This window comes from Artibeus jamaicensis, unplaced genomic scaffold (genome assembly GCF_021234435.1).
Source record: "Artibeus jamaicensis isolate MK-2021 breed Jamaican fruit bat unplaced genomic scaffold, CSHL_Jam_final contig_685, whole genome shotgun sequence".
NCBI lineage: Eukaryota > Metazoa > Chordata > Mammalia > Chiroptera > Phyllostomidae > Artibeus > Artibeus jamaicensis.
This window is the reverse complement of record NW_026521924.1, coordinates 13,786,796-13,847,743: the sequence shown is the minus strand read 5'-3', so window position 1 is coordinate 13,847,743 and position 60,948 is coordinate 13,786,796. Positions and strand designations below refer to the sequence as shown.

General features: G+C 48.2%; 1 protein-coding gene and 1 pseudogene across 1 annotated transcript; one reads left to right on the top strand and one right to left on the bottom strand.

The window, feature by feature from the left end:
• Positions 1 to 2,955: 2,955 nt before the first annotated feature.
• Positions 2,956 to 28,223, bottom strand: LOC119047773 (signal-regulatory protein beta-1-like). The gene is made up of 6 exons (XM_053671410.1): positions 28,108 to 28,223; positions 18,928 to 19,248; positions 13,027 to 13,347; positions 12,121 to 12,453; positions 7,837 to 7,945; positions 2,956 to 7,302 (listed from the first exon to the last, which is right to left on the bottom strand). The coding sequence occupies exons 1-5, from the start codon at positions 28,175 to 28,177 to the stop codon at positions 7,839 to 7,841; spliced, it is 1,152 nt and encodes a 383-aa protein (XP_053527385.1). The 5' UTR covers positions 28,178 to 28,223; the 3' UTR covers positions 2,956 to 7,302; positions 7,837 to 7,838.
• On the top strand, positions 19,493 to 21,424 carry LOC119047772 (L-aminoadipate-semialdehyde dehydrogenase-phosphopantetheinyl transferase-like; annotated as a pseudogene).
• Positions 28,224 to 60,948: the final 32,725 nt, after the last annotated feature.

Below are 60,948 nucleotides of genomic sequence, written 5' to 3'. Positions count from 1 at the left end.
AAATCAGTCGCTATCCTAATCAGTAGTCAAAAACCACTGTAAACTGTAATCACAACTTTCAAAGTTTCCATGACCCAGCCCTGGTCAGGTGGCTTAGTTGGTTAGAGCATCACTTCATACACCAAAAAGTTGTAGGTTTGATCCCTGGTTAGGGCACATACCTCAATTTTGCGTTCAATCCCTGGCTGGGGTGTATAAGGCGGGCAACTGATGGATGTTTCTCTCACGCTGATGCCTTTCTCTCTCCTCTCTGTATTTTCTGTGTCTCTCTCAAATCAATGAACATACACTTGGGTGAGAATTAAAAACAAACAGAAAAAAAGATTACCTAATAGGTATAAAGATAGTTCTGGTTAGACATTCCTAAGATGATTATGGGGAAAAGTGTAAAATGTGCATTAAAATTCATTTAAAAATCTTAAAACTAAAATATCATGTCCATACATGGAAAAATTGAATATTGAAAAGATATCAATTTGCCTAAATTAATATATAAATTCACTGGGATCAATGGCAATTCTAATATGCTTTTTCATAAAACATCACAGTGATTCTAAAATGTTTTGGGGCCAAAAATAGCACCCCATTTTGAAGAACAGTAAAAGGTGGAAGATTTGCCCAAAAGAGAAATGAAAGCTGACTGTGAAGCTATCCTGACTAGGACAGGCTAGTTGTGTAAAAGAGACAGACACTCAATGGGGCAGAGAGCTCACACAGAGAGAAGCACGTATTTAAAAAAACCTGATGCATGGCAAAGGTGGCCATGTGGACCAGTGAGGGCTGGGTAATTTATCCTCGTGGGAGAAAAAGAGATCCCCACCAGCTATAACCCACACTCACACAATGCACACACACAACCAGGAAAATACAGCTAAATAAAGCAAATGAATAGAAAGAGCAAAATCTAATCAAAAGTTGAGAAAGTTATTGGTATAAGCAACAACCTCCTAATGATACCAATGTACTGCCTGCAGCCCCCCACCAGAGGAGAAAGATGGGCTCTCCTGTATGTGCCAGGGAAGCAAAGAGAAGATGTCTGTGCTAAAGACCGATTCCGTTTTCGGTCTTCATCAGTAGGAATCGTCCTGAGATCTGGTGTAAGTAGAACTGTACAGTAGTTGTCTGTTGTGTCTCCTAAACACAAATGACCATTATCAACTTTCACTATCATTTCATTACAAAACAAAACCTTTAATGCCAAAACATACAGAACAACCCTTTCAGCAAAATAGGTTTAGCTCTTTTTCCCCATTTTATTGAGACATAATTGACACATAGCTTTGCACGTTCGTTTTAGAGTACAGAAAATGATTTGATATATATTGTCATTATTGCAAAATGATTTTCACAATAGGTTTGTTAACATCTATCACTTCACAAAGTCAATTTTTTCTTAATATTGGCTCTTCAGCACTTTTCAAATGTGCACGCAGTGTTGTTCACTATGGTCGCTGTGTTGTACGTTGTGTCCTCAAATGTAGTTATCTTATCACTGGAAGTGTGTGCATTTGACCACTTTCACCTGTTCTCCCACACCCACACCCTGCCTCCGGAACCCCCAAACTCTCCTCTGTATCCATGAGTTTAGAAGTTCTTCATAAAGAAGTGTGTATTTATGAACCTCACAGGTTTAAACCTCAATCACTTGCAGAGTGCTCCCCACTTGATGCAATACACCTGTAGAGATGTTTTCCCATTGCTCAGTTTTTGAACTCGTGGATTCTGACGCCTTTCAGTGCTCCTGCCAGTTTTTGTTTCACCTCTTCCAGGTTGGCAAAACCTTTCCCTCTGAGGACTTTTTCCATCCAGAGAAACAAAAAAAAAAGTCACATGGGACAAGATGGGATGAATAGGGATGGTGAGGCGCCTGTTTTGGTCAAAAACTGCTGAACTCTCAGTGCTGAGTGGGCTTGTGTGTTGTCATGCTGGAGAATCCTGCTTGCCACAACCCAGGACATTTATTCCACAAATCAGGATGCAACTTTCTCCAACTTTCCAGATAAAAACTTTAATCGACACTCTGACCTGGAGGAACAAATTCGAAGTGCACAATGCCTCTCACGTGAAAGAAACAGATGGTAGTCGTTTACAAGTTTGACTTCACTTGTGCGTTTTGGGGTCCTGGGGAAGTGGCTGTTTCCCCTTGGCTACTTGCAGATTGCTGGTTGTCTTGGGGCTGCAACCATAGCACCAAGATTCACCACCTGCTATGGCTTTGGAAAAGAAATCAGGATCAGCCTCCAACCGCTCCTTCAAAGCACAGCATGTAGCAAAGCGATTGTCTCTCTGTTCAGGTGTGAGCAAGCTGAGGCATGAATTTGCTGAAACTTGTTTCATGCCCAAACCTTCAGATACAATCCACTGACAGGAAGTCCATGACACCCCATTCACCTCCACAAGTTCATCATCAGTAGTCCAGTGTTGGCCTTCCAAGATGGCTTGGTGAATTCTTACATTTTCTTTAGCCGGCTGGTCAAAGGATGCCAGGAAAGAGGTTGATTAACAACTGACATTTGCCTTGTTTAAAATGAGACAACCATTCGTAAACTTGTGTTTTACTCAGAGAGGCTCCCTTGTAAGCTGTCTGTGAAACAGCCATTTCTGTGACAATTTTCTGCCACTGGAAACAAAATTTTATTGCCTTGTTGTTCATGTAAATCACCCATCATGAAATGGTCAAACACATTGAACAGAACTTCAAAACCAAATTTACTAAAGTCAAATGCAGCCTCTTGCAACAATGCCAGCTGGTACACTGACCCATATAGGTTTCTAGTACATTCACCTACCTGTACTACAGGGACTTGCTCTCCAGAGCAAGTACTACAGGAGACACCTGTACTGCAGGAGACACCTGTACTGCAAGGGACTTGCTCTCCAGAAGGTTTTTCTGGGGTTTTTTTTTGGGGGGGGTCACCCCTCATATATGAAAATGTACAGTATTTATCTTTCTTTTGTCTGACTTATTACATTAGCATAATGCCTTTAAGTTCCATTTATGTTGTTGCAAAGGAAGTATTCCTTTCTGGTTTAAAATGAATAATATTCCATTAGACATAGGCATTCACCCACTGATGAAGACTTATGTTACTTCACTTCTATGTTGTAAGTAATGCTGCAATAAACATGGGAGTGGAGACATCTCTTCAAGATACTGATTTCACTTTTTGTTTGGATGTACACCCACAGGGCGGAATCACTGGGCCATACAGTAGTTCTATATGGAACTACCATACAGTTCCGTACTGTATGGCCCATTTTTAAAAAACCCTCTACACTGGCCGAGCCAAACCTCTGATTGGAAGACTTTCCCTGCCCAATCTATGAGTTTCCTGACTCTTTCCTCTTTGTCATCTCATCTGATGTTAATGCCTTCTATGCATTTTTTTCAGTCAGTGATTGTATTCTTCACCTCTGTGATTTCTATTGGGTGCTTTCTCATATTTTCTATCTGAATGTTGACATTATCACATTGTGCATCATTGTCCACCTGGGCAGGTGAGCATCTTTAGAAGCATTTTAAAAATTCTGTCGGGTAAATCACTTATTTCCCCTTTATTAAGGCACATTTCTGGAGTTTTATTTTATTCTTTTGTTTGGTACACATTCATTTATTTCTTCATTTTCCTTGACTCTGTTAGTTTCTGTGCACTAAAGAGGTACTTCTTCCAATTTTGGTGAAGTAGTCTCTTGTACAAGAAGGATCTTAAAATTCAGCCCTGTTCTATTATTTGGTTGTCTCTCCAAACTTTGTGACTGTCCAAACTGCCTTGTCCATTCTTAGTGGCTCCCAGTTAGTGAGGTGACGCTTCAGTGTCCTAGGCGGGGATCTCAGTCCACACCTAGTTGCAGGCTGATTGGAAGCTGGATATTCAGACAGAAGCACCTGAAGTATTCAGGTAGACCTCCCTCGGGGCAAGACTCAGAGATAGGAGGTCTGACTGCTTTCTGTGATTTTGTTGTTGGTTTTTGTTCTCTACCAGCCTGTGGGACCCAGAAACACAAGCCCCACGGCCACCAGAGCCAGGCCATCAGTGGCTGCATCCCCTGAGCAGCAGCCACAAAAGCCAAGGGACCAGACATGTATGTGCACAGGCTCCTTCAGTGGGAGGAAGACAGGACCCAGCGTGCACAGGACCCGGTGTGCAGCAGAGAAAAAATGTACAGATAATCCCACTCAGCTCCTTGGTGTCTGGAGAGGACTGTTGGCCTTAGATGTGGGTTAAATTAGGAGCCTGGTCCTCAGACTGCAGCTTTTATAAAAAGGAACTAGGCCTCTTTAAGGGAGAGACTACAAAGTGGGCATCTCTCTCTCTGAAGCCTCTGCACTGAGCCCTGCGGGGATAGACAAAGTCCTCACAGCCCATCAGGAGCTGCTTCCTTGTTCACTGCCCTGCTGTGAGCGTTGTGGACTTCAGCCAGATTGATTTCAGATCTACTTGTTTTGGGGGCTCATCCCTGAAGAAAACTTTGGAAATTGGAGTGATAGAGGTTAGGTTTAAAGCCCATTCTTCAAGGAGAAGCTGGGAGTGTGCATTTCCTCGTAATTGTGTGTCTCCATGTGGGGGCAGAGTTCATGGTGAGACTGTGTCTCATTCTCTTCGATTTGTGTAGCTGTCAGTTTTCTCTTTTGTCTAATGTGTGGGGTCTCTCAGGTAGTTTTTGGAATTCTTTCTCAGGGAATGATTCCATTAGTGGCTGTACATTCAGTGAGTCTCTGGGCCAAGCAAGTACAGGTGCTTCCTAAGACGTCATTGAACAATTAGGTTTTGCTTAAAAAAAAAAAACAACTTATTTATGTTAGCCAACAAAGTCAACCAGTTCCATGTTTGATGTTCACAGAGAAGTCCACGTCTGAGGGCTTAACGAATTCCACTGAATTTTGTTACGAAGATATGGTTGTCCTGCTGCCAAACCACAGACCAGAACCAGGGCTCGGGTCAGGCTCCTTTCACACCCAGAATGAAGACCGAAGCCAGTTTATTAGATGATAGTAAGGAGAAACTATACATATTTATTCATTCTAATTTGTGTGTCTTTTTTCGATCCTCACCTGAGGACAGGTTTTCATTACCTTTAGAAAGAGAAAGGATGAGATAGATAGATAGATAGATAGATAGATAGATAGAGAGAGAGAGAGAGAGAGAGAAACCTCAAAGTGAGACAGAAACATCAATTGACTGCCTACTTGTAAGTGCCCAACTGGGGATAGAACCTGCAACCTGGGTACGTGCCCTGACCAGAAATTGAACCTGAAACCTTTTGACCTGTAAAATGCTTCAACAAACTGAACTACACTAGCCAGGGCTAATTTGAGAGTTTTGACAGAGCAAGCTTAAAACGAAGTCATCGAGGGTAAGAAATTGGAAGGTATAAAGGAATTTCTAATGGGCAGGGAATGATTGCGTGAGATCTAAATGCCCGGCCAGGTACAAATTCCTGGGCCTCCCTCTCTTCTGAATCATGTCTATGAGGACCAGGTTTGGGGAGAACTTTGGCTCTGACCACCCTTCAGGCTTAAGTGAAGGTCATTTTTTTTTTGCTTTCTATACTGTCTGTGCCTCTGGGACCAGTTTGATCTGGCTCAGTCTGGTCCTACCTGGGGCTCTGGGAAGAGGTCTGCTGTTATCTCCTGAAAGTAAAAAAAAAACACAAAAAAACTTAGGTCTGGTTTTAGTGTTAGAGCCTCATTTCAGTAACATTAGAATTTATTCCAATTTCTCCTCATGCTAACAAGCGTGTCCCCAACTTTGAAGCAAATGTTGCTCTTGCTGCCTTTAGAGATTTTTGGATCCAGGTGCCAGCCTTTGAGCATGGAAAATTTTCCCAGAAAAATCTGGGAACACCTTCAGGCAGCCAGGCCACTGCAGGACTTTCAATGTCATCACTTCACGGGGCTGGAAATCCACAAATGATGTGAATTCCATGCTGAGCAAGGGAAGAGAAGGATCTTGTCACACACAACCTCGTTCCAGGCCTTGTGTGTTTTCACACGTTGCTCTCCCCTTTAAAGCCCCCACACTTCTCTGAGGCAGCATGATTCTCAATTTTCAGAGAAGAATATTGGCTCAGAGAGGGTCAATGATTTGCCCACGGTCACATAGCTGGTATGTGTTTTCCAGTATCTGAACCCAGGTCTCTGCCTACCAGACCTCAGAGGGAGCCTCTCTGCTTCATCCTCTAAAGAACTATGGACACACTGCCCCTCAGTGTCTGATGGGTCACAGGACAGTGTGGTCCTTAATGGGTCATCAGGTCCAGAGGTTCCTACACTTAGACACTGTAGGTCAACACACTTAATATTCCAAGTAAGAATAATTTCTAATAGTGTGCCAGTACTGGAAATGTCACCTTACAGAAGAAAGCTAATACCAGGAAAATAGAGAGGAAATAATTCATTTCTTCATTCTATTAAGAATATTAATTGACTGTATATGTTCAAAAATCACTTAAGATCTCCAGAGATAATCATGAAGGTATACATTAAGGAGAAACCATGTATTCAAGAAAATCTACTAAGACCAGGCAAGAAAAGTGAAATTCTGTGGTGTTTGAATCAAGATCCTGCCCCTCAGCCCCTTCCACTCAACCAGATGAAAACCACTCCAGACGCGAACAACCTGAACACAGGCCCAGCTCCCAGTTGAAACAGTTCAGGGTTCTCAGCTCACATGATATTACTGTACCTCAGATTCATACTGTCCTTTAGAAGCAAACAAAAAATTTTTAAAGGCATATCCATTATTGAACCACAGCCAATCTGAAGGCGGCTACCTCACTGTATCACACTATACAACTTGGTCACAGCATTGCTTTCTCTTCCTGTGGCTCCTGGTTGATGGTGTTGGATAAAGGTCTGATGGCATCAATGTCACTGTCCCTTCCATGTCCTCAATTCTCAGCAGCCCATTTTTCCTCCAACCACATTTAAGTCATGAGTGAGAGATAACGGCCCAGGTGACCATCTGGGGTTCTGTGTGTGATTCTGAGAGGACCATGGATGAAGGCCCAGGTCTGGGGGCATCACGGATGGTGAGAAGGGGCACTAGGGGCCCATGGGCAGCAAGTCTGCTCAGGGGAGAGGCATTTGAACAAGAGGCGGTGACACTTCCAGCCAATCTTCTTTTCCTTAGGCTGAGTGTGTCCTATGAGGAGGGAGACTGTGGAGATGGAGGGTGTTGAGCAGCAGGGGAGGAAGGAAGGGGCTGCAGGAAACAGGGTCTCATTTAATTATCTGCTCATCATTGAAGAAGTGTTCCCTGCACGTCTCCTGTGTTCCGGGCTGTCTTCTTCCTGACATGCCTGTTGTGAGAGAACATATAGCACCTGGCATAGGACTCTGCCACCTCAGCCTTTCTCCCCAAGTACTGACGTCCTTTCCCCATCCCTTCCCCTCTCTCAGAAGGAAGATCAAAGCCAGGACAACCCTCAGAGCAACAGGTTCAGGAATTCTCAACAATACTCTAAAGTGTGAATTCTTTAACTCCCTAAAGACCAGGGATCAAATAATCCAGAGATGGTCTTCAATGGAACCACCCTCTCAGCTGCCCCTCATTCAACTCCCTCTGCCCACTTCCTCCAGAGAAACCCTAAGATCTTGAGGACACCCTTTAACACCTTTAATCCAGCCCACCTCCTACAGAACCCACCCACTTCATAGGAAGTGAGAATCTCCTAGAGGGATCTTAGAGATTCCTGAGTGTACTGATGTACATGCATCACCTTCTCTTTATGCAATGTTACCTCTGACCCTGTGTGACCCGTGGCTGGCCCCTTCTGCTGACCTTACCCATTCTGGGACAGACCTTGGCCTGCTCTCCCTATCACACAACTTACAGTCAGGCTTTCCACGTCCTGTGGACATAGAGGGCAGAGACACCAACCACCAGCAGCACCTTGAAGCCTAGGAGGAGCCCTACGAGGACGTCAGTAGATGCTTCAGGGCCTGAACACAGAAAAACAGGAGGAGCTGTTAGAGAAAACCATTTCCAGGGGCCTGTAGTGGCTCCGTCTTGGGCTGCCTGCACCCACCAGTGTGCTGAATGTCTTTAATCCCACTCCGCTCTCAGGCTCAAGGCAGAAATCAGAGTAAAGAGCTTCCTCATCCTCAATCACCTCCTTCCTCCTTTGCCAGGGCTGTCTTCCTTGAGGGAGGGGGTGAAGAATATGTGTGCTTAGCAACCCGTGAGTCTGACCCCTGTTTAACTGACATGAACCTCATTCCCCTATGAGGCAGGTAGTTTCATCCTCAGTCTAATGAGGAAACAGAATCTCAGAGAGTTTATGGACGTCACAGATTAGTAGGATTCAAACCTACAACATACATCACTGTTGCTTTTTTGATGATCCTAAGCCCTTGTCTTTTGAGGGAAAACAAGAGCAACCTCTCAGAGTTGCAGCAACAATGTACTTCTCATGAGAGCTGCAGCTGGAAAACATCCTGGGATTCAAAGAAATGCACAAAGATTGGGAGGTGCTGAAACACCATTCAGGGGGCTTTGACCCCAAGGTCTGTGTCAGCTGAAATGTTTCTACTGCACAGAGAAAGTCATATCTCAGAAAGAACACCTTTACATTCTTTGCAGGTGTATAATGACCCATTTTTGTTTAAATAAACAAGGACATTAAATAATTCATTATAATTTAAAATATCCTTAATGTAGGACTGAGGAATTCACCATATTTCCCGTGGGAAGGTGGAGAATGGCAATTCTCAGCTGAGAGGCTCTCTGGGACTTACCCTTAGGGGAAGGGAGCTTCACTGTCAAGTTTGCACCACTCCTAGAGGACAGCCTGGGTAGAGGACAGGCTGAACAGGGAGTATAAAGGTTCAGCTCCCTCCCCTCCATGTAAACATTTCTCAGAGAATGTTCTTCTGTCCAGGTCTCTGTAGTGTGGCCAAGTCTGGAGCCTGCATTGCAGTTCAGCAGCTTCCTCTGCTGCTCCCTCACTCCCTCTGCTGCTCCCTCACTCCCTCTGCTGCTCCCTCACTCCCTCTGCTGCTCCCTCACTCCCCCTGATCCTGACAGCCCCCCACAGTGAGCTTCCCACGCTCATATCCATTAACAGTTTACTTCCAAGGTGAATGATGTGTGGGAGGCAACTGTGAGCCTTCTGGAGAGCAAACTCTAAATTGCAATTTGGAAACTGGATCACTCATCAGCTGGCTGGTCAGGAGGACCCAGCACCAGTGGGAGGTGCAGCAGGGGTGGCCCAGCAGGCCCTGTTGATGCAACTGTTAAAATTCTCACTGGTGGTGAACTGGGATGGAGTAACCAGAGGAAGAGATTACCTGGGCATCAGGCATTTGGAAGTGAATTGGGAAATGGTCATTATAAGGACAACGGGATTGGATGACTATTGTTCGGGCATCATTCCTTTGGAGAAAGACAATGAAAAGTTTGTGTGAGCCAGAAGACTTCTTGATAGTATTTCAGATTCTTTTCTTCTAGAGTCAGAGGGCAGAAAAGGCTGAGATTTAGGCCAAGGACATAATTCCAGGGGTAGCAGAGGGACAGAGAAGTTAAATTCTCTAGTTCAATGAGGCAATGTTGGGAAATAAGGGACCCTGAGACTGGGGCCTACGGGCCAGAGCACCCAACAACCTTCAGTCCCCTTCCAAGCTGCCGGGGACAGGGGCAGCAGCACAGCTACTTATATCCAAATACAGTCTCTCCAAACCAAAGAAAAAACGCACAGAAAGTAATTAAATGGCACATGCAACTGGGTGTCATAGAAAAACTAGAGAAAGTTAAAATAACTTTGAGTCAAAAGAGAAAAATCACCAAACCCCAGAGCAGAATCTTCCATGTGGCACCTTCCCACCCCCACCCAGACACAAGGCACAGGGCAGCTAGCGGAGGGGCTGGGAGCTGCTGGGGATGCACCACCACCAATACTGAATCCACCCTAACTCTGAAACACTGCACAGTGTCCTGGAGACCAGAGGGCACACAGATCATGGCAGAAGGCTTCAAAGTGAGTCTGCTTCAATGGGTCAGAACAGAGTCCCCATAATCTGTGAATATGTTAACTTACCTGGGAAAAGGATCTAGTCATAGTGTTGAAGTGAAATGGGGATATTTTTTCAAATTTTCCAAGTGGAGCCGATGTAATCACAGAGATCCTGCTACGTGAAAGGGGAGGCGGGTGAGCCAGAGGAGGAGATGGAAAGACGGGGACAGAGCTCAGAGTGCTGTGGGGCCTCAGCCGAGGGTGTGGGCAGCCTCTGGGGCTGCTAAAGGCAAGGACCCGGATTCTCCCCTAGATTCCCTGGAGGAGCGCAGTCCTGCCAACCCGCTGCAGTCCTCTCCCTGCTAGAGCTCAAGATAATAAACCTGTGTTGTTTAAGGCACCAAATGTGTGTGATTTGTTTCAGTGGACACAGGAACCTAATACAAATAGGAGATTTAAAAGGATGGATGAAATTGAAGGGGCAGGCACAACTTTAAACACACAACTTCTGTGGAGAAAAGGCAAAAACAAAACAAGGGACAAAAGGCTGTTTGGAACTGAGTGTTAACTGGAAATAGAAATAGCAGAGGCAGAAAATGTAGAGTTCTGAAAGACAAAAAAGGGCAAAAAATCTGAGGACTTGAAACCATGTTCTTATTATTAAAACCAACCATCTACCTTATGTCTGCATTGATATATGTGGATTTTGCTATATTGACAGAAGAGAGGTTCATTTATCTAGAAATACTGTAAAGCACCCCAGTACCACAAACATGACCAAAAAGATGTGCATTGTTGTGCCACACCCACTGGCCCAGGACTGCAGCGACCTGAATCCTCAGATGCTGGTGTAGACTGTGACATCCCAGGGCAGAGGGTCACAACAGTGCATATGTACCTTGTGCATATGTACTTTGCACTTTGCTTCAGCCAGTCAACCCAGAAAACCCAAAGCCATTCTCAAGTTAGTACTCAGCAGTGCTCGGGCCAGGCCCACTGGGGGAACACGGAGGTAACAGCCTGCTTGAGACCCGTGAGAGGTGGAGACTCACAAGCAAACCCAAGGAGGTGCAGGGAAGATGGCAGAGACTCATCTCTCCTGCTTCCTGTTCAGTTCTCCTCTGACCCCTGGAGATAACACCAGGTTCGAGCACAGGAGGACTGGGGGGATGGAAGAAAGGGCACACTGACTGGGGACCCGAGGATGGGGAAGAAACTCAGCATTCAGGCATCGGAGGTGGCACTATCCTCACACCCCAGCCCACAGTGCAACCCAGCTGTGGCACTTAAAAAGTCTAAAATCAACAATCTGTGTTACTGTCTCCGAAAACAAGCAAAGGGGGTGCAAAATCCACCCAAAGCAAGCAGCAGGAAGGAAATTATAAAGAAGGCAAATATCAATGAAATTGAAAATAGAGAAACTCACTGAAACAATAAGTGGGTTCTGTGAAGAGATTCATAAATTGAAAATTTTCTACCAAGACTGATGAAGGGAAAAAAAGGAATGACACATTTTCACACCAGGAGGGAAATGGGATGGCACCGCCAACCCGCAGACATCAGCAGTGTAATGAGGGAGCATCTGAGCAACTCTGCAGGCCGACGGGGGTGATGACTGCTGGTCCATTGTCCCAATCTGGGGAAAAGGAGGCCTGTGCTGTAACCACCCATGGTCACTTGGAGGACTTGACCTGAGTCAAACTCCACGTCCCAGGGCTCACTTCTTTTTACAGAGCAGCAGTTCAGGAATTTGTGGGTGACCTTACTGATGCGGATGGAAAAGTCTAGGATGGAACAGAGACCAGGAGGAGGTTGGAGAGAGCAGGGAGGGGGGAGGGGCTGGCGTGGACAGTGGACAACAGGTACTGTTAGGAGAAGGAAGGGACAGGCAGGACACTGTGAACACACAGTGCTCCTTCAACACACACCCCTTCCTCTTTCTTCCTTAAATGTGTATCGATGTGAACAGATCTATAAATATATGTACCTAACTCTCACCAGTGGTGACTCTTGGAGTGTGCAGTTTGAAAAGGGGATCTCCCTCTAAACTTCTACTTTCTATCAGTAAACTTCTAGATTTCTCTATATAAGCACCAATTTCTATTTGTAACATTAAAAGCAAAATAAAATGTAAATATAGCTGTTCAGTTGGGGTGGAGGACTCACCAGAGGGTCCACCTGTGCTCAGGACGTTCCAATTAGCGGGGGCCTCCAGGGTGAGGTTCCTGCTGACGGCCGGCTGCCCATCGTGCTGCACCAGACAGGTGAGCACCACGGCCTCCCCGCAGGCAGACGAGTTCACCAGGATCCAGCTCCCCCAGGTGAAGGTCCCATCCTTGTTCTCTACTCGAGTTAAGGGCATTTCTGTTTGAGACATGTTTCCGTTCTTCAACCAGGTCAGCTGTAGGCTCTGGGGGTAGAAGTTCTTCACCTGGCAGATGATGATGTTGACTTGGTTCTCTAACATGATGTGTTGGGAAACCTCCATTGTGGGCAGAACTGAAACAGCACAGGGCAGAGGCTCTGACCTCGTGGACACACAGATCACAGAGGATCCCCATAACGTAGCTCCCCCACCACAGCAAGGGGGCACCCAGGAGAGTGCTGGGTATGCAACAGGTGATCTGACACTGAGGGTTCACCTTCAATATGAAGGTGACATCACTAGGCACAGTGCCCTGCACACAGTAGGTGCTCAGGACTGGCAGTTGCTAGTAGGGTGATATGAGCGAGATCAAACCAGTACAGCCCTGGATGCAGTCAGAATGTAATAGCTGTAGCAAAATAAGTGAAATCGCCAAGCATATAATGGCTTGGTTTACAGTGGGTGCTCAATAATTGGAGTTGCCCTTGGTAAAGTGGGTGAAACTACCAAGTACCATTGCAGGTCTTCATCTGGTCACTGCCATTAAACAGTGGTGAGTGACAGGCACCTCCAGGGCCTTGTGATGGGAAGGACTGTCGGGAATTACATTCCAGGGAAATCACACTCTGGAGCAAATGGCCGGGGGAGGCACAGGCTTGGAGGGTAGGAGCCAGGTGTGGGCTCGGGCTGGGTGTGAGGGCATCTACCTCGGATGATCTCAGACAGGTTGGCAGTCCCACGAAGAGGAGGGCCCCCCTTCAGGGTGACGTGTTCCACCTGGCAGATGACCTGGGAGCAGACATCCCCCTGGGCCAGCCGCACCGAGGCTGTGCTGGAGATGCTGTAGGGAGGGCTGTCTCCCTCTGGGTCCACGGTGGTCTGGGAGGCTGGGAGCTCGTTCCCATCTTTGAACCATCTCAGGGCGATGTTCCTGGAGAAGAAGCCGTGGGACTCGCAGGTGAAGCTCACTGTCTTCCCAGGTGTGGCCCTCTCCGTGGGGGCTGACACCACGGGGGGAGAGGGTTGGGCTTTAAAAGGAGCACAATGAATGAACAATAAACACGACTGTGATCATCACCAGCAATGACAAGCATGTGACTCTACTCTGTAAGGACCATTCTCGTATATTGTTTTCTGTCCTCTAACAATGCTGGGAGGGCGTGTTACTGTTCTCATCTTACAGAGGAGGACACTCATGTCCCCAGAGGTAAACTCTGAGTGACAGGCAGGATGCACAAGCAGCTCCAGGACCTACTTCAAAGGACACCTTCCTTCGTCCCCAGGTGACCTCCCACCCGTCTGGGCTCAAGGACCTCTCCCTCTTGCCATTAACTCTCCTGTCTGGCCTCCCTGACACCTCCCCATCCTCACAGACGGTGTTCAAAGAGTAAATGCAGGGAAAGCTGTGGGGACCGGGACCCCATAAAGTGATAGAACAAAGCTGAGGAGAGGTGCGGCCAGGGCACATCCCAGTCCTGCCTGTGAGAGGGGACAGCAGGCACTTCTCCTTCCCGGGCTGCAGGGAGGGTTACATCAGGTAACGGAAGCTGCTTTACTTTGAGTGAAACAGACGATGCTTCACAAAAGTGAATAAACACAGATTCATCTTGAACCTGCATCTAATTTATATGTGGAACTCTCCCATCAACTACTAATAAGTTTACTCCGTAATTTTCATTATTTCAACAAATATTCCAGTAGGGGCAAATCTGTGCCAATCACTCAATTTCAAAGGGATGGGCTTGGGATGATTTTCTGATTTGGGGTTCTTACCTTGCGTCAGTTTTGGATTAAAAAAAGAACAGTGCTGAGAGAGTCAAAGGCGGTTAATTTCCCGATCTTTATGAATGAGAAGGGGTGTAGACACAGGCCCAAGAAGCAGGCAGACTCCCTGCGTGTTGTGAAAGGATTTCCCTGATCCCAAGGATCATTGAATCAAAACCAAGAGCAGTTTCTCACTGTACAAAGATTCTGCAGGGTGTCTCGAAATTTTTAATTATCACCCAACACCATCTGTAACAGGGGGCACACATCAAATATGAAAAAGGTTTGCATTTGTAAATATTTAACTTGCAGTATAAAATTCATCGAACATTTTGAGAACATAGTTAAGGGGGTGTCACTTGAATAAGTCAAGTTACACAAACCCTAGCAGCCGGAATGTCACTATGGGGGTGGAGGCTGGGCTCAGGTACCAGTGATCTGGAGCCTGTTGGGCTCCTGACCATGGGCCGATACCTCTGTGACCCTCAGCTGCTCACCCTCCCACAGCCCTGCAGGCCAGCTCTGGTCAACTCACTTATGGCAGGAGGCTGAGACAGACTGAGTGCAAAAACCCAGATGGGAAAAAAAACAAAGGAAACAACCAAATTGATGTTATCTCACTTAATTTTTTAAAAATCATCCCCTCGGGAAACAAGTTTGACAAATTGACTTTCAAAACACACACAAGCCCTGGGTCAGTGGATTGAGTGCAAGCCTGAGAACCAAAGAGTCGCTGGTTCGATTCCCAGTCAGGACACATGCCTGGGTTGTGGGCCAGGTCCCTAGTACAGGTTGCACGACAGGCAACCAGCCACACATTGCTTTCTGTCCCTCTTTTTCTCCCTCCCTTCCCCTCTCCAAAAGTAAATAAATAAAATCTTTAGAATCACACACACACACCAGGTCCCTCACTGGTGTTTCCCTGCAGATCAGCTGTTTACAGACCCTGGGAGCATTTTCAAAAAGGAGAGCAGATTTTAGCAGTGACGTGCTGGTGTGTTGGGGCAGGAAGGGCTCTGGGGCAGTACAGTGAGTATTTTGTGGGGACTCTGCAGCCTGTTCAGACACAAATGGGTTTAAAGATGGGAAGGTGTCCCCAGACATGGGTTCAGATCCCACAGGGTGTCTGGGCTGTGTGTCCTCAGTCCTCGAGAGAGCAGGGTGCCACTCTCAGCCCTAGTCTGCTCCATGGAAGGTGTCCCTGCCCCCCCCCCCCCGGCTCATTTTCTTGGGCCTCTGATGAGCTGTCTCTGGCACATGAGATTCTGAAGCCCCCACACCACCCAAAGGTGTTGTTCTCACAGCCCAGCAGCAGGGGGAGCCACCTTTGTCAGGGGAAAGAATGTGAGGTTTCCTCTGTGACCTCAGAGAACATTTAGCTCAGGGCTCTCTGTCTCTGGATAGTGAAGAACTTCAGCTGCCAGGCCCCCGTCTGACAGTTGAATCAGAATTCCCAGGGTGGAGCCAGGGTCTGGGGACCTTTGCAACGACTCCCAGGTGATTCCAATGAGCAGGGAAGGGTGAACAGCACAGAACCCCACCTCCAACCCTATTGTATTGAGACTCGAAAAGGAAAGTGACCCATCCAACGTCCTGTGGCCTGAGCCTGTCATAGCCCACAGTCATCGAACATCTGCTATGTGTCAGGTACCACTCTGAGCACTTCGCATGTGGTCACTCACTCAGGCCTTGGAGCTGCTCCGTGAGGTCACTGCTGTCACTGACAGGTGAGGACACCAGGCACAGTGTGGGGAACAATGGGTCAGAGGTCACAGGCTGGGAAGTGGCAGAGGTGGGATGTGGGCCCAGGCAGGGGTCTCAGCACAGGCGCTCACCTGCTGGGTGCTGACGCTCAGTGACACCCTGACCCCCGCATTAGGGGCTTTCTAGACACCCCCTCCTGTCCTCACAGACCCCTGAGTGAGAGCTGGGATTATCACCCCTGTACAGGGACACTGAGGACCCCAGGGACACTGAGACTTGCCCAAGAGCACCCAGCAGTGGGATGACGCCATCACTCACCGAGGCTCCGCCCTCTCACCAGGCTCCCTGCAGCCTCAGTCCTTCCTGCAGAGGGTGGGGAGAGCGTCCACTGTCTGCAGGTGAGGACACAGGGGCCCAGCAGGACAGAGTGGGCCACGCAGTGAAATAACACCCGATTTGGGGAGTGACTCTGTGCTGGGAGATTCAGAAAGAGCACCTGAAATCCTTCCACTCCCCAAAGGAGTCCATGATTGTCACCATCTTACAGAGGAGCAAAGGGAGGCTGAGAGAGATGAAGGGGCTGTCTCCTCACCCAGTACTAGGTCCTGGGACTATTTGCTGTGGCCCCAATTCATGTCCATCCATGCAGGTCACAGCATGGCTTTTTCTTCCTTTTTCCTCTCTGAGAATTTTGACTTTAAGGAGTAACAGGGAAGAGTTAACTCCAAGTGATATGGACTCAAGCCCCTCTTGCAATAATTGAAAGACGTGACCTTCTGAAAAATGAGTCCAGAACATGAACTTGGCTCAGGCAGGGTCCCAACCAGCCTCAAGGAAGTGGTTGCCCCTTCTTGTTCTCAGTCTGTAGGTCCAGGATTGTTATTCAAGGTGTTTCTGGGGGTGCCTTGGCCCCTCTCTGCTCTGTCAAGGCCACTGTCCCCAGGCTGCTCCTGCAGGTGCTCAGAGAAGGACAAAGAGCACAACGACAAAGCGGAAAAGCCTCCTGGATGCTCCTGTGTGCTGAGCCCTGTCACTAGGAGCAGGGTCACCACACGGTGAGACTTTGTGTACCTGTCTGATCTGGGTTGTAAAGTTGTCCCACCCACCCCACAGAACCTGATAAAAAGTGCTTACTGCTGAAGACAAAACAATTTAAGTTTTAAAGGAGAGGTTTGGAGCTTTCTGCACACTTTGACAAGCACCCAGGTTGGGGGAAGGTAACGGGGTGGCAAACACCAGGGGCTGTGAGTCAGGCTGTTTGGGGTCAATCATGGCTTCCCTCCATGCTCACAAGTCAGGTCCCCTCCCTGAGCCTCAGAGTCTTCATCAGGCAACAGTAACCTCTGCCACAGCACCGGTTATCAGAGTCAATGTCATGAGGAAGGTAAGGCACCTAGAAAGCTGCTGCTCCTGCCCTCTCCCGCCTCCCTGCCTTCTCACCCAGGGCGTCCTCTGGGCAGGCGGCTTGGAGAAGAGGAACCAGGACTTTACCAGGAGACAGCAGACCTGAGATGGAGCCACACACTGTCTGTGATTGCCTCGGCAAGGGACATGCTATTGGGAACTACTGTAAAAAAATTCAGAAATTTTTTTGTCCTACCAAAAAATTTGGGATAAAGCCACCTCCCTGGCCAGTGTTCAGGGGCTGTAGAGAGACTCCATTGCTACTGCATCTAGGACAAAAATGGGCAATAGCCACACAAATTCAAATAACATACCCTGTGACCCAGCACTGCCACTTCCAGTGGGCATCTCCCTCTTGACCAAGTGACACATGGACAAGGTTCTCCCCTGCATCCTGTTCTAATAGCCAGAGGCTGGGAACAACTTATATCCATCAACACACTGTTAATGAACGACTCTGTCTCCATACACTGGAGGATGAGGCAGCTGTTGAAGAAGGGGCAGCTCCAGGTGCTGATGTGGATGCTTGACTTGGGGGGATGCGGCTAAAAGTTCGAGAGGATTTCAATCACCTTGGGCTTCAGGGTCTGGTGTGAGGGCCATGTGAACCTTTGAGAAAACAATGAAAGGGATGTTCTGGCCCCTTGTTCAGTGGTTTGGTGTAATTTCCTGTTATTCAGGACCTACTATGCGCCATGTATTCCATGAAAAGAGGGTCCTATAACAGGGCAGGAAGGAATGTTGCTTAGACTCAGATTGGGCTCTGGGATGACCCCTCACTTACTAGCCATGTGACCAAAGACAAAACCACCGTCACCTCTTGACCTCAGGCTCCCATCTGTACGTAACGGGTCAGGCAGGATGGTCTAAACATTCTCTGTTGGCTGGCATTCCAGGATTCAGAATCCTGGGTCTCTGGCAGAAAATCCTAAATGAACATTTTTGCTGCCTCAGTAGGGTGACCCTGAAGACACCCTCATGGGGACTCCTACTCAGGGAGAAGGACAGTGTGAGAAAACTGCTCAGAACCTAAGTGACAGTGTGATCAGGTCCCTGAAATAAAGGGGGTTCATCAGACAGACCCACAGTGAGCCCCCAACCTCTGGCACCTCCTCCCAGCAGGGCTGGCAGAGTGAACAGGAGTCTGTGGCCCTTGGGAATGTCTTCTCATGTGATGCTTCTGAGGAGGAAATAAAGGAACACGCCCCCTCCCTGCCCTGCATGGATCTCCCCCAACTGCAGGGAGGAGAACGAAGCTCCGTGGGGAAGAGCTCTGCCTGCTCAGTCCCCTGCAGCTCCCACAGCACCCAGAGGGGAGCCCGGCTCCCAGCGGGTGTCAGTGAGTGTCAGTGAGGGGGGCTCGGCCACACTGAGGGGAGGGCTCTCTGGAGGCAGGGGAGAGGTCTGACCTCATGATGGGCAAGTCCCTCAGACCTTCAGTTCCCTCATTCCTGCCCCAGGCTGGACAGAATTGGAGAAGGCCAGAGCTAGGGAGTCAAGCAGATGAGGGTTTCAGACTTTTCCCACCCTTTACTGGCCATAAGGACTAAGAAGATAGCAGGACCTCTCCAGGTCTCAGCTTCTCTGTCCTACGGAAGAGGTGACATCAGACCAGGAATCAGACCCTGACTATGAGCACCCACAACCTGATTCCTAGTTGCTGCTATAAAAACAATGGTCTTTCTTATGGACTTATTGTCGCACAATAGGGACAGAGGATCCCACACTGTACTCACCACTCACGATGAGCCGAGTGACTACTCCAAACTTGAACTCCATGTCAGGGTTCCCTCTGTGGAACGTCACACAGTAGTAGGTACCAGCGTCTGCTAGGGTGATGTCACTGATGCGGATGGAAAAGCCCATCACGTATCTTCTAGCATATGCAACACCTGTTACTCGGGGAGAGTGGCCTCCTCCTTGACTGTAGATTAACTCCCGGCCTAGCCCTGTTGCCTTGAACCACGTGATGGGCCCCAGAGGAAATATGGGGGTCATGTCGCAGCTCAGAGTGGCCGTCTCTCCTGCTGCCACCTGCAGCTCCTCACCTGCCCCTCCTGGAGGGAAACACAAAGCAGCTATTTATCCATCCATGTGTGATTATGTGGGTTTTGTCAAGTGTTTATCAGCAACAGCTTTCATGGACTGAGTGCACACCCTGAGTGGGCCTGAGCTCAGCACATTGCATGTGTCATACATGTAACCGTCACAACAAGCCTGTAATGTGAGACCCTATTGGGAATGAGGAAACTGAGGCACCGAGAAGTAAAGTGATGTGACAAAGAGTGGGTTTAAATCATTCCCTGCAAATGGTTCTGATTGGTGCCGCCAATGGAGAGTGTGTGCTGGGCCTTTTCCTGTGATGATTGGCTGCCCAGCTGAGCCAAGTGGCTGCTGGCAGGGTGACAGATGCAGCCTGAGGAGCAGGAGTGTGTCTGTCAGTCCTTTTGTGCCTGAGACACCAGCTCAGCCATGGCTGATCTTGTAACAATGACAAAATTAGCTGATAAAGACCCGTTGAATTTTTACCCCAATTTCAACTTCAACATCTCTCACGAAAGGGACTGTGCTGCTGAACCTGAGCCTCAAGTAGGAATTGATGTAAAGAGAAGAAGTTTTCTAAGTGATGTTTCAATTTCAGAATTCTCTCAGATTATGAAAAGAAAGTTTACAAACAAAGAATAAGAAACAATCAGAAGCTTTAAGGATGAATGCACTTGGTTGGATGTTTTACATAAAAGCTGTCAGGGTTGGACTAGGATTTGAACTTCAATGGCTTGCATTTGCTATGTGCCCATTAACCCTTATAAAGAGGCACAGTGGCTCTGAAGGGAGAAGAAGAAAAGGAAAGGAGGTTGAAGAACAGAAAACAATGAGGACCATTTGTTGCAGTGACTCTTAGGAAACCATCAATGATTGTATCACCTGCTGTTCCCATGGCCCCTGAAGATCCTTCATTTACGGACTGTTGTTGTTGCCTCACAGAAGAAAGTTTGATATGAAATGGTACAAAGTAACCATATGACAACAAAGAAGAGTGAAACCTGTTTTGTATTATTCTGTATTCAATAAAAAGTTAATGCCTGATGCAATCAAATTTTATTTCACAAAACAGTATGAAAAAGAAAAACACAACTTTTCCTATTAAAAAAGTACACTCCTAGCCCATCTGGTGTGGCTCAGTTGGTGTGGCTTCAGCTACATCCTTGTAGCTGAAGGGCTGCGAGTTCAATTCCCAATCAGGACACAAGTGTAGGTGGTGGGTTTGATCCCTGGTACCTGCTTAGGCTCAGGTGACCCCCATCTGAATGTGCCCAATCCTCACTCCCAGTGAGGATCTCAGGTCGGGGCACGTAGAGAGGCAACCAATGGATGCTTCTGTCCCAGTGATGTTTCTCTTTCCCTCTCCCTCACTCAGTCTCTCCAAAAAAAAAACAAATGAAAAAAGTGTCCTCAGGAGAGGTTAAAAAAAGAAAAACAGCGTTCTATCAGTTCACCAAAGTGTAGTAGAAGACATGTTTATCTTTTCTTTTTCCCCCAAATCACATTGAACTGACAGAAGAAATAGTGATGGGCGGCTGAATCTTCAGTGATACAGGATACCCCATTGTATCCCGAGTGGCTTTACTGGGCTTTATTTTATTGCACTTCACAGGCGTAGCCTTTTTTACAAATGAAAGGCAGGAAGACGGAGCACCAGTAAAAACACGAGGAGTCGTTTCAGAAAGTCTGAACCTGCACCTGCAGTGCCTCCCAGGCCGCCTGCTCGTGCTTGTCGCAGAAAATGCAATTATGCAATAAAGGAACATTTACATTTTTGTTTTTAAGACAACCTATAGCAGAGATAATTATTTCTAAAACTTTTTCTTGGCAAGTGAACTCTAATGAATGTACTCGCTTTTTAATACAAAATGGTAACACATGATTTTGTAGTTTTTTTCCTACTAACTGGCTATCTACTGTTCATACATACTTCTGTGGTATGACTTTCCCCGGCTCTAAAGCATTCTACTGTACAGCTGATGTCAGGATGCTTTGACCAGAGGTTAAGTGTCCAAACATAACTGACTTCAGTAACCAAGCACATTCATTACTCACACACACGCAGCTCACATGTGTCATTAAGGACTCTGTTTGGACTCAGCCTCAGGGTGTTTGGCCTTAGGCTTGTCTCCTGGTCCCAAGAGCTGCTGCTGCAACTGCAGCTTCACATCTTCACAGAATTGCATCTAAAAGTCAGGAAAGGCTGCTCCTCTTCTCATGTCTCAGTTTGTCAGTGAGGAGTGCATTTCCCACGAGTCCCCAGAAGATTCCTCCTCGGTTCCCTGGATTCAGTTCCCTGGGTCAGCTCACTGAGGAAGCGATGGTTAGACCCTGTGGGAAGTGGACTCTGTGAGGGGAAAGGAGCTGAGGGAGGCCGGGAAGGTGGCATCAAGGGGACACCCACAGCCTTCGGAAAGGGAGGGGCCACTGCTTACTCAGTGTTCCTCTGGGTCAGACATTTGGTTGTCTATAGATGTCACTGTGAGCAGTGGTGCAGGGAGCGCCCTTGTGACCATGTTCTGAGGTGTGTGCTTAGTCATGTCCTTGAGAAGGGTTCTGGAAGTGGGATGATTGGTTCAAAGGGATTAGACTCTTTTAGAGCTTTGATGAGTATTGCCAAGTAGTTCCCCAAAACACTGTGCAATGCATGCTTCTAGCTAGTTCATATGTGTGATCACCCTTTTACCCCCACTTGTATGTTGCATCCACCAACGCGAGAGACATTTTGTCAGAAACTTTCAGGATTCAGAGATGTTATTTTATCGGCCAAAGTTTTAATCTGCGCAGGGGCGAACCCTCAGAGTGTCCGGAGACACGGTGCTCATAAGAGCTGCAAACGAGAGCCGCCCTAAGCGCTCACAGCTAAGTCTTTTTATAGACGCGAGCAAGCAAGCATTGTATAGAAGCAAATGTGGCTGTTAGCTATTGGCTACTTGGTGGCGCAAGCATGACCTAAGCTTTCTGGGTTTTGAGTAATGGAAAAATTTTAATCTAGACACTTGAACAGGTGGTCCTCTACTTGTTCAGCCCCATTGGTTTTGTAGTTCCGCCTTCTCCACTCCCTATGTTCTTTCTTAATCTCCTTGTGGTTTCTGCCTCCAGGCTAAATCTCTTTAAGGCAGTCCCTGTTTTATTCTCTATTTTTCTGGTTTCAACACTGTATACTCCCTGATTGACTGTAGATACTATTTTTAAAAAGTAATCTTTGCCATTGTCAGTGAAAACTGGTACCTTATTTGTAAATTTTTTATGTATGTCAATACAAATAGGGTTGATATGTCAGTGTCTTTTATTTTAATAAGCATGTCCAAATATTCTTGTAAATAATGTGTTTTAAAAGGATCAAGTAGCATTTATAACAGAGAAAGCATTGTTATCCCTAGCATGAATGCAAAGGGGATATGAAAAAATGTCATCTGTCTTGTCATTATAATAATAAAATGATTGACATTGAAATAAGCAAAAAGAGTGGGTTTAAGTGCTGAGTCTCCTCTGGAAGTGCCACCCTTCCCCAGACATTTCTGGCTGTGCACTCTCTGCCTCATGGAGTGTCCCACTTATGGAACATTGTGGGGTGGGGCCCTGAGACTTCTCTAGACCACTGAGCTGTGCGCAGTGAGAATGTGTGTTGTGGGACGTGCATTTAACTGCAAGACCCTCTATGGAGCAACTTCCCTCTGCCACAGAGATGCCCATGTCACGCAGGGCTCTGCTCCCTCAGCCTGGGCACCTGAGTGACAGTGACGTGCAGAGCTCCCAACACACAGTGATCAACTCATTCAGATAAGAAGTAAAACAAGGTCTCAAGTTCCTGAGATTTTTTCCCCCATAGTATAATCATGTTACATTAGATTCCGAGGTTGATTTAAGAAAAGACCAAAATTTCAGTGGCTTGAAACAAGTGAAATTGATTATTTTATAGTTCCAGAGGTCAGAATCCATAGTTGGTATTACTGGACTGAATTCAAGATGTCAGCCAAGCTGCATTTTTGGAGGCTGTTCCCTGCTTTTCCAAATTTAGAGGATGCCCACATATCTTTTCTTATGTTTTCCAGCTTCCCATAACTCCAACCTTTTGATTTGTTTTGTTACTTGTTCTTCTCTGACTTTGATTTTCTTACCACCTTTGTATAAGAATGCTTGTGATCATATTGTGTCCACCTGAAATCTAGGATAACCTTTCCATATCAAGAGTCTTAATGACTTCTACAAAATCTCCTTTTCTAAATGAAGTAAAATACTCCCAGGTTCTGGGAACTAAGACATAGACCTCTTTTGAAGGCCCATTGCTCTCTGCACCAGGCACACCTCTATGACTGTCAGAGAAACCAGTGCTACAAGTAAAACACCCATGTATGTGGCATTGTCACACTGTGTGAATGACAAGGCTATGCCTGGAATCTGTAAGGACTATTCTAGCAGTGGACTGGTGAAACAGTTTGACAAAGGAAACTAAAAAGCAATCACAGGAGGAAAATGAAGTGGTCATGAATAAAAAGAAAGTAAGTAAGTAACACCCCCCCAAAATTAATAGGTCAAAGCATAAATCACAAGAGAAATTAGAGAACCTTAAGAAATGTGAGAGTGAAAACACAACACAACAAAGCATATGATGCAGGCAAAGCAGTCACAGAGGGAAATTCATAGCTGCAAATGCATGCATTTAAAAAGAAGAAAGAGGCCTGGCTGGTGTAGCTCTGTTGGCTGGAGCATCGTTCTGTAAACCAAAAATTTGCAGGTGTGATTCCCACTCAGGGCACAAGCCTGTGTTCTGCAAACTTTGGTCCATGCCTTTGGTCCTAGTTGGAGCATATATGAGAGGCAACTGATCAATGTTTCTCTTCCTCTCTTTCTTTCTTCCTCCCCCTCTCTCTATCAATAAATAAAAATATTTTAAAAAAAGAAAATATCATAAGTGAATAATGTTACTATGCACCTTAAGAAATTAGAGAAAGAAAATCAAAACAAACCCCAAACTTAAGGTATCAGAAAGAAGAAGATTATAAAGAGTAGTGCAAACATAAATAAAATGTGAGTAGAAAAACAACAGAAAAATCAACAAAACCAGGAGTGGTTCTTCAAAACACCAGCACAATTAACAGACCTTTAGTTATATTGACTAACAAAAAAGGAGAGAAGATCTAAATAAGTAAAATTAGGAAAAAGGACATTCTTAAAATTTTTATGGTAACAAAACTCAGTTACAATTTACAGTAGTGATGAACGATTCAAAAGAGTAAGCTAACAATTTCATTTTCAGTAGCAACAAAAAATATAAAATACTTTGGCACAAATTTAATCACTGGAGTGAAAGACTTTTTCACTGAAAAGTAATAAGCATTGCTGAAAGACGTTGCAGCAGACTTAAATGGAAAAACATCTGTGTTCATGGGCTGGAAGACTTAATATTGTTAAAATGTCAGTAGCAGCTAAAGCAATCTATGGATTCAACAAAATATCTATTAAAACATCAATGGCCTTCTTTGAAGAAATAAAAGTTTATTTTGAAGCTCATGTAAAGTGTCAAGGGGCCCCAAACAATGCAACAATCTTGATAAAAGAATGTAGTTGAAGGACTCACATTTCCTGTTCGAAAAACTCAGTACAACTACAGTAATCACAGTAATGTTGTCCCATCATGAGAGTAGATGGAGAGACCAAAGGGATAGAACAGAGAGCCCAGAAAGAAGCCCTCACAGACATGTGAAGAGATTTTCAATGAGGCTGCCAAGACTGTTCAATGAAGAAAAGACAGTGTTTCAGTATCTGGTGCTGGGAGACTGGATATCCACATGCAAAAGATTGAAGTTGGACCCTTATCTTATATCATAAACAAAAGCGAATGCAACATAAACAAAAACCTAAATATAAGAACTAATACTTTAAAATTCTCAGGAAAAAAAAGCCATAGGCAAAACTCTACATGACTTCAGATGTAGCAATGATTTGTTGAATGTGCCACCAAAACCACAGATGACGAAGAAAACAAACAAAGTCCCTCAGAGGAGGAGGCAGCTGAGGCACCACCAACAAACCCTGTGTTCTGCTCTGTTCCTCAGCTTCCCCTCAGGGAGAGAGTCTGTGGGTCACCTTTGCAGAGTGTGAGCTGGTGAGCCCCTCCCACTCAGCGCTGTGTGTGACCACAGCCCCCAAGGAGGCCACGTGCTATCACAGGGCGGGTCCTTTCGTGCCAAGAACAGGAGACTGACTGAATTTGAAGTCAGGAGAAGAAGGATGGGGACAGGGAAGGGGAACGGCTGAGACCAAAACGGGAGAAACAGGAATGAATCTTGGAGGGAGAAGTGGGGGGGAAGGAGGAGGAAGAGAGGAGAGACGTCAGAGCGTGGAGAGGAGCGGGAATGACACACTGTGCGTCTGTGCTTCTGTAAACCTCCCACCACACCCGTGACCCAGGCCTTTCCCTGAACTCCGGACTGTATGTCCAACCGCCCACTCATGTTTTCCTTTGGATGAAAGAACACATCTCACAGTTAAGATGTCCAGAGTGAACTCCTGAATTTTCCCAACTCTTTATACCTCATCTGAGGCACCTTTATTCCTCCAGATGCTCAGGTCACCAACACGTGGAGACTTGCTCTCCCACCCGAATCCCGTGCATCAGAAACCCTGTGGCTGCACTTCCTCCTGCACCCAACTCTCCAGCTTCCCCCATCTCTACTGTCCTGTCACTTCTCTCTGTCCGCATGAATGCTCTACCTGCTTCTCTCTGTGTCCTGTCGTCTTTTCTCAACTAAACGCTATGATATTTTAAACCTTATGTCACATTATCTCACTTCTTTCTTCAAAACCTTGCAATGGCAATCTTTTCACACTGAGATAAAGCTAGAATACCTGCACAAAGCAGGAAGTTTCTACTCTCAGAGACTTTGCACCTGCTGTTCCCTGACAGGAAGGCTCTTCCCCCAGATGACACCAAGGCTCACTCCTGACCTTCTTTAATGTTGGCTCAAACTTCCCTTCTCAGTGATGCCCACCTGGACATCCCTGTTTAACATACATACCAACTTACAGATCCCCCAACCCTCGTATTCAGCAATGCTTTCATTTCCCCCTAAAACTTATCACTTTCTGATGTTCTATAATAGCTAATGATGAATTATATCTATTGCTTACTGTCATTTCCCCACTGGGATATAAGCTCCACAAGGGCAGCTACTTTATCTCTTTGTTCACCAACACACCCCGAGCTTCCATAATGTTCCGGTACATTGGAGGTATTTAGTAAATATTTGTATTACACATGAGAATTGGCCAGTCACACTTCTCCCTGACACTCTGAAGCTTACCTTAAGTGGGAAAATTTGTGTATTCATGTCAGACACTGAGTTTCCCAACTACATGACTTAGTGAAAAACAAAAGCATCTGGTGCATGTGCAGGAAGAGGAAGAACCCGAGAGCAGAAAACCACGAACCCTCTCCCCCAACACCCACCCTTCCCCACACCCCTTGGCCCAGGTGGCAGAAATCTCATGGGATGGATGTGGGGTAGTGGGGAAGTCTATGAGCCCTAGGATCAGACTGTTTGAGTTCAAATAGTAGCTCTACCATGTACCACTGAGTGACCTTGAACCTCTTTGTATTTCTCTTTTCTCTTGCATAGTTAAGGGTGACAAGAGGACCTACCCTGGAAATGATGATCACATGAAATTACAGACACAGGAATGTTCAACAGTATCTGCTCATAGTGAGTGTTCAAGCAATTGAAAAGGTATTATCATCCTACTTCCTGGAGCTATGATGCTTCGACCAACATTAGAGAATGTAGACATGGGTAAAAATGTAACTACGGATGTAGATCACACAAGGAGGAGATTCTGTATCTTTTATCTTCTTCTTTCCTTCTCACCCCCATCAATCATGGAAAAGAGATGCCAAGATCATAGTGCATAAAATTCCACTCACTTTACCAAGAGAGATGCCTGCTTGTCTTAAAAGTTTGGAGAAGGTAATGGGTAAGTTTAGAGAAGCAGAAAAGAGAGAAGGTGTTTGAGAGACAGAGAGAACTAAACATCTGTTCCTGCACAGTTCCTGTAGACCAAAAAACAATTTGAAGCAAACAATAAGGAAAGGCCTTTCAAAAATCTCACGTGTGTGTGCAGTCCCTCACACTCTCTTATACACACACACACACACACACACACACACAGATACATGCATCTCAAATGTATATAGAGTATGGACTCACATGCTAGGACACAGATTGTTTTGAGGATTAAATGAAATTGTAATAGATTTTTATAATCTATTTTTAAGTGCTCAGTAACATACTTGACACACAGGCACCATGCCACACATCATCAACAAAAGTTCCTGAGTAAACAGCAGAACTTGAACTCAGGGTCTCGGAGTGGCCTGATGGGAGATGACTATTCTTCAGTTTAGTTCTCTGTGGTTCTGATTTCCCCCAATCAGCCTCCACTGAGAAGCCGTATCACATGGTTAAAAGAACCAGCTCTGGAGCTGCTCTTCCTGGACTTGAATCATGCTGAACCACTGCCTCACACAGGTGATGTTGGATACGTTACTGTCTCTGCCTCAGTTTCCTCATCTGCAAATTGGGGGTGACAGTCATACTTATCACACAAGGATGTTGTGACAATTAGGGGTTTTAACATTCACAAAGCTGTCACTGTTGTGGTTTGAAGCATCATCTGTTTTGATGCCTCTGGTACCCAGAATGAGGCGATAGACCCACAGAGAAAAAGCCCAGATTCCTGATTTCATGCGCTCAAGCCTTCTGTGAAATCACTGGGTGACGCACCCTGTTTTTGTTGGAGGTTCTAAAATTTCTGAGGGTCAGGAGGAGGTCCAGAAGCAGGGAAAGGGAATTGTACCCCCAGAAAATGCTCACCTGTGAGGCCAAGCAGCAGAGTCAGCAGCAGGCAAGGAGGAGGGTGGGGCCAGAAGGCAGGGACCAGCATCCTGGAGGCCTGAGGAGCCTGCTCTGTCCCAGTGTGTGCTGGGAGAGCCCGGACTCTGCTCTGTGGGAGGAGAGAGGCCCCACCTCCTGTGATATAAGGGGAAGTGCCCAGGACAGGGTGCAATGGCTGGGAGACAGTAGCCCACTTCTAGATTCCAGACAGTTTCTATTTCCAGATTGTGACATAGAATCAGGCAGAGAAGGTGGCGTCAAGGTGAACAGATGTTTATCTTATGTTCTCAGAGACTTGGAAAAGCCTACAGGAAATAGTACTTCCCCTTCTTGGGGCCTCTGCTCTCCCACAAACCCCTCGCACCAGCTGAGATCTTCATGGTGGTGCCCCACGTGGGGACCCAGGAAAAGAAGGGTTTGTGGTTGTGGGCTGTTCGCCAAACTCCCAAGTCCAGGACCCTAGGATGTAGCCAGCTGTGGCCTCATCCTCACCAGCCTCACCAAGAGCTGCCCAGCTGAAGGAAGAGGGTTCACCAGTGCCTGGGCAATGTTGGGATGGAACCTGGTCTGCTCCTGAATGAGTCCCTTGTCTAGTCCTTTATTGATACCACTGGAAAAACATAGCCAAATGCAAGTGTTCAGTGGGCCTCAGAACTTGTACCTGCTCCCATCTGACACACGGAGTGCTATCCTCACTTCTGGTGGCAGAGAAAGTAGGTTATATGTCCACAATTATACTCCCAGGCATTTATGTTAGAGAAATGAAACATTATGTCCACACATAATCTGTGCATGATGTGTATAGCAGCTTTCTTTGTAATAACAAAAGACTGGAAACAACCACAATGTCCAAGTATAAATGAATAGTTGAATAAACTGTGATGTACCCATGCAAGAAAGTATTAATACTACTCAGAAATAAACAGGAATGGATTATTTACATGAGTAACAGTTTGTAAATTTCTCAAAGGCATTATGTTGGGTGAACAAATTCAATCTCAAAGTGTCACATACTGTATGATTCTACTTATATCACATTCCGGAAACTACAGAGTAGAGAGCAGACTGGCACTGGCAGAGGTTGGCACAGTGGGGATGGGGTCACTGTGAAGGCGAGCACAGGGGACCTCTGTGGTCATGGAATTGCTCTGCATCCTGGTCATGGTGATGGTGACACAAACATACACCTGAGGGACCAACACAGGACAGCAGGGAATGTTACAAGATTCAGCTGTACACATCAACCTCACAGTCATTATAATGTAGACACTAACTATCCTGTAACCCCAAATTAAAACATAATGGTAGTAGAGGTGTGGGGAGTAAAAAGGGTGTGTGTGCGGCATGAGGTCATGAGTATTAGCCCCTGATGTCTCCATTGTTCTTAGTGGGAAGTCCATAATGATGCTTCAGAATGAAAAACTGAGAAGTGAAATACAAGCACGCTATAGGAGGTGTGGAAACAAAAGCTAAAATAATCCGTTAAAAGGCTGAAAATAGTTGCTTCTCACAGACAGAAAATGGTGAGAAGTTAGGGAGATGCCAGGTTTCACACGTAGAATTTATGGAACCAGCTGACTTTTTAATTGTATGCATACATAATTTTAATAAAGGCCATAACTACTTCTAGATAATTAGATTAATGTTGTTATAGGAGTTACACATAAAAAGAATGCCCAAACTATTAGCACTAGTAGGACTTTTTATAAGCTATTGGTTGTAAGATTGATGCTCAAAACCAATTACCATCCTAAAGGGTATTCAAAGACCATTGAAAACAGTAATTATGATTTTAAAAGATGCCATACACTAGAAAGCATTAATGATGGCTCTAATTAGAGACACATTGGAGCATTTACGGAGGTGGGAAACAGCTGGAATTGTGAAGTGAAAGTCTTAAAGAAAACCTAAAGAAATAGAAGTATATTATGACCATGAATGAAAAACTCAATACTTAAAACATATCAATTTGCTTGAATAAATATATACATTCGCCCTGGCTGGTGTAGCTCAGTGGATTGAGCGCGGGCCTGCGAACCACACGATCGCGGTTCGATTCCCAGTCAGGGCACATGCCTGGGTTGCAGGCCGGTTCCCTGCAGGCCAATTCCCAGCAGGGGACGCACAAAAGGCAACCATACATTGATGTTTCTCTCCCTCTCTCCTTCCCCCACTTCCCCTCTAAAGATAAATAAATAATAAAATATTTTTTAAAAAAAGATTTAAAAATAAATAAATAAATATATACATTCAACGTAATTTTATAACAATTCTAAAGAGATTTTTTTGTGAAACTTGACAAAGGCATTCTAACATGCATTTGGGTCAAGTATAGCCCCAAAGGAAAAGGTGGAAAATTTGCCTAAAAGAGGTATCGAAATTATTACAAAGCTATGCTAATTAAGACAAGGTAGTTCTGACCGTGAAACAAGCAGCTTAATGGAGCAGAGAGCTCCTAAAGAGAACCACGTATGTATGGAAATTTCTGAGGGTCATGATGTATGGCAGAGGTCAGTGCGGATCAGTGAGTGCTACATGATTCATACTTGTGGAAGGAAAAGAGCACATTGATGGTTGCCAGATGGGAGAGTGGTTGGAGGGATGGTTGAAAAGGTGAAGGGGCTGAGAAGTACCAACCTGTAGTTACAAACAGTCATGGGGGTATAAAGTGCGGCATAAGGAATAGAGCATAGTCAATAATATTATTATAATTATGTATGGTGCCAGGTGGGTACCAGAATTATTGAGGGAATCCCTTTGTAGATTGTATAAATGTCTAACTACTGTGATGTACACTAAAAAACTAAATAAAATACTATTTAACGCCAACTGTAATTGAAAAAGAGATCTCCAGCAAACATACATTGACACACACTCTTGAAAAATATGCTTAGGTCAGAAGTATAAATGGAAAGCGCAAAACTTGATCAAAAATGGAAAGGGTCTCTTTGTGTAATAAAAGCTCCCAGATGACTCAGCCCTGCTTCTTTGTGGCCACACTGGGAGAACAAGACAGACTCGCCCTGCGTGCCCAGAAACAAAGATATACTGTTGGTTGCAAAGCTGCACTAGCCAGACATCAGAGAAGCTTCGAGACCATCTAGAGACAAACCGCAGCATATTCTTATCCTAGAAAACTGTACAGCAGTAGAGAATTAAGAAAATGAAGCTGCACATATCAACATTATTCAAACACCCAAAACAATGGTAAGTATAAAAAATTTAGTTCCCGATGTTGTCTACAGAATAACAGCATTCACAGAAAACTTAAAACATGCAAAGTAATACTAGATATTACTTAAGGATTTGCACACATTGCGGTAAAAGTGTAAGATGCTGGAGAGTGATGAACACACAATTCGGGACCTTGCTCAAAGGGAACAGAGAATACAGCAGGGTCCGGCAGAAGTAACGCCCTCCTGAGTGTGGTTGGTAGGGCAATAATACTATGGGTGCAATAATTTATAGTTTTAATTTGAAAATTTCACCTAAAATGTCATAGGGTGTGCTTGAGTGTGTTTTGTTATGTTATAGAATTACATGCTTATGATTTTGTAATAAAAGACTTTGTAATATAAAGGGGGTGTTATTTGTGCTGGACCCTGTATAATGGCAAATGTTAATATTCTGCAAAGATAGATGTTAGGTTCATGCATACCTTTAATAGTCTTTATATATTTCAGAGTAGTATAATGTTTATTCAACTCAGTGATTTCAAATATCTAATGTGTTAAAATAAAGTCATACTTGTAGAAGCTCTGGGTAAAAGTGAAGTCTGCTCTGAATATCAAAGGTTGTTCACTCTCAGAGGAGGATGGAGACGTATTCTTATCTGCTTGGTTCTATTTTGGGTGGAGGCAGGGCTGGGCTGAATTTCTACTTGCATCAGCATCCAGACATCCCTGAGTCCCCAAGGCCAAAGTGCATCCTTAACTCAGATTTATTATCAGAGGGGAGGAACATCAGGAGGGTGTGTGGAGGGAGCTAGTCCTTTGTGGCGGGTGGCGCTGGCAGAGTGAGGGGAGGGGCCTGGGTAACGTGCAGGTCCTTGCAGATTCCTATCTTCAATGGAGCCCCTTGGAGAAGGCAGGAGGCAATGCATCGCAGTGCAGGGAAGAGCTGTAGAAAAATCATTCATTCATTCATTTCACAAATATTTATTGAGCGTTCATTAAGCGACAGGCATTCTGTTTGGCCAAAGTTCATGGTGCAGATCAGAAGGGAAGCCCCTCGAAACCGCACCCCAACACTTCTTTCTGAAATCTGCATTCCCTCCCATACCCACATGCACCTTCACCACCAGTTAGCCCTTCAAGTCCCTCACAGGAATTACAGTAGTTGAGTTCACCAATACTTTCTTATTCAGTACCAAGGTAATATATAAAAGTTAAAGTATGTAATAATTTATGGAGGACTCTTTGGAATTTAGGTCCCAAAGCTTTGACCTTCATCCCACCTACATATCTTAACCGCCCCCCTCCTGGGTCCCAAGGAACTTAATTTGAAAACCTTCAAACTCTAGTGCATTATTACAAAGTGCTTGGGAGTTAAACGCCCTTAGAATTCCAGGAGACATTTGGAGGAAATGAGTGTTCACCCTCTGGTGGGCTGGACCACCCTTGTGGGCACCATGTGACTTTGTGGGCAGGCCCTGGACTCCTCTTGCCAAACCATGACCATGGCTCTCACCTCCTTCCTTAAGGACTATGGCCTGCCCCCAATTTACCTGTTACACGTTCCACCACCTGTGGATGTAGGTGACTGTGAAACTCATCACCAGCAGCACCTTGAGGCCCAGGAGGAAAGCCAAAAAGATGAAGACAGGTGTCTCTGGTCCTAAAAATACCAGAAGAAAAGATCGACTGGGCTCCACAAGTTCAAATACCTTCTTTGATGTCATGTTGCTCGGAAGCTTGAGAACCACTAATCGCATCCAATTCTCTCTGATTCCAAACTCATGTTCTTTTCTCTACACTCAGCTTCCTCTTGGAAATAAACAATAATCTTTACCATTTAGACTCACCTTGAAATTTGACTCAACAAATATTGATTTGCTGAGCTGGTGAACGTCTGCCACATACCAGCTAATGTGCCAGTATCCAGAGGTACAAGCCTCCACCGTACAGAGCTTGGTGTCCTCAAGGCCTTGTGGTCATTTAAATTAACCTTCAATACAATCTCAGGAGGCTGGTAACATCAGCACCATTTTACAGGTGAAGAAACTGAGGCTCTGAGAGGATAATTGACTTGGCTTCCTGGATTTACAATGCCATAATTACTGTGAACTAAATTTTAAAATAATTTTGTTGGAATTCAAATAATAGTAGCTGACATTTACTGTAGACACATATGTAGGATCTACATTTAATCTTCACAAGGACCCTATGAGTCAGGAACCTTCATTTGGTGCATCTACACTGCATTTAGACTCATCCACAGTTGACCAAGCCGAAGCACAAAAAGGTCAAGAACCTGTAGAAGAATTAAGTGCAAAGGCCGTCTCTGTCATTACAGCAGACATCCTGGAATCCACAGGGTAAGGTTGTTCAAGCAAGTCTTAAAGGTGTGCTTATGTGGTTATGTATGGTTACGGACAAGTATCTTCATGTAACCCGAAGCCACTATTTTAACCAGAGAGCATTGCTGAAGACCATCATAGACTTTGCAAGTAAGTGAGCATCCTAAGCTAAACTCTTCAACGAATTTTCAAGGAGGTTGAGCTGGGAGATTGTTTTTTCCTCGGAAATGAAAGAACCTTTTAAAGGGCCACATTTAAAGGAAGCCACAGGCCAGAAACCATTCCGGGTATTTAAGGAAGCACAGACTCTTAAGTCAAGCAAGCCTTTAACAATTACATGCCCGCTTCCCCATTGCCTCTTGGAATCCACCCAGGAGACAGAGGTGACCAGAGGCTCATAAGAGAAGAGGCTAGCTTACCTGGGCTTTCAGTGGGCTTGTAAGTGGCATGGACTGCTGGAGATAGTATGAGACTGGCCAAGGTAGGAGGCCGTGCCTCATGCTGCACCATACAGGTGAGCACCCGCTCAGAGCCCTGCACTGATGCGTTTACCAACTGCAAGCTTTCCAGGCTGTAGGTCCCATCGCTATTCTGTTTGGATGTGGGTTTCTCAGCTCCCGTGAGGACCTCGCAGTTCTCCATCCAGGTGAGACGCACATGTTGTGGGTACAATCTCTGTACATGACAGGTAATAGCCACCAAATCTGAGGAAGGTGAAGCCTGGGACACTGACACTGCAGGGGGCACTGACACAGAGCAGAGAAAGCAGACAATTACTGTAGGAAGTGCACTGTGGGAGCCTGGGAGCCCTTTAAGGATGGGTCATCTGCCAGGTCCTGGTACAGAGGAGGATATAGGCATTGGTTAACAGCTGCATGCCTAAGTAAATGCACGATGGAATGACAGTGTGAATGCATGAGTGAATGTGTGCTGGGATGGATGGATGGATGGGTGGATGGGTGGAAGGAAGAAAGGAAGAATGAATGGGAATAATGAAAGTCATATGCTCTCTCCTTTATTTTCCATTTTGGTCATTAAAAATGAAAAGATAAAGTCTGAATTCCATTTAAGAATCTATGAGTCAGCATTGGCTGCTATAGCTCAGTGGATTGAGCACTGACTGCAAACCAAAGGGTCACTGGTTCAATTCCCAGCCAGGGCACATGCGTGGGTGGTGGGCCAGGTCCCCAGTGTAGAGCACATGAGAAGCAAACACACATTGGTGTTTCTCTCCCTCTCTTTCTTCCCCCCTTCCCATCTCTCTTAAAGTAAATAAATAAATCTTTTTTTAAAGAATCTATGATTCACTTGACTAATCTATGAGTTGGTAATTCTAAGATTTGAAGATTCATATACTCTACATCTTTATGACTCAAAGATGCTAAGGTTTTACATAGGAGGGAACACGGATTTGGAGCAGTTAAATCACACGCCTGTCGACACCTTCCCTAGGTCACAAGTAGCTGGGATTACATCAGAGACCATATGCTTTACCATTATGTCCTTATGTTATTCTGGCACCCGAACTTTAAGGCTGGCTTCTGAAATTCTGATCTAACAACTGCTAGACTTTTTTCAACCAGATGTTCAGTTGTGTAATAGAATGTATTCATAATAAGAAAAATTGGAGAATTTTTCAATTCTATAAAACACGAATGTCTCAGAACAATTCCTACGAACACACAGCACAGTGTAGTTCCAACCCTGCACCATGGGATGGGAGGTCAGATTCCGTTCCTGCACTCACACCTTAGCCAACTGCAGGATCTTATGTAAGTCACTTCCCCTGTTTTCAAGACTCTTAAATGATGAAATCGTCTAAGATAAGATTAGTTCTCACAGGGCTAGCTGAGGCAGACTTCAGCTCTTGGTATATGGCGGAGAGAGTAACTCCTACTGCTGTGTAATTTGAAGGAACTAAGGGCACCTGATCCCAAAATAGCCTTTCTCCATACTCAACCCACCTGGATCTATTAAATTCTATCAATGGTGATGCTAATGGATGGGACAGCCACAGCAAGACACCATCCCCAGAAGGTCACAATCTGTACTCAGTCTTTCTCGTTCAGCACACAAGCAGGAACTCACACCAAGCAAAGAGCAGGACCCTAGGAAGAGGAAACCCAGAATGGCGAAGGCTTGGTCACTGGCGTGGCAGCTGTGGAGAACAGTCCAGGTAAGGTACCACCACGTGTCACGGGCTCTAGATGGTGGCAAAGACCAATAGAAGGATGAAGATGCTCAGCTGGCTCATTCCAGCTCCTGGCTATCTGATGTCCTTGGCAGGGTTGGGAGGATAGATACCCAGGCACAGCTGAGGATAACTGCTTCCATCAGTGAGTGGCAGTGTTTGAGGCAGCGGGCATGTGTTATCTCACTTAATCCTCACAAAACCAAATGAGCCCTGGCAGGTGTAGCTCAGTGGATTGAGCACTGCCTGTGAACCAAAGAGTCACTGGTTTGATTCCCAGTCAGGGCACATGCCTGGGCTGCAGGCCAAGTCCCCAGTAGGGAACACATGAAAGGCAACCACACGTTGATGTTTGTCTTCCTCTCTTTCTCCCTCCCTTTCCCTCTCTCTAAAAGTAAATGAATAAAAATCTTTTTAAAGACCCAAGTGAGACAGTTACAGAAAGCTCCTTGTTATCAGAAAACTGAATAAAACAAAAGCCACTTAGAAGGAACCTATGCAAAGTCTATAGAAATCGTCAGAAAGCAATTGGTTGAAATTTCATCCTAAAAAACATTTCAATTATAAAAATGATTGTATTGATTTATAGTTTAAATTAAGTATAGAATAAAATCAAAGCTCTGCACTGACTCATAGAAGGAATAAGTGTCGGGAGTGTGAGGAAGTTGGCACAGTTTTTTCTTAGAATTGCATACAGTATCAGCAAATCCTTCATTTCATATTTCACGTTCACAGCACAGTCATTAACAGGAGATTTTGAAAAATTATTTGCATGTTCTATCCGTTTTCACAGTGACCTCTCACTGCGTTCTCTTCTGAAGTGCCTGCAGAATCATTCGGGTGGTAGGTTTGTCTTTCTCTTTTTTCCGTCTTGAACTATGCGAGGCTTTGCCTGTGATCCCACAAGTTCCCCAACAATGTTCGCATCAACTTTCTGAAATAACAACTGTTCCCAGATCTCTAACTTCACTTTGCAGTGCATCGTGGGTTCTATGTCACAGTGTGGCCTGCCGTTGTCCACACACACGTCCATCAAGGCAGGACCCGCCCCCCAGAGCAGGGCGTTTCTGGGCTCCACACACCTCTGCCAGCCGCTGACGGTCTCAGCGCTTGGCAGTGGTGCTGGTTGGCGCCACTTCCCAACTGAAATTCCCGAAACACCTCCCTGATGCTCTGCCTCAAGATTCCTCCATAACCATGAAATGCCACCCCGCTCATGCAGGCTCATCCCAGCCTCCTCTCCTTTGTGGGACCATCCTGAGAATTAACCTACACTGTTCAATGGAAGGCCCCCAGGGGCACTGAGCTTCAGTCATCCATAGGGACACCCAGTCCGACATCTCCCCCTTTCCTGGGTGCCCCACTTTTCCTGTCTCATTATCCCCACCCTTACTCCACCTGCACTCGGGTCCAGGTTTCAGGGTCTGCTTTCAGGGGAGCCCAAATGAAGACACCCACAAAAACATTTCCACGACAGAAAACCCAACCTGGGATGCCTGCATGGTTGAGCAAGGAGGGGCCTTGAGTGGGGGGCTCGTTCTGTAAGTAATCAACGTATTTGTGGATACTTACATTTTCTATGATTTTTCTTCTCTACACAATTGTCCTAACTCAAAGGAATTATATAATAAATACTCAGATAAGAAAGATCCCTGAATGCTCAATTTCCTAACAAAACAACAATGGCCACTTCGACATGATTAATATAAACAAGTTATGTGTTCAGTACTTTAAAGGTATTGTTGCATCAAATCTTTGCCATAAGCAAGTGGAGGGTGTGCCATTTTTCAGACAAGGAGCCTGAGGCTCAGAGACGTCCACAACCCAACCAGCCCAGCTGAACAAAGAGAAACTCCTCACCGCGGAGGTACTGGTCCAGGCTGACGGTTTTCTGGAAAACGGGTCTCGACTTGTGCTGGACGAGGCAGAAGACGTGGGAGAGCACGTCACTCGCCTGCAGGGGGACGAGCACACTGCTGGTCACATTGTAGGTGTGGCCACTGAGGTGGACGCTGGTCTGGGGGCGTGGCAGGGTACGGTTGTTTTTAAGCCAGGTCACCGTGACCTCCCGTGTGGGGAACCCGGAGGACGCGTAGGTCAGGCGGATGCTGGTGCCTGGCTCAGATCGCTGGAGGGGGCCGTGCAAGACGGAAGGGTAGGTGCTGCTGCCTGCAAGGAGACACCACCCCATGAGAGGACAGGAAGGAGCCAAAGTCCCAGGGAGAACAAACCCTCAGCCTCTCTGTCAGGAAGCCTCATTACTCCTTGTCCACAGGGTTTAAAGGCTACATTCTAAAAGGAGTTCATTTCTGAAGCTGTTATCGGAAGCCAGACAATGAAATTACAGGGGACCCCAGCAGTGTGGAAGAAGGTTGACTGCCCCCCCCACCCCCGCATCTTGCAGCCACACCCACGTCACATGACCCTGCTGGTGGGGTCTGCCTAACTTACCAAGTTCTCCCAAAACCCTAGGAGGTGGGAGCTGTGACTCTTCCTGTTTCACAGCTGAGGGAACTGAGGCTTAGACGGGCTGGGTAACCTGCCCAGGGCCCACAGCTAGCCAGTGGCACAGCCGAGGGTTTTAGCTCGGCTATCTCCCTGCAGGGTCTGTGCCCAGGGCCACCACCTGGCTCTGCCTTCAATCCCTGTGAAGGGAAGAGCGTCTCACTGCTCAAGGCCAGGTCATGTGAAAGCAGGTGGCACAGAGAAGAGGTCAGGAGCACAGGGTCCGGGACCACACACAACCCAAGTTCGCATTCCTAGGTCCTCCGCTGGCTGAGCCTGAGCAACGCAGCTCTCTAACCCTCGGTTTCCTCATCGCCAAATGGGGATGATTCTTAATCTTCAGAGTTACTAAATAAATTAAGTGAAGTAGTGTAGAATATGTGGCACATATTAATCACGCAATAAGTGGTCTATCATCACATACTCACAACAAGTTTAATAGTTTCCTACTTTCAGCCCAACTCTGGTTGGGCCCAACTCACTGCGCACCCTGCAGTCAAGCAGAAACCAGGAAACAAGTCCCCAGCATGCATGACAGGTATCACTCCACAGGTAGGACACTGAGCTCAGGAGGGGCAGTGCTGTGCCCCGGGTCACAGACAGTCAGCGGCATCCCTGCCATGTGACACCGAACTATCAGACTCCAAGCTTGGCCAGCTCCAAACACAGGAGCCAGTGTTTGCTTCAAAGGCTGGGAGTCTCATTGTGTAACGAAGGTGTTGACAGATAAACCCCGCTCGGGGTTTGCGGGAGGCCCCCTAGTTTAAGAGAGGATTGTGAGAGTTGAATAGGCAGCTGTGACCAGCCAGGAAGAAATAAATGTCAGAAACAGAGTATTTAAGGTGGATTTGAGAAGAGACTTGAGAGAACTAGGATTTGTGTTCTCGGGCAGGGTGGAAGGGAGGAACACAGAAAAGCACGTTGAACTTGTAAAGAGACAGCCCTGCCTTCCCATTTCGGCGCTGAGATCCTTGAGCCTTGGTCCCTTTGCTGCCTTTCCTGGCTGTCTCAGGTCACGTGGGCATGTGAGGACACCTTGGGGACAGTGCATGCTCTGCAGGTGTCAGCCCAACGGAACAGAGGCCCAGCGGGGAGTGCATGAGAGGTGAGTGCTGAAGGAGGGTTTTCTGGGCCAGACTGGGGAGGTGCAGCTGCAAAGGTGCCTCACACCAAATCCCAGGAAAGGAAGCTGCCCTCCCCCTTTCCAGACCGCAGGTCGCTTGGGACAGCTGCACAGGGGCGAGGTAGAATCGGAGTGCTGTTCTCAGGGGGCTGACCTTGCCCCAGTGGGCCAGCATGCAGGCAAAGGGGGAAAGTAAGGCAGAGGAGAGGCTCAGTCACTAAATAAGTAAGGTATTAAAGAAATAATGTAACTTGCTTCTGATCGGAAAGGACCAGTTTGGGTTTTTTCCACTGGACAGCAAACATTAGGTCTTATAGAAACTGAATAGTGAAGGGGATCATTCCCTCCGAGAATCCTTACAGCAGGCAGATAAAGGCGCAGTATGTTCAGGAGAGGTAGAGTGCAGGGTCAAAATCCGTGCTTCCAGGATGTATTGTGCTGCCGGCCCTGAGCATCTCGTTTGTGCTCTCTCTGTAGTAGCTGAGCACGCAGGCGCAGGCGCTCATACTTCCCGGAGGGCGCTGTCCTTTCCCACTCCCTGGGGTTCTGGAGAGCTGTCAGTCCACGCTCTGGTTAAGCCCTGGCTGGCCCAGGCCTGGCCAATCATAATCCTCCCTTCTCTCCACTCCCACTTTCATTGCCCATCTCCTCCAGCTCCTCTATCCTTCTCCCAAGCTGGTGGAAGCTGGACCCAAAGAAGCAGCTCAGGTCTCTGGGTCTGAACTGCTAGCCGGCAGCACCCCCTAGTGGAGAAAGTCATCTGCGGCTACAAAGGGTGAGATAGATGAGAAACAGGAGGCGCAAGGGGAGGAGGAGGAAGAGAATAAGGGGTGGGGGCAAGAGGTAGAGAAAGGAGAAAGCGAACTGAGTAGTAGGAAGAGAAGGTCACACTTGCAGCCACCCTGGCGGACCTCGCATGAAAATTGACTTCCAGAAATTTCCAGGTGAACCGGTTTGATTAAAATCCTCCCAAGGAGAGACTTCGGCACCTAGCACTCAAATCTCTGCAGTTTCCTTTGGTCAAGTGTTAAAGCAGAGAACTTTCAAGCTGAAGAGTGTGTGGACCTGGGGAGGGGAAGTCCCATTCCTTCCTGGCAAAGGTGTGGGAGAGGGAGGGAGGAGTGGGATTTAGGGGTGGACGCGGGAGAGTTTTACCACCAGCCCAGGTGGTAAAACTTCCTTCACGTCCAGCCGGTGCTGCTCTGAGCCCCTGGCCCACGTTTTCACACTTGACCCTCTCAGCCACGCCTCCCAGCGGCCCGACTGCAGGCCACACCCACCTTTCCGCAGCCGGGGTGCCTGAGCCCTCAGGGTGATGTTGGCCTGGACTGGAGGCTGATCACCCTGGACCACCCAGCAGGCAAACTCACTCCCCTCAGGCCTGGTCTCTGCCGGCCACGTGTGCTCCAGAGAGTAGGTCCCGTCTGAGTTCCTGGTGACCTGCGGGGACAACACGGTCTGGACGGTGTGCCTGTTCTCCATCCAGGTGAGGCGCAGGTGGGAGGGGTAGAAGTGGCTCGCGTGGCAGGTGAGATTCACCCTCTGGTGCGGGCCGAATGCCTGAGAGGGCTGGGTGGTGATCTTCACAGCAGGGACGACTGGGCAGAGGAAGAGGAAGAAGCAACTGCTGAAACTGACACCTGCCTCCCTGCCCCAAGAGGCGCAAGGTGGTCTCGCTCTTTCATCAGTTACTTGTTTTTTAAAGAATAATTTTTTTTTGCTGTGGCTGGTGTAACTCAGTGGCTTGAGCGTGGGCTGTGAATCAAAGGGTCACTGGTTCAATTCCCAGGCAGTACACATACCTGGGTTGCAGGCCAGGTCCCCAGTAGGGGACACATGAGAAGCAACCACACACACATTGATGTTTCTCTCCCTCTCTTTCTCACTCCCTTCCCCTCTCTAAAAATAAGTAAATAAAACCTTTAAAAAAAGAATAATTTTTTCCTGTATGTTCAATGCGAGGCAAATGGAGTCAAAGGTTAAGCCATTAAACATGGGTAGGGATGCAGGGTGGAATAGTATTTTTTGCACGCTTGAAATATTTCATCATGAAATATAATTTTAAGAATGACTAAAATATAATGCCTATGGGGATAGGGACTTGCTTTATTCATTGCTATATCCTCAGTACCTAGAATAACAGTACCTGGCCCATAGTCAATACTCATTTACTGAATGAATAATAAATGCTTAAAATAAATAACAATTATGTTAATAGAACATATGTGTTTGGAATGGAAAGTAGGGCCGGGTAATAATAATGACAAACATTTGCAAACAGCCTACTGTGTGCCAGGCACTACTCTAGGTGCTTTATAAGAAATAAGTCGTTTAATCCTCACAGGAAACCTATGACGTGGGTTTTCATTTTATTTCTAAGAGGAAGTTGGGGCACAGAGAGGTTAAGTAACTTGCTCAACATCACACCTGCTGTACAGCGGTGCAGAGGGTTAAACCCAGATGGCCGGCCCCCCGAGCCTGTTCCTTTAATGGCTGCACTGCATGATCAGCCTTGGCAATGAGGAATTTCACTTTCCGGTTAGTGGCATGAAGCTTCCGGGGGAGCACTGCTTGGGCAAATGATGCCACACAAACACCCCCACCCCCTGCCACCCCGCTACTGCCCACTCACCTCGGAGCACTTGGGAGAGGTTCATGGTCTTATGCAGGGGCTTTGCCAGGTCCCTGTGGGTGACTTCACAGGTGATCTCTGATGAGATGTCTTGGGGCACCAGTGTCACCCACACCTTACTGGTGACAGAGTAATTGCCTTTGTTGTCGGTCACCAAGCCCTGAGCTGAGGCTGGATGCTCATCTCTGTCCTTCATCCAGGTGACATTGAAGTTCGAGGAGCTGAAGGGGCCAGCGGTGCAGTTGAAAGACACGGGATTCCCAGGGGCTGTCCTCTGAGGTGGGCCCGTCAACGTGATGGAGGGCTGCCCCGCTGGGGAGAGACCACCGGTCTGCAACTGGGGGCAGGATGCACCCACCACTCGGCAGCCTATCAGAGGCTCCCATGTTGCCAGGCCCTGTGGACCTACTGTGCACTGTCTGGTTCCAGCCTCAGGGATCGTATGAACAGATGGTAGCAAGTAAACAAGCAAATATATGGATAGGGGACTGAAGACTTGGAAAATTTTAGCTTAAGGTAAAAAGTTATAAGTCCAACAAGTAATATGTGTGTTAAAGCTTTTGTTTCAGAAACTACAGATAAGGCCCATCCTGGCTCCTGGGAAAATGGCCAGCCTCCTGGGGCACTGCTAGAGATCACATCCTGAGGACAAGTGGGGGCATCCGGGCCATTGTGTTTCAGGGAGGGGCAAACGACCACCTGCCCCTGGGAACAGCTAACTGCCCAGGGCAGGAACGTTGCAGCTTCTTTCACCTAATTCTCCCTGAATCTCAAAGCCTTCACCGCACCTTGTTTATTCCCTGGTATGAAAAGTCTGGCCTGGAAAGAGAAGGCAAGATGGTCTGTCAGGGTACGAACCCGCCATCTTCTCAGATCGCCGGCCATCTGAATAAAGTGCCCATAAAGATTCAATCACTGTCGTTGCTTACTGGGTTTGGTAGTGACAGGCAGACGGAACACCGGTGTCTCTTTCGGTTACAATGTCATTGCGACTGGGACACCCAGAGAGCACAGAGATAGGAAATGCTGGGAGGACTTATTCTAGAAGGGTGGTAGGAGGAGTCCTGGGGGAGGCGACATTTTGAGCTGACACTGAGGAATGGAGAGGAGCCGGCCATGAAAAGGGTCAGGGGAAGAACATTCTAGAAAGTGGGAAGAGCAGGTGAGAAGACCTCGGGCAGGAAGAGCTTGGGGGGCTTGAGAACCTGAGGCATCAGTAGGACTGCAGCATGTGGACAAAGAGGGGTGGGTGGGGGAGGTCCCGTGGGGCGTGGAGAGAGGGGCGCTCCGTCCCTGTTCTGAGTGGGATGGAAAGCCACGGGAGACGTTAAACCGAGGGGCAAGGTGGTCTTATTGACGTGCTTTAGAAGATAATGGTGGTGCTGTGTGGAGAATGCACAGGAGTGTGGTGTCTGGGAGCAGAGAGGCCAGCAAGGAGGCTGCTGCAGGCATCAGGGGAGGTGATGGCGCCTGGGCTGGGGCTCCGAGAAGGGCGGGGCCTGAGGTACACTTGGAGGAGAGAGCCAGCCAGGCCTGGTAATGGACTGGGTGGGAAGTGGGAGACACAATGAATTACCAATAAGTGACTCCCAGGTTTTTCTCTCGAGCATCTGGGTGGATGGTGGTTCTAGTTTTTGAGGGGGGCGGGGACTGGACCAAGTTCAGATGGGAGAGGTGTGCTGAGGAATCGAGATTTCCACTTTGGACCTGAGTGTGGAGTCAGGCATCACCACGGGCAAGGACCCTCCTCCAGGTGTCGCCTCAGGCACACAGTACGCCTGCCTCGCTGGGCATCCGTCCTCTGCTTGCTCACCTCCAGGGACGGGGCTCATTCCACCTGGGGCAGCTCCCTGCGTCCTCACAGAGCCAGGGCCAGGACAAGGTACTTTGTCTCCTAACCAAGGATCTGTCCCCTAAAGTGGTCCCAGGACCATGGCAGGGCTCCACGCGTCCCTCCCCCTCAGGACAGTCTGCAGAGATCCGAGAGCGGCATCCCCTGAGCCCCTGCTCTGAGCCGGCATGTGAATTGGGTGCTGGAGACACAGTGGTGGGTCGGGCGGGATCCCTGCCCCGGGAGCATCTGCTCAGGTGTTTGTCTGGGGGGGAGGGATGGGTGGCGGGTGATGACAGGTGGCTCCAGGAGCCACAGGAATATGTCTCCCTGGTAGTGAGCCCTGGTTCCTCCTGCCTAGTGCTCTCCTCTGACTAAGCCTTAACGGTAACTATCACACAGTGCCCCGTGGTTCGTAAAATATTTTCAGGTGTGTGTGTGTGTGCATCTTTACTCACAGCCCAACTGAGAAACATTGGTATTGTTGTCCCCATTTTCCAGAGGAAGGAACGGGGGCTCAGAGAGGTTGAGTGACTTGTCCAAGATCACACAGCCTATTGGTGGCTAAGGAGGGATGTAGAGCAGGTCAGGCAGGATCCCTGCGGCACCAGCCTTCTTCCCACAGCGCCAGGCCCTCCTTCATTAGGTCCTCCTCTCTCCCTCTTTCCCACCTCCACACCCTCTCTGATCCAGACCCAGTGGCCACCCAGACCAGGGCTGACAGCAAAGAAACTGGGTGGGAGGTGGGCTCCTCTTTCACCCTCTGACCCCCACCCCCCAACCCCTGACCCCCAAAACTCCCATCATCTCGGTGTCCCACAAGATCCACATTGAGGCAAAGGTGCAAAACAGCACCCTGGCCGGCAGGTATGCAGCTCAGCGAGGTCTCTGGGTCTCAGTCCCCCCACCTTCCAGGGGAACACAAGATGGCTGGACTTGGTGCCTCCGAGGGCCTCCCTGCCTGACCCGAGGGTCCCCGTGGGCAGCACTCAGAACTCACCTGTGAGTCCCAGCAGCAGGGTGGGCAGGAGGGAGCCCAGGGCCGACCCACGCGTGGCAGGCATGGTGGCAGGCTCACAGCGTCCTGGTCTGTGCTGGCACCCACCCCAGATGCAACTCTGCCTGAGCCCAGGAGGCACCACCTGGTATCCTGACAGTCTGGGTGGCCTGTAGCTCCCAGATACCCTCCCACCCCCAGCCTGGAGCGGCGTGAGAGAAGTGGTCGCTGTGGCCCAGGCTTCCTTCCAAACACCAAACCCTCAGGGCTGAGGTCTCCAATGGGGGAGGTGCCTGCCGCCTTGGGATGGACAGTCCGGACACCAGTCCGGACAGAGAGGCACTGGCTCCCCTCCAGCTTCTGCCACAGAGCTCCCTGGGGGAGGTGAGCCCCCTCCTCATGGAGACGTGATCCAGGGCCTGCTGTGGCCCCTGCCCAGGGATGTCTTTGGGGACCACAGGAAATGAATGGAATGTGGCCTGCGAAGGACCAGTGAAGTGAGCCCGGACATACACAACCAAATAAAACAGAGGTACATCATGGACCGTGAACCCAAACCCTGCACCATCACCCCCTAAGCTCATACGATGTCAGCCAAGACCCGTCCCGTTGCCCGGAACTGTCTGCCAGGCTCCAAGTTTGGGGAAGACGAATGCCAAGCACAACCATCTCCCAGGCTTCTCCCCTCAGCTGCTCCTGACTCTCCCACCCCCATACCCTTCTGCTCTATTTGGCTTCCCAGTGACTAGCCCAGACATGCGTACCATTGGCTCTTCTCTGGTTTCCCATGAAAAATGATTGGCCATGAAGATTGCTGCCTTTCAAACACTTCAGTAACCAGTAACCAGCACCCAGCGCTGTGCTAGACACAGAATAGGTACTCAGTGATAATGAATGAAACTTTGGGACCAGACTTGTGCTCTGGACTGATTAAGATGAAGCAAAATCCAGCCTGTGCATCCCTCCCCACCAGCTATCCCACCTGCCCCACGCTCTGCACACTCGGCTAACTGTGGGGGTAGCAGGGGAGAATGGGGGTAGAGGGAGACTTATCACATCTCTCCCCTCACAAGCCCAGTGCTACCTTAGCCAAGTAAGGCACCCAAAGACGATAACTCCTAGAGATCGGGGGTTGGGGGTGTTGTAGGAGGAGGAAGTCAGCGTCTCCAAGTGTCTCCTGAAGCACGAAGTGGACTTGCTGCCGTGAGCAGGAGAAAACGGAACTGGAAAGGAATGGCAGGGTGGCAGGTGTGCAGCCTGAACTTCCCCCGTGCAGAATTGTGGGGGGCGGGGTGAGGTTCTTGAAGAGCCCCCCCCCTTGAGGAATGTGATCAAAACCGAGCATCCCGTCAGCAGCCCACTCAAGAGGCCCCCAAATTGATAGACTGCTGCATAAACTCCAGGGGCCGGATCAGATCGTGCATGAGAGAGCTGGCCAAGGGCACCCCTGCACACACACACACGTGCACGCACACGCATGGGCACCTGCACACGCGTGCAGATGCACAGGGACCCCCTGCAAAGGATCCACACCTGGACCCAGTTCTGAAAAAGGTGGAGGGACAAAAGACCCCTTCGTCTCCACCCCTTCCTGGCCCTCCTCGGGGACTTGGTGGGGTGGGGGCAGCGGTGGTCTCTGAGCACCAGGAGGGTGTGACGTGGGCTCCACCCTGGAGCAACCAGCTAGTTCAGACGGGGCTTTCAACAGAGCCTGGCACAGCAGCTTTTTCATGAAAGTTTGACAAAACGATTCATCCATGCCATCCGTTCATGCGACAATTACAGAGCACCTTTCCGCAGGTGTCCGGAAGGGCAGGCTCCACCTTGAGAAACTGAGAGCGGCAGGCAGGAGAAATTAGAGCTGGAGCAGCTCAGAGAACAATAAAGCCAGTTCCGGGGGCCCCTGCAAAGGGTGGACAGTTCAGTGAAGTGGTCACACCAGCCAAGAGCCTTGGTCAAATCTGGACCTTGGGTCCTCATCTGTAGCAAGAGGCTGGTGGCATCTACCTGTGACTGAGTCTTACACACAGAAGGTCTAGAGTACTAAGCATAACAGTGGAGCTAAATAAATGTTTTAATCCTGAGAAATGTGGCTCTCCCATCCTTATCCTTCCCACTCTGCCCTCCTGTTAGCTCCTCTCGGAGGCCTTTCTGCTCGTGGTCAAGCGCTGTCCCCAGAAATGCAGGGTGAGCCACGCGGAGAGTTTTAGATTTTCTGGTATCCAGATTGAAATAGAAAAAGAAACAGGGAATCTTCATTTTCTCTAATATATTCTATTTAACCCAGTGTCTGAAACTGTATCATTTTAACACGCAAACACTATAAAACATAGTATGATAGCTTACCTTACTGTTCTCTTTAGTCTTTGAAATCTTCAATAGTTAAAGTGAAATGTAATCCCACCAAAACAATACACTTGTGTTTAACAACAAAACACACATATATTTTTATACTGCTTGAGTTTTAAAATTTACATTTCATGCCATTAACAGGAAATAAAATTTGAAAGTCAGTTCCTCTGTGGCTGTAGCCACATTTCGGCAGCCACACGCGGCTAGTGGCTGCCCTACCAGCCAGCCTGGCCTGGGGCCACGTGCTCCTTCCTCAGGAAAGTCTCTCCTGCCCTGATGCCCCCCCCCCCCGTAGGTTCAGGCACTTCTCTCGCATGGTGTGATCACAGCGGCAATTTAATGTTAATGGCCATTACCGTGTCACGTCCCTGAGACCATGAGTGCCCTTGTTCGCGTCTGAGAATGAGCGCCAGGAGCACAGGCTACGCTCAGCAAGTGTCTGTGGGTTGGATGGACGGATGTTTGTGTAAATGAACAAGAAAGATTATGGGGTGCTATGGGGGTACAGAAAAGGAGGAAGCACTCCGAATGGGAAAGCCCTCTCCAGGGCTTCCTGGAGGTGGTGACTGGGCCTTCAACAGCCCCCAAAACTTCAGTCACACCATTTACATGGAGGGGGGAGACTGGTGACTCCAGGGGGCGGCTGCAGGGGGTGGGTAGCCGTCCCGTGAGGCTAGAAAGCTGGAAGAGAAGTGGGGGGACAGGAATCCCCTGGGAGGCGGGCCGAGTGTCACGGCACCCACAGGGCTCGGCGGCCGGGCCGCGTGCCCACGGGGCGAGGCTTGGTTTCCTGCGAGTGGAGCCAGCCTTCTTCCTGACTCCACCGCCAGCAGGAAGCGGGGCTCACCCAGTCTGCAAGCTCAGCCTCTTACGTGTGCGGGGGCCCAAGAGCCCTCCTCCAGAGTTTGGGCCCCAGCCCGGGCTAGTGACTGAGAGGGACGGAGAGGCCAGGCCCCTCAGAAAGGGGACATCGATGTAAAACCGGCTCAGGATGCCAGTCCTGCTAGGTGTACCCAGTTCAGTGAAGTGGTTGCACCCGCCCGGCCCTTGGTCAAATCTGGGTCTCAGTTTCCTCATCTGTAGCGAGGGATGAGTGACCTCTGTGACTATCTGAGTCTTACGCATAGAAGGTTTTAAGTCCTAAGCATAAAAATGGAGCTAAATAAATGTGAGTTTCTATCCTAAGAAATGCACCCTCATTTCATGCTTCTTCTACTTGTTAACTCCAACCTGACTTTCTAGGTGTGGGTGCTGGTGGGGGTGCTGGTGGGGGCTGTCAAAACCCCTAAATGGCAAAGCACTGTCTAACATCTCACCTCCTGCTGCAAGGACCCACTACCTTTCAGCCTCATCCCATCTTTTTAGATGGGGCTCATCCCCAGCTTGGACGAGCGCCCCTGTCACCCTGCTGCTCCTCCAAAGCTCTGTCTTTCCCTAAGATGCTGAGTGACCCATCTCCTGGAGGGTAGGGACCTTGCCTGTCCACTTGCTCCGTGTCTGAGTCCTCAGTGCCTGGCCCAGCAACTGACACGGAAAAGCCTCTGAACACGTTTGCTGAACGAATTCATTTCATCAGCAGCTCATCCATTCCTACAACAACCCCCGAGAGAGCAACCACTGGGTGCTGGGCACCATTCAAGGCCCTGAGCCATTGAGTGGTGAACAAGGCAGGTCCTGACCCTCAAGGAAGGTACATGAGTTATTGCACTTTCTAGACAGGAGGGCAGAAAATAAAGAAATGAATATGCAGCATAATTTCAGGGAAGGTTAACTGGTGCAAGGAAAGTCAAGAAGGCGGGAGAGAGAGGGGTGGGGTGTGTCTGGCTCAAGGCACCCTGGAAGACCCGTCAGGGGAGGGGCATGTGGGTGGAGCCTGGAATGTCATGGGAGATCTGGGGAGAGTGCTCCAGAGAAGGGATGCAGCTCGCGGGGTAGGTGTGAGCTGGAGGGGGGGTGGCCAAACAATAGCAAGGTCACAGTAGGGGCAGCATAGGGAGAGGGGGCTGCCAGTCATGGCAGAAACCTTGTACAGGCTGGGGCAGGGGTGAGGGGAAAGTGGTTAGAGAAAAGGGGTGTGGCAGGATCCAATCTGTGAATTGAAAACTCACACTCTGGTGGCTGGCGGTGTCACTCTGGGAGAGTGACGGGGAGCAAGCTGGGGCAGAGAAGAAGCAAGAGGCCACCGCAGCTGGAGGCAGCTGGACACCAGAGTCTGAGGCTTGGGGGAGTGGTGGGGATGGTGGGGAGAGAGACAGACATTTGCAAGTTGTCGCCATGCGAACAGTTTCTAAAGACTCTGCATGGGATGAGACCAGTTCGGGAGAGAATGGAGAAGAAAGAGAGGGAGGGCCCCAAGGCTGGGATGTGGTCTGACTCCATCACCAGTGTGCCGGCTGACATTGGGCCACCTCTCTGGGCCTCAGATTTACAACTGCATGTGGGAAGGTCACTAAAGACCCCCTTCCGTGAATACCCACGGGCCTGGTTCACATCCTACACTTGGGACCCCAGCCCGGGGCCCAGGCCTCACTCACCCATCTGCTGAGCCTGCTTCCTGGGAAGTGCCAGGTAGGCATCACAGGTGTGTGACCCCTGCAGTTGCAAAGACCCTCACTCAGAGGGACACATGCTTGCTTCACGGCTCTGCCGTCACCGTCTCGAAACACTCAATGATGTTTGAACAAGGGGCCGTGCATTCTCAGGGCGCACTGGGCACCGCTGACTATGTGGTCTGTGCTGCCGCCTGCCCTTGGCCTTCCGAGGTGAAGGACACAAACCCCCTCAGAGGTAGCAGGCACGACTTGGCGGCCTGGCAGGGAGGGCGGGCAGGAGGCCCCTCAGGATGGAGGACTCTGTGAGACCCTCTGGGGCATCAGGGTCTCTGAAATCGCGTGTCCCACCACCGCTGCAGATTCTTTGACATCCACTCAGCCCCAACACACTGCCCTGTCTCAGGAGTTGAAGACTTCAGCCACTGTGGGCGGGTCGGCTCCAGGGTCCCTCATGCCATGACAGCAAACAAGTGTGATAACGGGAGGTGAGGGGTGAAGATCAAGGCCCAAAGCGTGGCCCTGCGCACTCAGGCGGGCTCACGCGTGGGAGCAAGGGGGACAGGGAAACACACTGGGGTGAAGTAAGCTTGACAGCATGCAGCCAGAGAGACCAGTGGGGAAGTCACTGGGTGGCTTGTTTCGGCTTAGGAGAAAGAAGAGCTTTCTAACAATTGATGCTGTTCAGTAATGAAACCTGTCGCCTTCTGAGGGGAAGCCGCCCGTTGCAGGCTGGGCGAGGCCGGGCGAGGCCGGGCCTCTGGTCAGGGATGCTGGAGGGAGATTCTGGCTGAGCAGCTGGGCTGCAGGCACGTTTTTCAAACCACAGGACACAACACAATCGTGGGTCATGAAATCAGTGTACTAAAACTAAACCAGCATTGTTTTAAGTGAAAACTAAAACCAGCATTTTTGGGAGAAGAGAAAGAGAAGACAGGAGGTCCAGGTTTATCCCACATAGTAAGGGGAAATGCTGTTTTTTTGAAACTTTCTCTGTGCGTACACGTGTGTGCTGCATGGCAACATAAAGTGTGTTACTAACTGTGGGAGTTTGTCAGAAAGATTGAAAGCCTCGGGAAGCTGATCTCTAAGATCCTTCCAACTTTGCAGTGATGTGAGGCAACATTTTTAGATTTTATGTATGAAGTGATGAGACTAAGAGTTTAAGGTACTTTTTTTTAACCTTTTACCCCATGTTTATTTCATACCTGTTCTAAGCCACACTGGGCAGTAGGGACAGAGACCAATCAGAATCCATTCCCCCGCCCCCTCCAGTCACGTGACGGAGACAGACCTTCACACGGGTAATCCTGACACAGTATAACAGGTGCTTCGTGAGGCGCTCAGCTGAGACTGCGCACAGTTTATCCAACCCTAAGACGCAGGCACTTTCCGGCCACTGTTTGGTGATTGAGAAGAGAAGCATGGCTCAAAAGGTGACACAAAGGGCTCCTTGATGTCCCCCAGCAGAGTCCCCGTGGAACTCAAGACCACCTGAGGGCGGGGCTGGGGGCGGAGTCACAACAAGGAAAGGACTGGTTGGGGTGCTGGGCGGGGAGAGAGGGAGGTCGCTCATCACAGCAGAAGCGACCCTTGAATGTGTCTGAGGGAAGAGTAGGGAGGGGACTGCTGGCCTGGCAGTGTGGCTGTGGCACCCTTTCCTCAACCGGCAGCCCAGAAGCCAAGTGGAAAATAGTAAGGAGTGTGGAATTTGGAGCAAGCAGACCTGATTTGAACTTTTTAGCTTCAGCTTGCACTTGCTGTGTGACCCTGGGCCAGTCACCTAACCTGTCTGGGCCCCTGTTTCTTCATGTGTTAAGTGGGAACAATCACAAGCCGGGAGAGCGTGTACATAAAGCAGCTGGTGTTAGCAGAGCACTGGCAAATAGTATGAGCTTCGTACTGATTACAACCCAGTGAGGCGCTTCCCTGAGTCTGGCCAGCTCTGACACTTGGCATCTGGGTAACCCCGGGCAAGTCGTTAACCTCTTATGCCTCAGTTTCCTCGCCTTTAGAATGGGAATAATAATATACCTGCCACATAAAGTTCTGAAAATAAAACAAATGGATAAAAATGAAGGCCCTAGAAGAGTATCCGGCACAAATTAGGTGCATGATAGAGACTGGCCACTGTTCATACTTCTGTGTGTTACATGCGGTGATATGAGCTTTATAACTGTATTCACTGATCAGAGTAACAAATGACCGTTACTCTAATACAATAGGGTTGGCCGTGTCCTACACAACGTCCACGGTGCATCGAGGAATTTCAATTAGTTTAATACTTGGCTGGAACCCCGAGTGTGATGTCAAGTTCATTTTCTAGGGGGTAGTGTGGGCCGATTTGGGAGGTGAGATGGGTGGTGAAGAGTGAGGCTGGGAAGGTGGGACAGGACAGATGATGAAAAACATTTCACGTCACGTCAGCCTGGAAGATGCAGAGAGTCCATGGAGATTTTCAATCTGGGGAAGTTTTAGTCTTAAATTTATGCTTTCTCAGTTGCAAAACCCTGAATCTATGTGCTAAAGTCTTTATGGCTCCAAGATTACAGTCCTGCGATTTTGTAACCCTTAATATTTCTTACTTGCTGTGGTAGATTGATATAAAAAATGGCCACAATAGGGACTTCTGGTTTCAACTCCAACATGTAAAGAGCTTGAAAGCCATTATTCCTGATTTTACAGCAAGAAAAAGTTGGACAAGCTGAAAATAAATGGCTTTCCTTGAATCCATCGGAGAACTGAGGTTGCGAGGCAAACTGCCATCCAAAAATCAGGGGTGTCAGCTGCCTCCGAAGAGATACGGCACCAAGATTGGCTCCCCTCTAGCGATGCCATAAATTGGTGGGAACACTTAAGAGGAAATTCTGATGAATTGCTGAAGGCTGAGTGGTCACTAGCATAAGAGTCAGGAGCTCCTGGGGGGCCCAGTCATGGGGGGTTGGGGACTACCTCACACTTTTTGCAGATTTTTCCTCCGGGAACCCCACTGGGTTCCAATGCAGAGGACCTGACAGAGCTTCCCCTGTAGCTGGAGCAAAGAGAGGCAAAGCACAGCCGTGGGGAAGCCCTCCCGGGGGCCCTCCTCCCTAAACTCCCGAAGCTAGGACTTTGCCAGATGGCAGTTCAGAGACTGTATCACAGCTAAGGCAAAAGAAACTGGAACCTCCCCAGACTTCCTGTTTTACCCAGGGCAGGGAAAAATCAAAGCCGTAGACAATAGAGGAAATAGGCTAGAATACTGCATCTGGGCAAAGGACCAGAACAGGAGGTAGGGGATAGCCCTATCCTGGGAGGAGGAACAGAAACTCTTCCAAAAAGCTGCCCCCCTGAGACGAGAAGCAAGCCCACTAAAAGCCCAAAACTTAATTAGATTAGAGAACGCCCTTCCTCTGCCCCACTAGACCACCGCAGCAATAAAGCTCCAGCATAACGAGAGTAATTGCAGCTGCAGGAGGGGTAAGACGCAGACCCTCTCCAAGGACCAGTCCAGAGGGGCGCTCCAGAGCCAAAAAGGGAGGAGAAAACGAGGATACAAAGGAATCTGAAGCCCAAGGCACCTAGAGCTACAAGCATTCAATGCAGCCCAACTCCTAGCAAGATTAACATTGATCCTTACATTAAAGGCCTGTTTTAGTATTTATTATGCTATACAAAATGTCCGGCTTTCAAGAAAAATTGACAGGGTGTGCTGTATCAGTTTCCCAAGGCTGCTGTAACAAATTGCCACCAAGCTTGGTGGCTTAAAGCAACAAAAATGCATTCTCATGTTGTTCTAGGGGTCAGAAATCCGAAATCTCTCGGTCGCCACTAGGCTGACACTGAGGTGTCCGCAGAGCCACGTTCCGCTGCAGGTTCATGGGACAAATCCCTTCCTGGCCTCCCCGGGAGGTGCCAGCACTCCTTGGCTTGGGGTTGAGTGACTCCAGTCCTTTTCTCCATGGTCACATCACCATCTTGTCTGTGTGTCGAGTCTCCCTCTGTCTCCCTCCTATAAACACACATGTGGCCCTGGCTGGTGTGGCTCAGTGGATTCAGCGCCGGCCTGCGAACCAAAAGGTCATTGGTTCAATTCCCAGTCGGGGCACATGCCTGGGTTGCAGGTCAAGGTCCCCAGTTAGAGGCATGTGAGAGGCAACCACACATTGATGTTTCTCTCCCTTTCTTTCCCCCTCCCTTCCCCTCTAAAAATAAATAAATAAAATCTTTAAAAAAACAAAACAGACACATGTGGCTGCATTTAGAGTCCACCTGGCTAATCCAGGGTAATCTTCCCACCTCAAGATCCATTACCCAGCCTTCCACACGTGCCAATGGCGAAAACAACTGTGGCCGTAGAGACAAAACCATCATCAGAAGCAGACTCAGATACAACGCTGAGGTTGCAACTATCAGACAGGGAATTTAGAATGACCACAGCTAACACGGCAAAGATTCCGATGGAGAACGTTCTCTAGGACGCCCTGTCTGAGGCCACAAAACAAGCCTTAGTAAATTTTTTAAAATGGAAATTATAGGGAGAAGAGATAATATTTTAACTAGGAGTGTTGGGACAATTTGACATCCATGTACAAAAAGAGAAGAAAAATATCCTCCATGTAGACATCATTCCTTATATAACAAATGACTAAAATAAACTCAAAATAGCGGATAGACCTTAAGGTGGAGCAGCAAACAGTGAAACTCTAGAAGAGAAGACAGGAGAAAATCCGCGTGAGTTGGACTTTGGCGACAAGTTTTAGATGCACTACCCAAAATGCAACCCACTGGAAAAAATTGATTAAGTTGGACTTGATTGAATTTTTGTTGTATAAAAAACTGTCAGAGAATAAGAAGATGGACCACACAATGGGAGCGAATATTGACAAATGACGTATCTAACACAGGATGATAGCCAGGATAAGCACAGAATTTCTAAAACTCAACAACAGGAAAACAACCCAATTTAAAAGTGGGTGAGAGATATGAAAAGACACCTCTGCAAAGAGGACATATGGATGGCAAATAAACATAGGGGGAAAAATCTCATTGTTTGTCATTAGGGAAATGCAAATTCAAACAACCGCTCTATACCTTTAAAAGGGGAAAATGCTGAGAAAGGTGGCAATACCAAGTGCTGATGAAGGTGCAGAGGAAAAGGAGCTCATTCTTTGCTGGTGGGAATGAAAAAACGGTACAGTTACTTTGAAAAACAGTTTGGCAGTTTCTTATACAGCTAGCAATAGACTCGCCATATGACCTAGCCATTGTGCTCTTAGTTATTTACCCAATCGATGAGAAATATTATGTCCACACAAAAGCCTGCACATGATTACTCGTAACAGCTTTCTTTATATCCCTAATAAAGCTGGAAACAACTAAGATGTCCGTTAATAGGTGACTGAGTAAACGATGTTGCATCCATTCTATAGAATACTATTCAACGATCAAAAGGAACAAACCGCTAATTCACACAACAGTGTGAATGACTCTTAAATGCATACTGCTAAGTGAAAGAAGCCATTCTCAAAAGGCTTCAGATTGTTGGATTCCACTTACATGATTAAGAAAAAGGCACAGCTATAGAAACAACTAGATCATTGGGGTCCAGGGATTTGAAGAGAGATGGTTGCCTTGGCGAAGCACAGCGGATATTTCAAAATGATGAAACTATGCTGCATGGCGCTGTAGTGATGATACATGACTGCCTATTTGTCAGAACTCATAGAGCTTTAAGGCACAAAGAGCGCACCCTTAATGTACACAAATCTTATAAAAGAATCTAACTATATTGCAAATGTATGACCTGATCTCACTGGGGACCCAAACAGTAAGACTGAAAACCAAAAGACAGTCCGCAAGCACTCTACTCCACCTGGAGAAGCTCCATCCCAGAGGGGTGTGGGTGGACAACTCTAAAACTCCTGTGCATGTGACCTCCAACTGAACAGTGAAGTGAGGGGATGGTCGACGGTGAGAGTCACGTTCTCATTGTGGAAGTGAGAGGTTACTGATAAGCAAGGGGAGGGGGATAAAATGAACTACAGGGATGGATTTGAGTGGGAGGCATGAGCGGGAACTCCTGCTTAGCTTCATATAAATATTAATGAATATATACAGAAGTAATTATAGGTACGTGTATATGCAGGCCAGTATCCATATGCATAATTCTTAGTTCTGTCCACTGAGACTGGACCTCAGGAGCAAAGAGCATACCCAGCACCCAGATCTTGGTTTCTAATACCATTAGCTAATAAGAGGACTGAGGGAGAAATGGCCGACTCTAGGGCTGGGGCAGAAAGTATGTTAGATGAGCTTGGAGCATCTCATAGTGTCAGACAGCAAGGAAGTGATGAAGACATAACAAAAGAGACACAGGAGCCAACATTCGTCCCAGTAGTGTAAACTGGAACAGTTTGGGCAGCAAAATAAATAACATAGTACTTAGATGTTGATGCAAAATACAAAATAAATCTCCATGGGCCCACACTGATATAATAAATGAGAGAATAAACAAATAACAGAAGTCCAAATAACATGTAGATACTGCCCCCTTGAGGAAGCAGAGAGCAACTCTGCATTCTGAAGTGTGGCCTGTGCAGAGCGACTTCCTTTCAAGGGGGAAAAGAGTAACATTCCAAGGGGGAAACCTGGCAGACACCATCCTAGCTGGGTGATCAAGGTCAACATCATTAATGACAAGCAATGCTGACGGCATGTTCTTTTGATATAATGTGTTGGCAATGATACTTTCCCTCTGTGGTCTTCCTCAAAACTTGTAGCTCTAGTCTAATCATGTGAAAAGCACTGGACAAACCTAAATGACGGGGTCTTCCACAGAAAACTCGGTTATTTGAGGAGTGTGGTCATCTGTCAGGGTTGTCATAAACAAGGAAATTAGGAAACTGTCACGGCCAAGAGGAGCCTGAGGAGCTGTGCTGATTAAACGGAACATACTGTGCTCCGGATGGGATCCTGATGACTGAATGCCACGTGGTCTTCTGGATGGGATCCTGGAGCAGAGAAGAGACATTAAGGAAAAGCCGATGAATAAAGTATGGAGTTTGGCTAACGGTAATGTATCACTGTTGGTTCTTTAGTTGTGACAAATGTATCACAGTAACATGAAATATTAACGATAAGGGAAACTGGGGACAGGGGTATATAGGGCTTCTGCACAGCCTTTGGAACTTTTCTGTAAATCTAACCATTAAAAAATAAAGACATTGTTTAAGTGTTATTTTATAATGAACACAATAGGTCACGCCCCCCCACGTGGCGTCCTGGGCAGTATGACTTTGCCACTCCTCCCTTGGAGAGGGGTTTTTCCACTTCCTCGCCTCTTGAATCTGGGCTAGCTCATTCCTTGCTTAGACCAATAGAATGCGATGAAATACGATGCCAGTCATGGAATTTCAAGAGGCCTTACATGTTGCCACATGATGAGAGATGTGGCCCAGGCACCCTCCTTCTGGCCAACTCCCAGACACCCGGCTGACCCATTCTTCCTAGACACGCCAGCCCCAGCTGCCCTGCCCTCTGATCCAGACCCAAGGAGCCCAGGCAAGACGAGCTCAGCCTGGTCCACCTTGGCAGGGCCCCCAGCGATTCACATGAGCAATAACAGAAGCTTTTTGTTTAAAGCCCTTTGTTCATTATATAACAATAGCTAAGTGAATCACTCTTACCAGGGCATAACAGTGTATGCACAAAGTGATTTGTTGTAACATTATGATTACAAAAGATTAGGAACCACCTAAGGCTCCTCCATAGAAGACCAATCCAATGATTATGAGGTTCGTACAATGGAATATTATGCAGCTGTTCAAAAGAAGGAGGCAGCTTGATGTGAATCAATACGGAACAAATTCCACGATACATTTAAAGCGAAGCAACGAGATGCTCAAGAGCATACAGTGGAAACTACTGATCCTGTGAAACATTTCCATTTGCATTGACTTCCCGCTGGAGCATGTGCAGGAAACACATGACCAGGCTGTCGCTGTGTGGGAAGAGGAACTGGGAGCCTGGGGAACCAGAGCTGAAGGAAGGCTTCCTTTTCACTCTGCCGTCTTTTTAATCTTCTGAATCATGTAAATGTGTTATCTATTCAGAAATAAATAAAAGCAGAATGAAAAAACTGCTGTGCCTTTCAGATCCAGTCTATTATTCCCTATTCCCATGATTCCCAAGATCCACCTGGACCACTGAATAGCAAGGCGGGGGGGCGGGGGGGGCGGGGGAGAGTGGAGGGGGTGGATTGGCTGCGGTTTGCCCCTCCCACTTCCAGACATTCGGAGCCACGTGCTAAGTGAAGCTCCCTTCTCCGCTCCCCGGGCCGCCACACCCTCGCCTGCCGCTGGGGGGCAGCGTGACGCTTCCTTCCCGGCGAGGAACTGCGGAGAGACTGGTGGGCCCTCCATAGCAGGCCGGTTCCTGCGGAAAGGGTTCGGGCTTTCTGCATTAAAAATTAGAAAAATTTTAAAAATAATAAAGGGTTTCAACTTGGGAGACAAGCTCATCCCAAAATTCCATGTGAGGCACCGGAGCAGCCAGCCATTACCCTTCCCGTCCCTGAGGGAGAACTGCACGTTCTTCTTGGGGGGGGGGGGGGGGGGGCGGTAAATGGGGGAAGAAGAGGAGAGAGGTGACCGTTAGCTCCTTGCCGCTCACCTCTGCTGGGCTCTACGAAACTAGAAAGTATTCGGGGAGCTCACCCTTCAGGCTGCTGGAGCCTGACAATCCTTGTACTCAGGAAACCTGGAAGGTTTGCCATTGACCCTCTGTGCGACCTTGAAAAAGCCCCTTCCTACCTTGAGTGTGTTTCACATCCGTAAACTGGGCGTGGTGATTGTGAGAACAAAGTAAGCATTTGATCTGTGACACTGAGGAAGCTAAGCACCTGACGGACCGTTTCATCCCCGCTTTACAGATGTGGAAACTGAGGCCGCAAGAGGCAGAGTTTCTTGCTCTTGGTTACACAGCTGACAAGTGGAGGAGCAGAATTGAGTCCAGGTTTCCCTGGCTCCGGAACCCCTGCTCTTGCCACTTGGCTTATCCTGCCTCCTGTGGCTGCTGGGAGGGATTCCAGAAAGAGGGGTGGCTGAGGGAAAGCGCTGGACAGGGGCTACGGAGGCCTCATTCGCCGAGCCCCTTCGGCGTGCGGGGCGCGCGCCCCTCTGGGGGGCTGCTTCCCTGGTGACATTCACGCACTCGCAACGAACAGGTGAGGAGTCGGGGTCCTCGGCTGCGGAGGAGACGGCTGGGACCTGAGACCCGGAGCCGCCACTGTCCGCCCGCCCAGCGCGGCGGGGTCGGGGTCCCGAGGCTCCGCTTCCACGCCTCCGTCCACAGGGTGAGGAGTCGGCAGGAGCGCGCGCCCAGACCGCGGTTTCCGCGGGCGGGGGGAGGAGAAGGCGGTGTGCGGGGGCCGCGCGGTGGGCAGGCGTTCCCCCGCTCTCGGCTGCCTTCCCCGTCCCGGGAGGGGTGCACAGCTGCGGGGCGCTGAAGCGCGCGGTGCACCCCCGAGCGGGCCCTTTCTGCAAACGGAGTTCCTCTTTTCATGCAAATACCTTTGCTCGCGCACCGGGAACCGAGAGGTCGCTGCCGCAGCTGCCGCGGGCTGCGGGGCCGCTTTGCCGCCCCCGCCGCCGCGGCTTTGGTCCGGGCCTTGAAAGACAAATGCGCAGAAACAAAAATGCCGGCGTCACGGAAAACCGGCGCTGGAGCGGGACTCCGGGCCCACCTGTGACAGGCGCCCCTGCGTGGGGCCAGACGGTTTGCGCAGGCCCTCGCTCCTGGCTGCTCCACCCCTGCCTCAGTTCCCCCGTCTGCGAAATGCGTGCAAGGGCTCGCTCAGCCCGGGGCAGCTTCTTGTCGGAATTCGTTTCCCCAGGCACCGTGGGAGGCAGCGTGGAGCAGGGCAGACAGGCTGCTGTGGGGAGTTTGCCTTTCCGAGAGAGAAAGGGGACAACAAGGAAAGAAATAGACGAGATAATTTCAAACAAGTGTTATGTAATAGCGAGCAAAGGTGAGGCTGGCGCCAGGCTCTGTTCTCCAGGCTATAAATAGGTGCGTTGGCTCTTGTAATCTCACCACAAACCTGCCAGAGTAATTATAACCCCCTTTCACAGGTGGGAAAACAGAGGTCGAAGAAACTCTTCAGGGGAACCGAGAAGGTGAATGAATGATCTACAGATAGTCCCCACATGCAGTGGTTTCCACTTAACAATAGTTTCACTTACGACAGTGTGAAAACGATATGCATTCAGTAGAAACCGTACTTGGAACTGTGAATTTGATTTTTTCCACAGGCCACGGAAAATGCTCCCTGCTCCCAGTTAGCCACGCGATCACGAGGGCAGACAAACTGGTACTCTGCAGTCTCCCGAGTTGCCAGTGTTATTTGGATATTGCGTTATGTGTTTTGACATCCCATCCTGTCTACAAAACGCTCACCTGTGTCTCCTGCTTCTGGTGAGAAGAAGATAAGTAGATGGAACTCAACATAATTTGCCCGACTGTAGACTACAGTAGGTGTTCTGAGTATATTTAAGGTAGGCTGGGCAAAGCTAGGATGTTCGGTGGTGAGGCGTGTTAAATGCATTTTTCACTTACAGCACTTTCAACTTACAATGGGTTTATCAGGATGTCACCCCGCTGTGAATCGAAGAGCATTTGTATTCATGGGGAAACGGGCTGAATGATTCACTCAAGTGTCCAGTAGGCAGAGGAGACGAGATGTGGATTCGGACAGTTGGGCTCTGAGTGCAGCCTCTTAATCATGCCACACCACCACTCCTGGCTCTGCTAGGAAGGGCGTAAGGTGGCAACATGACAGAGAGCGCTGGGCCTAGGAGAGAGCTATTCCCAAGACGGTGTTTGGGACCGTCTCTGTGCCATTTAAGCTCAGCCTTGAATGGGGAGAGGATCCGGCCGAGCAAAGAGCTGGGTGTGCCAGGCAGACAGGTGTGCATGGACTCCACATATTTCACGAACAGGGAAGTTCAACAGGCTGGAGCACCAGCAGGAGTGGAGACGACCCGGAGCTGATGGAGCAGGCATTGCAGGTCTTGGCTTTCTATTCTCTGTGTCGTGGGGAGTCAGGTCATTGTCATGACTGCTGAAGGGGTTGCGTGGATGG

Bases quoted from the DNA above. Each gene is read 5' to 3' on its own strand.
- LOC119047773 (XM_053671410.1), bottom strand. From the start codon at position 28,177: ATGCTGGTCCCTGCCTTCTGGCCCCACCCTCCTCCTTGCCTGCTGCTG. The intron at 19,249-28,107 runs GTGAGCATTTTC...GTTTCCCTCCAG, and splicing joins TCTGCTGCTTGGCCTCACAG to GAGGGGCAGGTGAGGAGCTG. The intron at 7,946-12,120 runs GTGAGTCCTCCA...TTCTGTGTTCAG, and splicing joins GAGCACAGGTGGACCCTCTG to GCCCTGAAGCATCTACTGAC.